Here is a 72,089-nt window from a genome sequence, read left to right as displayed (position 1 = left end):
GTGGTGCCCAAGAACATGATACACACTTTGGACGACGAAGGCCAGCAGAAGCTGTAAAGGCATGGCTACGCCGAACTTGTGGACGCATTGGTGCAGCACTTCAAGCGCGGGTCGACTCACAACCCGGGTTCGCGTTATCTCCGCCTGCTTGGGCCCTTTTCAGTAAAGATTGGTTGCGTTTGACCGCCTTTTGGCGTTTTCTTCAGATTTCGAGAGGCGCATTTGGGACAAAGACAACAAGCGATGGTTGTGAGCTGCACATCAATTCTTCCCGTCAGCTTTGAACATCAAACCAGCGTAAGACAACGTCACGGGCTCTAACCATATTAGTCTTGGCTTTGTAAGCGTCGCCAAATCTCCCTTTACGTAACACTTGCCACCGCTTTCAAGCGTTGCGCCCAGACATGCAGCAGTGAGCACGCTTGGGGTGCACCACGGGTACGCGTGGCCGCCGGTAAAGAGGGCAGCCGACACTGGCCTCTTCGAATCATCACGCATGGCCCCTGCGTGTCAATTGAGATTTTTCTAAGGATTATGCTCTTCGGCTGCAATGTTGCGCCTCGCCTGCTTACCGTATTGGGCTGCATTTCGTTAATCTCAGATGTTTGAATAAACACGCCTCAGTAACACTGCTAAGGCATGAAGATGCGTTCCCACCGTATAAGTTGAGCCGACGTCGAAGCGCATGAGCGCAGTTCGGGGGCAGCGTGTATTTGTGAGAAACAGTGCGCGTAGGGGTTCTTTGTATTTTCGTGAGGATTCCACAGGCGAGTTTCCTCGTGTACCAACTGAAGGCCTGACCCACACTACCATTTACAATGTTGCTCGCACTTTTAACACCTATGCGACAATCCGACACCCTGGGCGTTGCTCCGAAGCATTGTGCCCACAATTTCCATTCCTACGCCCATTTCCTATGACAACACGACCGTTGGTGGGATCACGTGCCCAGTAGAAAAAATTTTACCTGGGCAGAGACCCCTAGAGTTCTCCACCTCAGCACGATTGACAAAGTATGTGGCCATCTGAAGCTTCCATATTGCGTGGACCTATTTGTTCGGCCGCTGTGACCAGGGGTGTGCCGCATTCGATGCGAAAAGAACGTCTCTAAAACGTCATATTGAAAACGCCTTGGTTGCTAAAACGTCATATTGAAGTAGCCTTGCAGTTAACATGGAGATGCCAGACCACAAATAGCAACTGTGGTATTGCGTCCCCAGCGTGCACACATGATAAACATTGAAATGTTCAAATGCGAGCGAGTGTGTGTTTTCAAAATCATTTTCGCTTCCACTCGTAAAACATTTACTGATCTTACAACCCGTGAGACTTCTTTATTACATACCTGCAGGTAGCAAGCCGGTGCTCTCGCCACCCTAACGTTCTCTTTGGATGTGCATAGATAATTAGCAAATAATTGGTCAGTGAGCAACATTGCTTTCTGTATTCCATTTCCCTGTCATTCCCGAAGTAGCAGACAGCTCGGCCGCTACAAGTGAAGTGCAGTTATTAGACGACAAGCAGACGCTCCGATGACGCGATGCGGCCGCTAAGATTATAGCCTCTATTGGCACGCACTGCGCATGCGCGATGCTTTGGGGCGTCCACAGTATGCTGCTCTGATAGTTTTCGCAGCCACGCGGTGCCGTGTTCACGGCAAGGTTGCTCACGACTGTACCTGCAGTGCAGCAAATAATTGCTGCACTTCTTGTGAATGCACAGAAGACCGGGAAGAATATCTATGATTTAGAGAAACTTTGGGAGGCAGGGAACACCCTTTTAAGTGCTTTTAAGTTACCTGACATTCTGGAACAGCAATAGTTTGGAATGGTGTTTCGTGGACACTTGGTGTTATGTGTGGACATGTTTATATTCAACCTTGGGAAAGTGTTCCAGAGGTCCAACATGGTGTTTGAGAGACCCTTGAAATTAGGAGTTGCCAAGTTCGCTGCCTCGGGCTGGTAGGTAAGGCTAAAAGCCATAGTCATTGACGGGCAGACAGTCTCTCTTTGAGGGTCCGCATTTTGAAAGCTATTAGTGTTAACTGGCTGGGACTGCATTTCCTATGTGCGGAAATCGCGCCGCGGCTTCGAGTGGCGCCCGAGAAAGAAGACGCAAAACCAGGAATTATTTTCAACCAGCATATTGTTCTTTCAAAATGACATTGCAAGAAGCCGCAGCACGTGATTCGTGCTGCCCGTACGTCTCTTCTTCCTCGTCCTCTTCATTTCGAGGTTCAAATAGAATTTATATCATCCATCGTGCCTTGAAAAATTTACTCCAAACTCCAGCTGGTACAGCAGCTGTACTGCCACACAATTTGCACTCATTGATTGTCGGCCCCTTATGACAAAAACCTATTCACGCATTTCCGCAGGGGTGTCGACTCTGCTATGAATGAGACAGTGGTACATGCTCTAGGTCATGAGTGGAGACCGTTATTAAGACAAATGCTATTCTGTTCCTTGCACTCAATCGCGCCATTTTGATGTATGAGCATGCAAAGAATGCAAACATGCAAACATGAATCCTTGCAAAAATACACTTACGCTGACTTCAAAATCTTTAATTGCGAGATGTACTTATTTGCGTCATAATTAATCAGGCTATTACTTGCACAACCAGTGGTATAATTTGGGAAAATGCACAGAAAAATATTTTTCTTGATGTTCTAACAGTTTTTATGTGAGAGTTACACCGTCGTCGTCGTCGTAATCATTGTCATCATCAATGTCCACTCAGGTCCACTGCAGGATGAAGGCCTCTGCCACTGGCCTCCAGCCGCTCCTGTCCTGCGCTGCTCGAATCCGCAGTTAACTGCTGAAGTTCCGCATTTCATCCATCAATTTTGCTATTAGCCTTCCTCTTCTAGACCCTTCTCTGAGTATCCGCTCATTAGCCTTATTTGTCCACCGGTTGCCGCTTCGTCTCAATGCATGGCCAGTCCAACTCTATTTTTTATTTGAACTACCATATCTCCTACTATGATTTGTTTGCTGATCAAGGTAGCTCGTTTCTTGTACTGAGTGTTACTCCTAACATTATCCGTTGCATGGCCCGTTGAGGTGCCCTTAGTTTGCTTTCTAGTTGTTTTGTAAGGCGCCAAAAATCAGGTCTTTGTGTACTCATCGGCGGCATACACTGGTTGAAGACTTTTGCTTTTCATACCGCCGTCATGAACAGGTGCTCTACAGCTGCTAGGAACTGAGGGCTGAGGGCTGAGTTAGTTATTCATGGGAGGTGGTGCCTAGCTGCTACAGCAGGGTGGCCAATTGTTTTATGGAAGGGAGTGCTGTTTGTGTCCCCACGAGCCTTCCTAGCATGGTTGAACCGTCCTAGTGTAAATGGCTAGTTAGTTATCCGGGACGTTGGTTACTTCCGGAGTAGGCAGCAGTCCATTCCTGCATGCCAAGGTTGGCCTCAGTGAAGCAGGCGAAAAAGCGAAGAAGATGGCGACAAAATTTTCCGCGGACGACGTTGCCCTACAGGCGTCGAAGTGATACTGAGCCAGCGTTTGTGGGTTCTGCATTGTGTACGCGTGGTTCTCAAGAAATTTGCTCATACTCTTGTTCGCTGATTACCGCTTCACTGACGTCTGGCCGTTGGAAAAGTACACCACTCCTATGCTCAAGTATAGGGCTAGCAAAAAATGGCTAGTTTTTAGCTCAGGCGGCCGAAGTGGCCGCTGAAGGTGTATTAGCATCCTTTGTTGCCCTTTTCACGCTGATATATGCGGAAAAAGTGTTCATCGTATATTCCGCTAACAACAGCGACCTGTCGGCCACGCTGTGAAAACGTTAGGCAACCGTTGCTCTACAGCCCGGAAACATTGGATAGCGACAGTTGTGCAAAAGATCTATTTCCTTATTTGCTACAAAAAAACCGTTTACATATCTATGTAGCCATTGCTGAGGCAGTTACCGCAAATGGTTTTCTTTTTTGTCAGTATGACGCTCTGTAGTAATTGAAATTTTTGATATTCAACTGGCGTCGCTGGGGCTCGGCATCCTATTCCTAGCCTGAAATTGCACGACATTTCCGACGTAGCATTGAAATATTTATAGTATTTCACCTTCGTAACTAAGAGCGTTAACTTCTAATAAGTAACCGTTTCCATTGCCTTTATTATTTCGGTCTGTGTTTCTCGTGTGGCAAATTAATGCCCGTATAAACGACTTCATCAGCCAGATGGTCTACCTCTGCAGCTATGGCTTGGAGAAACGTGCTAGCACTGGGTGGTTCAGATATGTCTTCGCATATGAAAGCAACAACTATGGCTTCATTATCGATCGTAAGGCTGCCGTTCTGACTCGGGAGTGTAAACTACCCTCGCCACACTCGCGCCGCGGTCGTGCGCTTGTGAGGGGCACCAGTGCCTGTTCCAGAAATCGTTCGCCTTTTGATGCGTATCTTTGATGGGTATTAAAAGCGTATTTCCAGTATTACAGTTATTTTGCCATATCCTGCCACCTGTGAATAATTTCAGGCTGCATGCCGCACAAACGAGGAGAGAGCAACCAACTTTCGTCAGAGCATCGGTCAGACGATCGTGTGCAACTCGTCCTTTCTAGCATAGTTGTCACGCTTAATGCTCAGAACTCCTCGTTAAGTATTCAAAATGCGTGGGCTTCCCTAAAGTATTTTTGAGATGCTCTTATGGACCCTCAACAGTCCAAAGCTACGCATCAGGTAGTGGGTCCCTACACAGGAATCACAAAGAAGGAAATAAAACGGCTGCCTTCTCTTTTTTTCGTTGTTGACTTGTATCGGATGAAGGCTTTTTCTGCGTCCAACGAATTAGTTTTTCTGCACCATCAAAAACGCCTTGTTAGGAGGTTTGGGGAGATTTAAGAGGCTAAGAAAGTTCGTGTGGATATTTTCGTCGGGCAATAAAGCATACAGTACCTCCTTCAGAGACTGGTTCTTGTATATGGCTGCGTACAAGAAGGCGCATATCTGCAGAGTGCGTTGTTTATTTCCATGTGACTGCAATGAGGTTTGTGCTACGCCACAGCGAAACGGCGGCGACAACGTTGTCCAGAGTACCCGAAGGGGACTTTTGTACCACGAATTTTCATCGTAATTATCGTTATCGTCACGAACTGAATCTCCACCCGAATAATTATGACATGATTACGGTGTTGAAGGGTTCATATACTGGCTAACGAACGCAATAAATAGCATACGTGCATGTTTTCATTATAACAATAATCGAAAGCCATGAATATGTCCAGGCGGCTCTTCGTTGTTTTCCAACCCCGCCAGACGTAAAGCACAAATCCTAGCCTACTCGAGATGACGTTTCATGAAATGAAGACAATTACTCTTTCTCTCTTATCCTGGACTGAGAAGCCCGCCCACTAAGCAGCGCGATTTTACTGTTAAATAAAGTTTTCTCCTCCTGCTCCTCCATGCCCTCCTCCTCTTGATTGAAATGTTTCTATAACGAATATCTGAATATTAGGAAGATATGGCTGTGAGAAATGTACTGAAATACCTCTCCAGGTATGAGCCAACACAGTGTTATGGTATTTTTACAATGCACGTGACTTGTTTTGCTCAATAGGCCTCCACACGGGTTAGAAGCCCGGTCTAAAACCAGCACGCCTATACAGACAGTAGGATATTTGGAACTCACCCTACATTTCTCGCGCCCCATAGTGCATGCCGGCATATATACATGCCATGAGAACGTAAAGTAATATGATACAACACTTCCAAGCGGTCGAAAAGTTTGCAAAAGCGGTTTTACCTTACCGGGAATCGTGATGCCTTCTTCAAAAGCCAATAGCCCCGAAGGCCTGGACTTTGTTTCGTCTTGCATTGTAGCTGTTCTCGTGTATTAGATATGTCTGTTTCCTTCGTTCGAAAGATTGCCGAACAGAGAAGCTCCGACTCTTCGCGCTATGCACAGGACAGGCTTCGCAGGAATTTAGCGATGTCGGCAACGTTTCTACCGGAGCAGTGTCAAAAACTGTAGTTTAAATCACACCTTGAGCTAGTGTAAGCGATTTTAAGTTTTTTATTATGCTAAATGTTCACCATACGCAAAATATGGTGCGGACTAGCATCAAACTTTAACGGAGCGCAAAGAAACGTCTCGGAGAGCGAGCGCGGGTGAAGCAGAGGAGAAATGTGAGAATCCCTCAGCCGACGTCCCGGAGACGCGCTCCACAGCGCCGCCGGTAATCGCGCTCACCGCCAATTGGCGGTGATATGTTTGAGTGGCGCCCCCTGGCTCTGACGTCACCATTGGGACACGCGCCTCTGTTGTCTGCTACACTTGCACCGCTGCTACACTCGCGCCGCTGTGGTCCGCTTGTGAGGGGCAGCAAAGCCAAACCTAAATATCGCGCGCTTTGATCTTTTAGGGCATCAAAAAGCGTATTTCCAGTAATTCAGTTATTTTTCCACCTTCTGATAACTCTGAATAACTTCAAGCTGTATACCGCACAAGTTTTCAACGAGCCAGGAGAGAGAGATCAACTTTCTTCAGAGCATCGGTCAGATAATCGTGTGTAACTCGTCCTTTCTAGCTTATTTGCGAGGTTCAGGGCTCAGAGCTTCTCGATAAGTATGCTCCCCTAAAGTAGGCTCCCCTAAGTAGGCTCCCCTAAAGTATTTTCGAGATGTTCTTATGAAGACTCTACAGGATAATGCTACGCACCAAGCAGCGCGTTCCTACACGCGCATTGAAAAGCAGAAAACAAAGCGGTTGTCTTCTATTTATGTCTTCATGTTGACTTGTACCAGGTGAATGTTTTCGTGCCCAGCGCATTAACGTTTCTGCCCTGCCACACACGTCTTATTAGGAGGTTTGGGGATGTTCGGGAGGCGCACATAGTTCGCGTGGATATTTCCTTCAGCTGTGAGGCATACACTACCTTCTTCAAAATTGGCTTTCAGTATGGCTGCGTACAAGAAGGTGCATATTCGCAGCGTGCGTTTATTCACATTCAAATTCAATAAGAAGGTATGTGTTACTCTACCACGAAACGCCACATACGACGTTGTCCAGAGTACTCGAAGGTGACTTTTTCGCCCCAAATTTCTATCGTAACTAACGAACTCAATCTCAACCCGAACAGTTATGACATGATTACGGTGTCGAAGGTTTGATATACTCTCTAAGAAACGCAAAAAATAGTGTACGTGCCGGTTTTCCACAACCGATGAATATCTCCAAGCAACTATTTATTGTTTTCTAACCCCTTCAGGCGTAAAGAACAAACCTGGCCGTACTCGGGCTGATGTTCCACGAACTGAAGAAAGTTACTCTTACCCTCTGTCCTGGACTGAGGAACCCGCCCACTAACCAGCTCGATTTTACTATTAAAGTTTTCTCCTTCTCCGCCTGCTCCTCCTCCTCTTTAGTGCACTTTTCCTATAACGCATATCTGAATATTGGGAAGGAATGGCTGTCGGAAATGTACCTAAAAAACATATTGTTACGCTATTTTTACCGTGCACGTTACCCGTTTAGCTCAATAAGCCTCCACACTGGTTAGAAGCCTGCACCAGCACGCGCCCGCACCCACCGTATGTTATTCGGAACTCAACCTACATTTTTCGCGCCCTATAGTGCATGTCGGCACAGTTTCATGCTATGACAACGTAGAGTGATGTGATACAATACATTCGAGCGTTCCTACAAGGTTGAAAAAACCGTTTATCCTTACATACGATTACCAGGAATCGTAGTGCCTTCTGCCAAAGCCGAGAGCCCCGAAGGTCTGGAATTTGTTTTGGTCTTGCATTTTCGCTGTTGTCGGTTTTTAGACTCTGGATGTTTCCTTTGTTCGAGAGATTGCTTAACTGAGAAGCTGACGCCTAGCTACTCTCCGCACTGGACCGGCTTCGCAGGAATGGGCCACGCCGACAATGTTTCTTCCGAAGCGGTGTCGAAAACTATTGGCGGTGAGATGTTTGAGTGGCGCCCCCTGGATCTGACGTCAGCTTAGGGACCCGCTCCGCTGTCGTCTGCTACATTCGCCGCGCTGCTACACCCGCGCCGCGGTCGTCCGGTTCTGACTGGCAGCAGTGCCTTTGCTAGAAATCGCCCGCTTTGATGCTTTGGTGCTTTAAAAAGCGTGTTTTCAATCAGATTCTGACGGCTCTGAATAATTTCAAGCTTTGTCCCGCACAATTTTACAACACACGAGGAGAGAGAGAACGACTTTCAGAGAGCATCGCTTAGACGTAACTCGCCCTCGTCCTATCTAGCGTATTTGCGAGTTTCAGCGCTCAGAGCTCCTCGATAAGTAATCAAAATGCGTAGGCTTCCCTTAACTATTTCTCAGATGCTCTTATGAAGACTCAAGAGTCTAATGCTACGCATCAAGCAGCGGGTCGCACAGCAGGAAATAAAACGGGTGTTTTCTCTTTCTTTCGTTGTTAGATGAACGTTTTTTTTTTTTTTCTGTGCCCAACGCATTCATTTTCTGCACCGTCCTAAACGTCCTAGGAGGTTTGGGGATGTTTGCGAGGTTCACAAAGTTCGTGTGAATATTCAATGCAATAAGATCTGTGCTACGGCGCAGATAACGTTGTCCACAGTACTCGAAGGCGGCTTTTGTGCACCTAATTTCTATCCAACCATCGATATCGTAACGAACTCAATCTCAACCCGAAAAGTTCTGACATGATTACGGTGTTGAAAACTTGATATACTTGCTAACTAACGCAATAAATCGTATACATGCCAATTTTCAGTATAACACAATTCGAAACCAATGAATATGTCCAGACAGTCTTTATTGTTTTCCAACCCCTTCAGTCGCAAAGAACAAGTCCTGGCCTACTCCGGATGACGTTCGGTGAATTGAAGAATGAATCTTACTCTCTCGTCTTGGACTGAGGAGCCTGCCCACTAACCAGCTCGATTTTACTGTTTTCTCCTCCTCCTGGTCCTCCCCCTCTTCAGTGCAGTTTTACTATAATGCCTGTCTGAATATTGGGATGATACGGTTGTGGCAAATGTACCGAAATATCCCTCCAAATATGAAAAAAAAACAGACTTACTGTATGTTTGCCTTACAGGTTACTCGTTTTGCTCAATAAGCCTGCATACTGTTTAGAAGCCAGGCAGAAAACCAGCACGCGCCTATACACACAGCAGGTTATTTGGAAATCAACCTACATTATTTGTGCCCCATAGTGCATGTCGGCACACTTTCATGCCGTGACAACGTAAAGTGACTTGATACAATAGTTTCGAGTGTTAGGCAAGGTTGCCAAATCTGTTTTACCTTACATGCGATTAGCTGGAATCGTAATGCCTTCTGCCAAAGCCGACAGCCCCGAAGGCCTGGAATTTGTTTTGGTCTTCCATTTTCGCTGTTGTCGGTTGTCATCCTGCGGCTGTTACCTTTGTTCGAAAGACTGCTGAACACAGAGGCTGACGCCTAGCTCCGACTCTTCGCGCTCCGCACAGGACCAGCTTCGCAGCAATGCATGGGCGACGCCGGCAATGTTTTTTTCCGGAGCGGTATCAAAAACTATACTTAAAATCACGCCTTGAGCTAGTTTACGCTATTTTAAGTCTTTTGTTACGAAAAAAAAGTTGCGCATTCGCGAGATCTGCTGCGGACAAGCACAAAATCTCAAGCGCGCGCAAAGGAACAGCATAAAGAGCGAGCCCGAGTGAAGCAGACGACAAATGCGAGAATCCCTAAGCCGACGTCACGGAGGCGCGCTCCGCAGCGCCGCCCGTGGTCGCGCTCACCGCCAATACTGGAAATAACGCCTTGAGCTAGTGTTTGCGATTTTAAGTCTTTTATTATAATACAAAGTTGCGCACCTGCAAAATCGGGTGCGGGCAAACATCAAAAGTCAACCGAGCGCAAAGAAACAGCATGTAGAGCGAGCCCGAGTGAAACAGACGACAAATGCAAGATTCCCTAAGCCGACGTCATGAAGACGCCCTTCGCAGCGCCCCCCGTGGTCACGCTCACCGCCAATAGTGTATCGTCGTTTCGCTGCGCTCACTCTCCCAAACGTACTGGTTCAGAAATCTGTCTCCACGACCGTAGGGAGCTTCAGCATAAATGCAACCCTCTCGGTGACAAACTTTTGCTGGCCCCCATCGTCGATGACACCACGAACGTTGCATCGACGCTCTGACGCCATCATACATGCTCGAAATGTGTGGGTTAGCAGGTCGTTTTCCGGTTTGTCGGTTTTTGATTCCTGTCCTGTCGTCTGCTTTACGCCTACGGGGATCTGCGTGCTCTCCTGCGTGCGGCTTTGTGTGCCACCAGTTGTCGCCATAATCCTCTGCATGGCGTGGCTGTTTACTGCGCTTGTTAACCATACATAAACATTTCATATACCGCTCAAATGCGCAATGAATGAACTGGCGTAGGGCGTGTGGCTCTGTGCCCCGCGGCACGTAACCGGCGCCAACACACGAGAGGGAACCGAGACTTGGCTCGAGGTGATAGGAAAACGCTGTTGCTACAATGGCTTCCGTTGTAGCAACAGCGCGGCTGCGTCTGAGAGCGGAGAAGATTAAACAAATAAAACGATGGCGAACACACGGTCGCTTGCTCTGCCCACCCCCCTCGAGCTTCACACCTAACACCACCTAATCTTGCACATGGGGTATGAGCCTCCCTTCTTGCTTGTTTTTGCTGTCGGAGGAACGGTCAATCTTACCGTTGAGGGGACGCCTGCCAGTGTAGCAGATGGAACTGTATGGGGCCGACCGTCAGAGTGGTTTCCCCTCTCTAACCCAAGAGAGAAGAAATGTTTAAAGGGACACTGAAGTGAATTTGTCAAGTTCCCGTTTTTGCTTGCACTGCGTAGACTGGCTCAAATTAGCACACTTTTCATAGTTTATCCGGTTGACAAATCGGTAATTATTTTACAAAGCGCGAAAGTAGAAAAACTGCCATGCGCGGTTTGCGGCGGCCGCACCAACTAAGCATGACGTTGGGAGGAGGGGGCACCGTGATTGGACGATGTCCAAGGTTAGCAATCAAACACGTGTCGGTTTCGGTTTCGGTTCTGTAAAACAACATGTTTGACATCCGATGGCGTCGTTGGATGGGCATTCTCAATATCCCAGTAATCGTAGTACCGCGCTTCTGCCATGTTGTCGGCTGTAAAATGCATAAGATAAGCCTCCCAGGACGGGTTGGAATCGTAGCATTCACTAACTGAGGCCTACGCAGTGCATGAACGCCCTCCGCGTCCCCGCAGACGCTCAAATACATGCGCTTCTCCCCCATATTTCGAGCTTTCCTCAATCATGCCTGTATCGTAAAAAGCGTGTTCGCACCAGACCAAAGGTCTATTGATTCTGGCCTGGGCCCGCTGCCCGCAAGCAGTCGGTGCTTATGGCAACATCACGCCAACGAGAACTCGCTAGCGCGCCAGTGCCAGCCTGTGCGAGTTCTGTGGACTAGTTCGTGGAGCAATGAACGTTGCGTCCAAAAAAAAAACTCAGTATAGAAAACATCGGCGAAAAACAAAAAGGTAACTTACAAACAAAAAAGAAACATTTACCCGCGAGGATTCGAACATGCGACTGGCAAAACACTTGCGATTTCATATCTAGCGCTCCAGACCTCTATGCCACGCGCGGGGGGGCTGCCAGACAAACGAAATATAAAGTATATAATGTATAACCAGTTTACACTTTTATTTAGTTTTAGTATTTCAAGCAGCTTAGGTGACTATGTGTTGTATTGCTCGTGAGGTAAGCGTACACCAGGTTTCCACACAAGCTCACGTCTAGGAATTGCATTTCGTAGACGGAGAAGCGTTCGCAGATGCGTAGTCGTGCTGCTGACCGCTGTGCTTGTTCGCCCAGTGCAAAAAAGTGCTTCCCGCACCCTAGGTTTACGCTGTACGGTAAAAATATCAGTTGATTTTATTTCTTTAGTATCTATATTGACTTCGCTGACTCTTCTTCCCCTTCAAGAGGCCTTATATTTTCCTACTGGCGCACCAGTCAGCGAAGCGTCACATGTGCGCTTGTGCAGCGCTTGTGTGAAGCGACCTTGACTTGGAGCTAGATACAGTGTACAAACTAACGAAAGTAAAGAAAGAAGCGACCTTGACTTGGAGCTAGATACAGTGTACAAACTAACGAAGTAAAGAAATGCCCAAACGTGTTGTGGCTTAGTTTCAACTGATCGAGCGAATTGCGACGACCCGTCGGCGGCCGGCGGACTAAGCGTTGGGCCGACTGACTCGGTCGTGGAAGGTCGGCGAGCCGCGCAGTAGCGCAGCCAATTTCCAGCTCCTCTCCTGCTGACGTCACACGAAAACGCCACAGAAAATGGGCGACAGTGCAGAGAGGAGGACAGCATTTTCGAATTGATTTTTGTACTAAATAAATTCGCGTAAACGCGCTCAGAGTGGTCGAAATAGGGCCTAGGGACTCCGGACTAAAACTTGCGCTCGTAATCCCGCATTGTTTACAAATCACTTCAGTGTCCCTTTAATGTGCGGTTATGTTTAGCAGCCTTGGCGCCACTTTGTTATGGTGATACGTGTTGTCCTGTTTCACGTGATACGCTGAACCGTGTGCTTTTTACTGTCCGTGAAAATTGGTCGTTTGGAAGTAATGATCCTTGTGACAAATGCGCATCTTCCAGCCAATAACAAACATAAGCTGCCGCAGAGTTCATTGCGGAAGGTGGAAATTTCTCGTTCGCCAGTTTTCGGATGCAGGTCTGTGAGTATTGCTTGTTGCTGTGAAAATAACTTTTTCGTGACGGCCCATTCTGAGATCGCAATTTTTTTAATTTTTTGGAACGCTAACAGTTTAATATTTGTTAGCGTGTGAAGTACAGTTCTTTGTTATTTATCATTATGATTTGTGAATTGTTATTATTAAATTATTCTCCAATATGACTTAACGACGTTCGATTGTTATCCTGTCCATTTCTGACCGAAATAAAACAAAAAAGCGGTTGTGTACCCTCGAATATGATTGCCAGAACACTTACCTGAGCATCAAAGGATTTTCTCATGGTAACCATAGAGATACTCTCGCGTCGGTTTTGTCAATTTTATTGGCTTGGGAAAGGAGGCGGGGCCGTTTCACCGTACTGAAGTGGCGCCGACGACAGATCCCTTTGAACTCACTGGTTGATATAACACTGCACAAATTACGGTACCTTTGCCGAATGCAGCAAGGCATGGTCCATAATAACTGATTTATAGTGTGCATTGTCGTGCGCACGTCAAGAAGTACGTTCTGTTGCGGTCAGAGCTTGTGTCGAGTGTGCTACATCCTTTGCCGTAGCACTTCGGCCTCTAAGCGCACTTTATTCTTTGTTTTCCTAGCCCTCAGAGGCATTCATATGTACCGCCGTTTGAAGAATTAGGTTGATTGAGACTCTCATGGAGCATGTCCTAGCAGTTGCGGTGAAAAATCCGCTTCAACATTGGCGTAGTTACCTAGCCCTGTTGTGCTCACCATCGGCAGCCATAAACAGTTACTCTGAAAACAAGCCCAGGACATGAATTAATTGCCCTACTCGCCTGCCAGTCAGTTACGCTACTAGACCCTAATTAAGTCTACTGAATACAAACAACACAGGGGCCACTAAAACTGGTCACGCGTCGTACCTGGTCTTACCAAAAAGGGAGTATGAAAACGTAAATATACGCCGTAAAGTAGGCATGACGCGGAAGCCAGCTGCCAGGCAAAAAGGGGACATCGCATCTCGCGCGCAATTCCTTGTCGCTCCTACGCATTTACCTTTTCCCACTCCTGACGCTAGGAGTGCGTAAATACAAGGCCATGAGTGTTTACTGTCTGACAATATCTGGAGAAAAACTGCAAACCACCTCCAATTTTTGTTCTGCCTTCATCTCCCTATTTACGTTCTTTCTTTTATTTCCCCCTTACCTGGTCTTCCCGAAACACGTTCCTCCGCAGTATGCCAACTCTAGGCTCCCCTTCTTCCCAACAGACGCTACGTTCAGAGAAAGCGGAGGAATATAGCACAACGTCACCCCGCTGAAAGGCCACGCGAAATGGTATCTTTGACGCGAAGTCTGGTTGACGCGATCTGCAGCTAATATACCTAAGTGTAGCCGTTTTTCCGGCCGCTGGGCAGGGACCTCCCAAAAATAAAAAAAGAACAAAAAATAATACCAAATAAATTAAACTAAGCAAAATGGGAGACAAAGAAGCTACAAATGAATCAATTGCAAACGTGCAAAGCGTGTAGAGGATATGATCACACTTTACGCGGCCTGATGATGTTTATAACAAAATGATCGGCGTGGCGTAAGTTAACGTGGATGCTACGTCAACAAAGTGCGTTGTTTGCTAGAGCAAACAAATTAAAGCGCTTGCTTCTTTGATAACAGATATAGTCAGTCCATCACCCACACCCGTGAGCTTAAAAAATTAGGGAAGAGCCGTGGACCCCTTGCGTACGTTAGTGCGTCCGGTGGCCCGTTGTTCTAATGCAAACGTTCTTGCAGGTATCTGGGTCCGAACGACGGCTCTATTCACACGCAGTTAACATGTCATGCAGACCAGCGTTGTAAAAACGTCGAAACGTTCAGAAAAAGGTCTCTAGGTGAACACACTGCCTTATATTACTGTGCAAGCTATACATGGGTATGGGGGTAAACTATTGTCGCCTGCACGTCAGCAAAGCGAGCGACAGAAGAACAGAACATCAGAACAGAAATGTCACGTGGTAGCGTTGCTCCCCACTCGCGCCTTGCAACACATGGGACGTGAGATGTCTCGACATGTCCCGTGACTTTAATCAATGTTCATTGTAATCACTGCTCCTTCAATCAATGCTCATTGTAAAATCTAGTGGGCAAGCAGTGGAGGGCAGGGAAAGAAAAGCAATGGGAATGAAGGTGACAAAATACCGACACTGGGGCTCATCCGAAAGCAGGAGAACAGGCTCCGGATGGCGCTGCTGAAGTGAGGAATCGTGACTTCTGGGACGGTTATATAGCATTAAACAGGGTTGAAACTCTAGGAGGAACGTGCGAGAAACGCTTTAAGGCGGAATCCGCCTCTTTCATTGCGGTGTGCTGCCACCTAGCGTGCCTAGCGGAAGTTGAAGCCGTAGGGTTTGCCGGCGTTTCCTCCGGCTGCGTTCTCGTTGTATGCACGGCAATCCCACATTACGGCGAGGAGCAGCCGAAGTTTTTCTTCTGTGTTGGTGTTATAACGCCTTAAGATGACAGCCCCTGGTCATCACATAATACCAGGCGGTTTCTTATCACTGATTGAGGGCTGGCAAAGAAATCTCGGACAGATCCGTGAGCCCGGTGTGCCGTCCGAGTAGCAGAGCGAGCAGTACTTGGAGTCGCCTGGCATGAAGTGCGATCGCCAGCTCAACAAAGGCCGGCAGTTCGCAAAATGCCTTTAAGCGCTGGACACATGTACGATTGGTACACGCGATTCGCATGCGACTGATCGTTAGGACTGTCGCCACGACTAGTCGTACGCGTGAATTTGAGACGGCCCGATGCGCGCATGAGATGCGTCGTCGGCGTCGCTCCGCCCACTGTTTTGCTCCACGGTCAACTACGATGATCGCTGAGCTGAATTTGTAGATTCTGCGCTTTTGTTCGCAAGAAATGGATAAAGCAAGCAATCGTGAAGCGTTTTCTGCCTTCGGAAACAGTCCGCGCACACGCCGGCCGCGCCTGCCAGCTCGGCGCACTCAGCGGCTCGAACCGGCGCAGACCACGGTAGCAACCGCGCTTGTCGCTGCTCTTCTGAATCAATCTGATCGCTAAAAAGTTCCACATGCGAGAAAGTAGGTGTTAGTGTGGTGAAAAATTGTGCTAGGGATTGTGGTCAGGGCTTATTTTAAAAGCGGCGATCAGATATATCTGCCGCGATGCAAGCGTATACGCTGACCGGTCGCCGCGGCGCGCGTTGCGCCGAGTGGCCGAGAGATGGCGATACCTGCGCGGGAGCATCGAAACAGGCTACGCAGATGTCTTGGTCACCGATCGCTCAAACGGCAGTTATAACTTAGAGTTCCACATGCGAGAAAGGGGATGATAGTGTAGTGAAAAGTTGTGTTGCGGATTGTTATTCGCAGTTGCACAGATAGCAGCGATCAAATATCCGCCAGGATGCTAAGCCTAATGTTCCCAACACCCGAGCCGACGCGAGCGACGCAAGCCGCCGTAGCCGATCGCGTGCGGCCGACGGGAAGCGATAGAAGCCGACACCGTTCCCTTTTCGGCACTCCGAGTTACAGCGGAACGCAGCACAAGTTGTGGGCATTGTTCCGCGCACAACGAGCACACACAAAAAATCAAACGATGTAAATACAACCACGACCCCTTCCCGCTTGTGCGGGAGCTGTGGGGAATGTCGTCTGCTGCCCCTACTGGACTGCTTAGGGACTTGGCCGCTAGGGGATTGCGCATGCGCAGTGGGGTTGTGAAAGAGGCGGATTGTGTGCTCGGGTAAGGCGTTGGTATTCTGCCGTGCCTGAATTTCGCCAGAAGAAGGTACGCGATGCTTGCACATTGTTAAACATGTACCAATATATTTCCAATTAATTTTTGTCCTGCCAGTTAAACCACGAGTTGTCGTTTTCTTGGGGCTTCTCCTCCGAACAGCAGCAGCGGCGAGCATCTGACCCCTACACTGAATCCCAACATGCGTGCCTGCTCATCTATATAATGAAATGCCCCATTCAGCACATACACTTCGCGACAAGAGATAAGGAATGATCAGACGCCGCTGTGTACGTGATCTTGCCTGCGTGACGGGTAAAGCGCGAACTGACTCTTCACCGAAAAGGCATCAAAGCTCGCTAGAGCTGCAGAAAGCCCGAGAGAGATCCCATCGCACAAAAGCCCATGACAGTAAAACACCCACGACCGCACATGAATGCTTCCTTTAAACCAAACACACAGACAAACACACGTAACCAAGGAACAGGTCTTAGTGAAACATGCGCAAATTGGCACCCTCCTAACCGCTGCATGAATCGCCCTTTACGAAGGAAGGCCACTTACACGATGTTCGAAATGACAGGGAGTGCAGGACCAGCGTCACCTATTCGGAAAGTACCACGAGGAACCAGGAGAAGGTACCATAGTAAGAATTTCCCCGAAGGAAGACAAAACCGCTTTTAACGCCTTCATAAAGCACCACCCAGAACATCGTCAAAAGGGAGACCAAAAGCCTCTGATAACGACTGAAAATGAGGCCGCACAAGACTACGACACCGCCTAGGAAACCACGCCGTGTAACACAAGGGTGCAATGAACCGAGGGGACTTGAATCAGCAAAAAAAATAAAAAAATAGCGTTAATTGGTTCGTTATTACACACGACGGAGTCAGTTACCACTGCAAAAACTCCACATTTATTTACATCGCACAAACAATGACAGACGTTGCTGGGTTTTGGACTTCGTTACCCTGGTTGATAGCAATAGCTTCACTGCCCTGGCTAGGCCCATTGTCTAGGTGTCGTAGGAGTGCGTTTTGCGAAGGTATACCAAGGAGGTTGTATAGAACTTCTGGAGTGGAGATGGTGCTCGAAAACTGACGCCGACGGCCGCCATCTTGCCGTGGGTAGAAAACTCGTTCCGCGGTAGCAGACGCATTGCATTCGTCGCATAATGTACTTGTTTTTGTGGCGGGTTACGTTATATTTTTGCTTCCGTTCTTTTTTGTTTTCTTTTGTTTTGTTTTGCAAGTTGATTCTCTCATGCGGCTACCTTCAAACGCACCGAGGTTTTCTTGCGCGCGTTCATTTCGCCGCATGTGGTTTCGGTTATGCTCCCCTCTCTCCGTGTTTCTGGTTAAGCGCTTCGCAAGTCGCCCGTGCGTGCGCCGGGGGCGCACACATCTGGTAATTATTTACATTCTTGGGCGCTAACAACTAAAATAAACAGTAGACACAATGACATTTTTTTTTTGCCCCATGTGTCGTTCTTCCGATTTCTCTCTTGCCAAAGAGCAGAACTCGTGTTCGTTCGATCCTCGTTCGCGGATGGATGCTCCAAAGGTGTAGAAAGCAGAAATGGTCTGCTCGTGCGTCGCGTTCGGCTGCGCTAATCGCGCGAAGAAGGCGTCGGGGATCACCTTTCATCTGTAAGTACTGAGGGTATCTGTTTGTTTTGGGTTTCGAGGGCATTACTAGTATTATAACGTTATGAGGGCACATTTGCCCGCCGTTTGTGTGTGATGTAAAGGGAAAATTCGCCGTAGCACCTGCCGCCCGCTTACTGAGAATACCGTACGCGCTTGTTTACGCAGATATGCGAATGTTTTCGCTTGTAGTTGTGGTGGTCATGTAGTCGCTTGGCTACGCGAAATCACATGTTTGTAACTATGTGGGGCGCAAATTGTTTTTCCGCACTAATTTAAATGCAGAGTATTGCTAAGGCAGTTACCGTCAAAAATCAAGGCACTCTTGTTTAATACATTTCCTTTACATCCGGCCATACGTGAATACACTGACGTTTCTCGTTAGCGCTGTTTCGTAGAAGTCTTTGATGCACCGCAATGCTCTCCCGCGTTCTTCATTTGCGTGATTTTCTTATCAATAGCACGCTGCTCGCGTCCGAACTTGCGTGGTCAACGAGGTTGTGAATGTGATTGAGTAACCTTCTGCGAGTAGTTTTCTTATAAATAGCACGCTATATATCGTGCCAACGTGCGCGGTTAATGTAGTCGTGCATCCAATTAAGTAACCATCTGGATTTGAAAAATAAAGTCAATGGGAGTCCCATGCCTTCTGTAAAGTGCACGCGGAATAAAAAAAAAAAAAACCTGCTTTAATGTGCTTCAGTGTGTGCCAAATCCATTTCGCAAAATACGATTGAAAAGCTGGAAATAGACCCGCCGCGTTGGCTCAGTGGCTAATGAACTGTGCTGCTCATCCCTAGAACGCGGGTTCGATTCCCTGCCGCGGCAGCCGCTTTTCTGGTGAAGGCGAAAAGCGAAAACTACTGTGTGAACGAGATTTCGGTGCACGTTAAAGACTCCCCAGGTGGTCAAAATTAATCCGGAGCCCTCCACTACGGCGCGCCTCATCACCTGCGTTGCGTCAGCGCGTTAAACCCTACAATTAATCAATCAATCAACCAATCAATCAATCAATCAATCAAAAGCTCGTGCTTAATTTGGTCTTATGCAAGGGCAAAACTGGGCATATGTTGTTTAAACCAGAAAACGTGCATTTGCACTACACATAAAGATTGCAATATCCTGATGGATATGATTCTTGCAGTACTGCTTAAAAACCATTCGAACCGCTACTGAATTATTATTTATTAATCATTAATGAATAAGCATTCATTAATCCTAGCCACGCCGCTAAAAGAAACAAGCGTCAAATAATCGCGCTTTCGCGTGTCCCACACTTCCAGCGTGAAATCACGGCTAATAGTAACCTTATAACGCGGAATCTCTTGCCATGGAGCGCAACATGAGGTAATTTTAATGTTAAGGGGGCGGTCTATAGCCTTAGCTATACCGAATAAACGTTTATTGAAATAAAATCAGGTGTGGTGCCTTTAGCGTAGCGCTGCGCGTTTTCCCGCATCGACAGCTCTGTTGACCACCGTAAGATATACACAGGCGAACTCGCTGCTTGAACCATATCTTACGTCAAAACCTTACGCGTAAGGCAAAATTCAGTCTGCCCTCAAATATCGTAATCGATATACTAGCTTACCATCGTTTTCTCCCTTGTAAAGCCAAAAAAACGCGACCGCACTTCAGCGTCCCTGCCGGCGCAGCGCCTTTTCTACCCACGGCAATATGGCCGCCGACCGGTTCGCCCGGCTTCACCTCCCCGCGTTGCCCGCTATGGGCGGCCTCCACTCCAGAAGTTTCATACAACCTCCTTGAGGTATACAGACTTGCCTGAGAATTAATACAGTGTTCATTCATTAATTTTTCCCTTCACGGCATTGTTTCAAGCCTCGCCGCTGTACGAGCCACCACATCCGGATGTTCGTCTTCCTCTATCGCACACGGGTCTACGCCGCACGTGGCGTCGCGGCTCTACTTCGTGCAGTGCGCATATGGCTGCGGCGGTGGCCTCTTCGCCATCCTCCGCCAGGTGTCCACACGGGACCCGCACACGTCTCTGTTCCCTCCTCTCCTATCTCTCCACGCCGATATCTCTCCCTGTTATCGGACCGCTTGCTTCTCTGTGCTGGGTGCTCCTCCGGGTGGCGACACGATTCCCGCTTACATCTCCGTTACCACCTCGCCAATCTCTCCCCTGGCCCCTATCTGTTCCAGCCGTCCGGCCGCTGTTCCGCGCCCGCCGCTTCAAGGTGGGGTGGGGGGGGGGGGGGGTTGACTTCTAGCCTTGAAGGTCAAAACTGGTCGATCCGCGAAGACTGCCCGAGGTAGCGCAGTGTAGCTTTCGCGACAGAAATCTCGAATGAGGCCCGATGAGTACTGGCCCCACGGGCGCCACAGTCCCTCAGGTTACATACCCGCGTCGATACACTTTGCAGTCTCTCAGCTGAGGCAATTTCACCATAGGCCTCCTTCGCTGCCCAGGGGGCGCTGCGCAAGCGGCTTCCGTAGAGTTCCTGTATATAGAGACCGGGCGGCCGTTGTATGGCGCCACCGTCACTTCAGCCAACAGCGCCGCCCGTGGCGAACCGCTCGTCAGTGGAATGCCGGTGGTGGTCAGCGCAGCGTTGCTGTGCATGGCTTTCTGTCGTTCTGCTGCGGTGCGGCTTCCAAAGCGTAGATAACCACAAGGACTTCTTTCAGATCGGTAAATCTTGAGCGTGGAGGTGGCCTTTGCGAGGCATGCCTTGTGTGTGATTTACGCCCTTACTCAGTACTTACGAATAGCAGACGACGCTCAGTGCGCCGAGCTGGAAGCCAAGCTGAAAGTGCAAGTCCATTGCTTCTTGTAAATTCTTCACGCCTGCATGAAGCTTGGCATATCGAGGGATATATTGCAGCTAAATTCTCCTACAAAGCCGATCCAGGAATGCTGCGGCGCTGGCCTTTAGCACTTCATGACGAAACGGCGTCGTGCAGAAACGAAAGACAAATTTGGGGGCTACCTTCTAAAATTTACCTAAACACAGAAATTGTGATGGACGACGCTTCCGTAACAACATCAACTACGGTAGAAACATGTTTAATTTCACAGAAGTACGCCTAATGCAGTCATCGAAAATCGTTTGCAGAATAAATACCGCTTGATAGTAGAACATTATTGCTTGTCGTGGAAAAGCATTCTTTACAAGAATTTCAATGGTAGCTGGCTAGTTGGCTAATGGTTTTTCAAAAAAACAATTCCTGCGTGGCTAAAGGACGAGCGACAGGAGTGTGCCTAAAACCTATCCTCAGTTTCACAACTGAATGCTGCGGCCATTTTACAAGCTTACACCCATTCTTGATAAATCATGCGCTCCCTCACCAAACGATGATGATGGTTTATCCCAACGCTTTCTCGTGTGGGTTTCCTTGGTTGCCTTGTGGATTTAAACTTGTGACTAGTGAGAACTTTGAATTTTACCAGCACGCAGTTTGGTCTTTCGATCGCAGCGTCGTTGACTTTCACTATTTCCCCCTCAATTTCGCACGAAGAAAAATTACCCGCACCTCCCCGAGGGGGATTGTGAGGATGCAGAGCATCTTTGTTGTTATAATGGCGTTAATTCGTTGTTATTACGGTGTTTAACGGTGTTTGGGTGTTTGAAGGTGCGCCAGACAGTTCGTTGGCAGTTTCGTTGGCGTCCATTCAGCACATCGAGACGGCGCTGCGCAAATCAACCGAAGAAGCAACTGATCCGGCGCGCGCATGCACGGGAATATAAAGCAACTGCCGTGGAGAGGAGAATGCGAGAGAGGCGCGCGTGCGCGCTTTATCGTACAGCTGCCGAATGAGACACGGAGGGAAAGCGCGCCAGCGCGCAGACGGCGTGAAGAGGAGCAAGAGAGAGGAGGGTACGAGCGCGCGGTAGCAGCTGACGTGGAGAGGAGGATGAGAGAGAGCGCGCGTGCGCGCTTATCACAGCTGGTGGGGTGGAGCCGCGGAGGGAGGAGCGCGACAGCGCACAGACGGCGTGGAGAGGAGGAGGGGAGAGGAGGGTACGAGCGCGCGTTATCGCACAGCTGGCGGGTGCGGACGGACGGCGCGCACCGACGACGAGTGACAGGCCGCCGCTATAAGATGCTCTGCATCTAAAAGCTTCGCGTTCAACCATCGTAATCGTTAAACGGCGGGCTGAATGATTTTGCTGTTTGATTTTGCGCTTCCATGCACCCCTCTCCAAATCCTAACTGCTTCCAGTGTGTCGGAAATGCGTTTGTGCTAGAGGGTTAGGGTTGATGCATTTATATTTGAGGCTACTAATCGCGCGTTTTTGGTTTCTTCACAAGACATTACACGATTTTTTGGGTGCTCAGTAAAGAATACTTCAGCATTAAAAAACACGGGCTTAAGTTAACACTGCCACATTTTTTAAACTATCAGTGCCAGCCTTTATTACACGCAAATTGTAAAACGGGAAGAGAAGGAGGCATGGTTTGTAGCTTGGGCTGTTGGGTGGTTGAATAACTTTGGCTCCTGATAGAATGACCGCTATAAACGTGGGAGTTCCGCTTCGGCTCACAGGCTCCCATGCTGTGACAGTGTCGCTCACCAAAACCGAAGGCACAAAGCTCACGGTTACAGAAAGGAAGTGTAAACTGCGACAACGTTTCCATGGCCACACGGTAATCCATCTCGTACGTAGGTGCGTTTCTCTTGTGCGCAGGTGCGTACGATCGATCTCGTACGTAGGTGGGTTTCACGGGTTTCATTGAAACCCGTGAACATAATTTAAAATAGTAGGAATAAATACTAATATTAATAGTTTTATTCCTACTCAGATCGTGCGGCGCCAGGCGCAGAGTGCTGCAAAAAGCGCTCATGTCAATGTAGCCCATTCCCTAACTAAGAAGCTTCAAAGAAGTTTACGTAGCCGTTAGTGCATTTAAGAAGAAATGAAAACAAATAGTAATAATAATAGTAAATCATACTACTATTATTAAATAGTAAATAATAATAGTAGTTTTATTCGTACTCAGAACGGATGGAGCCAAGCGTAGATCACTGCAAAAAGCGCTCATGTCATTGTAGCCCATTCCCAAATTTAGAAGCGTCTGACAAGTTTATGTAGCCGTTATTACATCTAAGAACTCAACACATCGGTTTAAACATCATTTCACCGCACATTTCCGCTCACAACACCACCAAAACGTTCAAAGCACCGAGGTAAACACGACAAAAACAACGGGAGTCTGCGTAGCCCAATGCACCGGCTCATTCCACTAACGAAGGGAGCGCCGAGTGGTGGCGCCACCCGTCCAGCTGCCCGGTTCATATAGCTCCCCTAGGGTTGCGCTAGGATATATGTAGGAACCAGGGGGGTAAAGCGAGCTCCGAGACCGGCGCTGACATGATACAATTCCCATGGTTGCCAGATCAATTGTATTCAGCCTTGTAAAAAGTTGTTCCGTAATTATTTTATAAAACAAAGAACTCAAGCAAAATAGTTACAAATAATTGCCTCAGTAATTAAAACTAGCTTCATAAAAACTTTTAGTGTAATTAAGCTCGAATTAGCGAAGAAAGAGTAAATGCGTAGTTCAGTTTTGGTTTAGATTTTTTTAAGTGTGCTTGGAAGTGGCGAGGCACATGGGCCCCTGACTTGCGCAGTGTGTGTGTGTGTGTGTGTGTGTGTGTGTGTGTGTGTGTGTGTGTGTGTGTGTGTGTGTGTGTGTGTGTGTGTGTGTGTGTGTGTGTGTGTGTGTGTGTGTGTGTGTGTGTGTGTGCAGTCTCCAGCTCGGATCTGCGTGCGTACAAAATGTGTACAACTGGTACAACTCGGATGCACGCGCTGAGCAAGTGCCTCCCCGGGCGCTTGCTAGGCTGTCACTTTTTCTTTACGTTAAGCACCCTATCTATTGCCCCTTAACTGACGCCGGAACAGCGATTCCGATCTGACCTTGACTACCGTAAGTTCACTACCGGCTGCGGAGTGGCAGCGAGCGATCGTTCCCGTTGGAAGAGAAATAAAAGGAGCTTTTATAATCGTTCGGTTCCAGTTTTTTTATTCATGGAACTTTTTACAACTCTTCGTGCTTCGAACTTTCGCGCAAACGTTCGTGAAGATAGAACGAAAAAATAGGTAACGAAATGCGGTTTCTTTTTTAATTCACAATAAATCAATAAGTCCACGTTCTCTACTCACGCGCTCTGTGCGGTAAATTACTTCCAATTCAGTACTGCGCATTCAGTCCCGCAAGCTTTCCCTTTGAAGTGGTGGAAAGCAGCTAGAACTTGACGAATAGACAGAAAGGAAAACGGGACACGCCGCTGACTGTGTTTCGCATTGTCCCTTGGCATGCATTCTTCAACTCCGTTGGCCTCCGATCGACCACGCTCTTTCGTTCCTGTGCTTCAAAGCGCCGCGACTCACTGGAAATATCAGCGTTGGCCCATGCGATGTTTTTTTTTGTGTCTATAAAAGTTTTACATTGAGCTAATGCCACAGTTCACTTCACTTCGTTTGAAACGCACTGAGCGACTCGCAAAATGTCAGAGAATGGAAAATAAAGCGGCACTGCGCAAACATGCACGGAGATCATACGGAGATTCATTTTTCTGTGCGCCCAGTACGGATCAGCTGACTCCTTGGCGTCCTCGCACATGCGATCAGTCGCATTCGAGCTTGCGCGCAGGTGTTGTGTGAGCGTTGCCACATCTTGCTCAAATAGTCTCACTACACATAAGTCACACGTACGCTAAACCGAAAACACGTCGGTTACCTACCCACAGGAGATAAACTACGCAATGCTGTCGCCGCCGCCCACACAAAATCCGCCTGGCCAGCGGTCCGCCATGTTACAATTAATCCCGGCATGCTTCGCTAGCCGGACGCGGAAACGCCACAGTAGCTCGTTGCCAGATTACAACCCATCGCTTTCGCCGTTTTTAGTAAGCGAAAGCTCAGCTGGCAACCTTCAAATCGTTGTATCATGTCTGCCACTGTGTGTTGTACGGTTCCAATGCATTGGCTCAGCGGCGCGCTTTCCCTCTAGAGTCAGTATATTATCTCTATGGTAGGAACACTAGGCTTCCGGGCAGTACTTCCGTGTAGTAAGCTGCGCGGCCGGGTGCCATAGGATCGCCTGTTGACAGAAGCAAAATGAGCTCGATGTTCCCGATTGTTTTGCGACATGGTCACCAGCCCATCCCCCACGAGACCGGTCTCCTCCGGCGATGAACTTGGCATTCGGGGAAAAAGCTTTGCAGCGCTAAATATGTTTACAGCGCCGACGAAAGTGCCGGGACAGTGACGCCGCTCTGCCACTCGCAGGTGCACCGATCGATGGTCGTATGAAGTGAAATTCATAGTGAAACTTATAGTTTCAACTGATACTCTAGGTGACAACGACTTTTCAACAACAGCCGATCAAAAAATAAGAGGGACGCTATCAGCGATGATCGCGCTTTAAAAAGCCAGCGAGTCCGGCCGACCGCTGGCTCGCCTGCTGCGCTGCTCCGCTCTTTTGCGTATCTGCTCACTATGCGGCACTTTCAATGAACAGTGCTCGTTTGCGTCGCCGTTACGAATACGTGGTGCAGCGTTAGATTGCCGTTTTGTTGCGTGTCTCATTGACAAAATGCAGCGAGCGTCACAAGCGTGAAATCTGTTTTGCGATTGCGAAATTAGTGGCGGTAAAACAAGGTGGTCGGGCAAACTGAGAGGCCGCTCGCTTTCCTTGTTTGCTCTCACTTTACTAAATTACGCTCTTGCATTATGTATTCCCAGTTCGCACTTAATAGGCTAGAATGAGGGTCAGCAACTTTTTTAATTGAAGGGCCGAGTTGCATGCAGCCAACGCGGAGGAGGGCTGGACGGCAAATCGGGTAGGAGTGGGAGGGGGGAAGGCGAAACGCAGCTATAATGAAGCATACAGCTCTGTGGGGGTATAACCGATATGAAGTAGCAAGAGGAATGTGGAAAGGAGTAATGGTTCCGGGTCTCACGTTTGTGAATGCTGTACTCTGCTTAAAATCACACGTTCTGTGAGGCCTTGAAGTAAACCAGAGAACGGTAGGACGTTTGGCCTCAGGCGCGCATGGAAAAACAACTAACGAAGCAGTTCAGGGAGATATGGGGTGGGCGTCGTTTGAAGTTAGAGAAGCCCAGAGTAAAATAGGTTTTGAGATGAGGTTAAGGGCAATGGACCAACGAAGGTGGGCAGCTAAGGTTTTTAGGTACCTATACTTGAAAAGCGTGGACACGCAGTGGTTAAGAAAGACCAGAAGGCTAACGATGAAATACGGAAAGAACGGTGGAGAATCCAAAACAGCCAAAGTAACCAAAAAAGAGGCATGGCAGATTGAAACGAATAAATGGAGGGAAAAAAATGGAAGCTAAAACGTCGTTAGAAATGTACAGGGCTGAGAAATTGAACATCAGAAAGGAAAATTTTTAAGATAATTCCCAGGGCAGTGGTTTGCTTTTTGAGGCTAGAGCAGGTTGCCTGCGAACTAAGAGTTTTGTGGGGAAGTATTCACAAAATGATGGGGTATGCGTGGCTTGCGGAAAAGAAACAGAAACTATGCGGCACATAGTGTTAGAATGTGCAGGTATCCATCCAAATCTACACGAAGGGAATATTGGGCTTCCAGAAGCCCTAGGATTTAAGGGTATCAGCGAGGGAGTTAACTTCAAGACTTTCGAGGGGACGAAAAGAAGATTAGAATGCTGGTGGAAGAAAAGCAGAGAGGGGAATATTGCCTAGGACAGTTACCACCTCTAACAGGGAAAAAAGGTATTTCGGGCCTAATAAGCTTTAGTGGCTGCCCTAAGCAGCGCTAGTATTAAACCAAGAGTTTAGTCCTTTTTGGTAAGATGACATGTCATCACCCCGCTTCAAAGGGGAAACCAATAGCAATCATCATCATCATCTTGCAAAAAAAAAAGAAATCGGGAATTGCCAATAATATTTGACAATAATCTGGCGAAGTATGCAGATGGAGGAATATTCAACTGGAAGCGACCAATTAATTCCCTGTTCTTGTCTCGCTGCCTAACTCCATTTGAGGACAAAACTGGCGTGTCGGCCTTCAGATTGTTAGTGACGACCCTTGCACTAGAAGATAGCAAACGGAGTTAGTGATGATCGTATGTCAATCTTCGGGTCCGCGTGTCGTGTATGCGGCTGTTATGTTATGCAAATATAGAAAGCACATCTTTGCAGGCAGTGGGCGTGGGATTTGGAGCTTATTTTGCGTCCTTTATGAGCGCTTAATTTGTTTATTTGAAGCTATTTCCTCACCTACTCGCTATTATAGATGTACCCTGCCGTTCGTAAATCATGCGGCGTAAAACATTACGGAAGAATCATTTAGTTTGCAAAAATAGAAAACATAATTTCTACGTGTTTTTAAGGCGGCGCCAGGCCAGGAGTGTCAGCTGAGTCGGCTGCGCAATTCTTGCGTTCGCTTGCATGCTACCGATGAAGCAACCTTTTGAAGTTACCAGCAGCGTTCCGTATTTATGCAACTCGTGAACTTTCCTTTGTAGACCGCATGCAAGAAGAACGGTAATGATCGTCAGGAAGTTAGACCACCCGACCTGCCGATACTGTCCCACGCCGCGACGACCGCAAGAGCTCGCTCAAAAGAAAGCCGACAAAGCGGCTTGTTTTAGCGGATATTATTTTGTTTAGCATCTGCAACTACTTCAAGGGCTATTTCATGCAGCATGCAGTTATTTAAACACGCCACAAAGCGATTAAACTAACAAAAACCAACTTTCACTCTGGCTTGTAATTGAGAACACATGGAGGGCGGCGAGGGTCGTCTGGTTTTAGATGCAAAGTATCTCTTAGTCGACCTTCCGTCATCCGGCGTCCGCACCTCTCCTCCTCGTACCCCTCTCCACGCCAGCTGTGATAACGCCACTCTCCTCCTTACCGCTTGGCTCGCCTCGTGCCGGCTCAGGAAGACACCGGCAACACTGTCACTCCAGGAGCCCTAACCAGCTGCGATAACGCCGCTCTCCTCCTCGCCGCTAGGCTCGTCTCGTGCCTCCGAAGACAAGGCTGTACAAAGGAGAGCCGGAGAGCTGGCGACGCCGAACGTAAACGGCAGCGTCGAGCAGCGGATTCCTCTCTTCGAGAACGAGAAGCTGCTTTGAAACGCCAGCGGCGAGTAGCTGATCCAGATAGCGTTCGGCAACGTGACAACGCTTTGAAACGCCAGCGTCGAACAGCGGATTTCTCGCTCCGAGAACGAGAAGCCACAAAACGTTCCCCACTACTCGATAAATAAAGAAGACATTTATTACGCTACTACAGTGTCTTTACTCTAACAAGCAATTAACACGCTACCACTCTACGGCTTTGCATCCCCTCAGGGTTCCCACGTGGGAAGATGTAATTTTTAGACGCGATGCTGAGAGGAGCGTCGTTGCCGGCGGCCCTGTCCAGCGTCCGTTGTCGTCATCGTCCGCGTCCGCACAGCTGCGTCTCTCCTCCGTTCACCCCTCTCCTCTCGCCGTGATAGCGCTCCCTCTCCCCCAAGATCTGTGGCGCGCTCAGTGCGGCGCGCTCTCTCACTCTGCCGGTGGGCTGCTCTGCGCGCGGCGCAGCGCGCTGTGCGCATGTGCAGCGCCCGCTCTCTCCGTGGTCTCCTCTCCTTCGGGCGCGCTGCGCATTAAGCGGAGTGCCGCGCTCCGGCCGGTCTCTCAGTCGACGGTCGTCCGCGCTACGCTTGCTCTCTCTCACTATCTAGTAATCGACCCAACGGAAACGCACAATGGAACCCCCTTCAGCGTCACATCACACCCGGGTTCCCGCGAGAGGAGGTGGGCGTCATTTTTTGTACAGGCGAGCCCGCTTATAACGAACATAACGGGAAACCGAAATCACTTCGTTATACCCGCTTTTCGCTATATCTGGACAGAAAATCTATGTATACCAAAGGTAACAGGAAACGAACATTTGTTCGTTGTAGCCGCTATATCGTTAAAACCGGGTTCGCTATAAGTGGGCTATACTGTACTACCCAGAGTCGTCGGTCGCTAGGGGCGCTGCATGTCACCAAAACTCCAGCGTAAGAGGCCTATTCACTCACCCACCCAATCGGCCTTCATGGCACTACGACAATGGGCGCAGACAAAAAAATTTCCAAACGGGAGTGAATGCAACCAATATTTAAAATCGCAAGACAGGTGTAAAAGTTTCTCTCGTATAGACAAGTTAACTGGATATCGTTGTTGAAAACGTCCATGTTAACTAATCTTGGATCTCAGAGCCGTTTATCCTTATAGCATTAATATTTTGTCAAGTTAGCGGCTAACGCAGTAACAAATCCCACGATTTTAAATGATTAAACTAAAAGTACTAGGCGAAATTATATTTTACGTTCAAAATTGTCAGAGAAAAATTTTTAAATATGTAGAAATATAATTAAAATGTTCTTTCCTTTGTTAACGTAGTTATTTAAATTTTATCTTTAACAAGTTAATAAAATGTATAGTTCGAGCTCATTACAACACATTTTCCAGCTTTCGTGTCACAATAGAATAAGTTCCTATTTCAGGTTGCCGTAAAGCCCGGTTATATCGATCATGGATATATCGAATAATTGACTATATCGAACCCTTGTTAAAAGTGGTAAACATTACATACATTTAAAATTTGTTACATCGAACGCGATATTGCTCACAATGAATATATCGAACTCTTCCGCGTGGGATTTTTCGCTCTCCTTAGGCATGCGGCAGGCTTTCTCGCAATACATCGGCGCGCAGCGGCGGCGCGAGTGTCGCTTGCGACTCCCGCTCGAGCTCGGGCGCGTCCAAACTGGCCGTGGCAGTGTGCACCAGCTCCACGCATGCATGCCGTTGGAGCCGAAAGGACGCCACATTTGGCGCTGCGGACTGCGGTGTAACCGAACTTCAAGTCCGCGTCCCTCGCTGCCCGCACTTGCTTGGTTCGCTGGGTTCGCCGTTATTCGCTTGTATCCATGCTTGTCTCCGCTGAAGACGCTGAGGACTCCGTACCGCTTCCGAGCACGAGCGAAGCCGTCGCTGCCGTGGCCCTGTTACGGCGATACTGCAGTGCCATTGAGGGGAGCGGTCTTGTGCTTGTCGACTGTTCAGATACCGTGAAGCCAGCAGTCACCAGCAACGCGTGGTGCTCCAAGAAGCAGGCTGCACTCACGCAGATCTTTCGCCCCAATAAATGATTGTTTTCTTTCTGAGAAAGTGTCGTATCAATAGTGAACTGCAGGGTGGTAAGAGCTCAACGTTAGCTCGTGAATCCGCCGTCAAGACTGCTCTGATGTAAGTTTTTTTGCTTGACTTTCTGTATCGGATTTTTGCTATATCGAACTATTTTACCATCCTCGGGCTCTTCGATAAACCGGGCTTTACTGTAGTGGATTTCGCTTTTTACCCCACTATAGACATATATGACCTGTAATACACGCAGTACTTGGAAAGTGACTGGGCTTTTTGTTAGCGCATACGCGTTTACAATAAGTCGCTGCGCCGTCATATGTGGTTAAAAACGAATTCTCTTTTCGCACAGTAAGTCTTTGAGTGGCTTCAGTAGTTTGTTTTGGGGATCTGTGTAGCCTAAAGCACTGACACGAAGACAAAATGAGGCTAAGGAGCCGTACACAAGGCACTCAAATCACGAAGACTTTCGTCCAGACGAAAATGCTGCTGCTCTCCAAGCTGCGTAATCGAAAACGCAGAACATGCACTAAGAGCAGTAGGTTTTTATTTTTACCCAGCCAGCCACACTTACGCTTTAAAAAGGAACTGGGCTCTAGAAGGGATTTGTCTTTTTGCCACCTGACACGATTTGCTTCACGATCCGCTTCACAGGAGCCTTTTAAATCTCTTTTATTAGTTGACTACGTGCTTCGCTGCTGCGCGTCCCGGGCGCAATGCATTGGGACAAAGGACGGCAATGGTAGATGTCGCGGCCTTTATGTTTGCTTGCCGGTCTGCGTTCTGCCGCTGCCTCACTTCATCTGCGGCTGCCAAAGTATAACAAATCTTGTATATATAGGCTTCAAGCTATCGAATGCCTAGCGATTTCACAGAGAACGAAAGAGAGGGAGAGGGAGAGATACAAAAATACATTTATTTGAAAGGGGTTTCAGGCCTGTTGATAAAAGGAAGATAAAAAATGAACTAAGTTGAAGCGGAACAAGCAGGGTGGTGTAGTCTTTTGTGTGTCGTTAAACAGGAGAGTAGACCCTTCGTACTTCACATGTCGAGTAATACCGCTTCAGCGGTCGAGCAGTGCAATTAGTTGAAGAGTGGTAGTGCTTACGAGCCTCGGGAGACCTAATTGCGAATGAGCAGGCACAGCAACGAACAGCAGCAGCAGGCACAATAAAAAGTGCAAGCAGGGAACTGGTATAGATGAACAGCAATGCGTATTAGTCCCCACTAATATTCGTTATGGGCCAAAGCTTTGCCTGTTCTGTGGGGAATGCAACAGTGGAGGGCTTAGGTGTAACTTATCACACGTCATGATCAACGTCATTGTGTATATATTTTTAATGTCTAAAAACTTATAAAACGATGCATTATATACCTGGAGAAAATCAATTGACCACACGTTCGTGAAAGTTAATAATGCGGCGCCACTTGGTCTTTCTCCCTTGTGCACTTGAGGCTCCGCTCGGTGCACTCGCCTCACTCTGGCTGTGGATGTCAGCAACATGTGTTTCTCACGTGCCCTTTGTGCATCGTTGTATCGCGCTTGGCGCTCTAGTATACTTAGTGGTGACATTTGCACGCGTTATCTGTGGCATTGGCTGCCGGTGCTACTTTTGTCTTTTGCCAGTATAGGCCACTCGACGCCGTAATTCCCACTCCTTCCCCCATTTCGGCCCTGCACTGCCTACACAGTCCATTTTACAACAAACATAAGCAGCAATCGGAGTCATAGGGCCCGTCAAACCAGTGTGCTACCGGGCATCTGAAGAGACAGCTGGTGACCTCGCGCTTCTCCTTGACGTCTCGTTTGTAGGATCAGGAACGTATAGACGGCAGAAATGTTTGCCCCGATGCCCCGTCTATTACTCACACTGTAGCATAGTTCAAAAGTATCCTGAGCGAGATGCGTTTCTTCAGGGGCAGCATGTAGGTATGTGTAGCATGCGAATGATCTTGGTGACTGGTGCACCGTCGAAGACTGCCACCAATGCCAGGTTGGCTGAACACAAAGTAGAGGGATACTGCACCCACTCCTACCACGTGTGCAGAGACTCTGAGGAAGGCTAACAATTATCCCAAAGACGCGAACCACGGCCATGTGAAATAAATTCCTGGACACTCTTTCTTAAGAGGAAACAATTGCGCCCATCGACTAGTCTAAGGAATGCTCCTACGTTAGCAGTCAAAACTACCCTGGTGATTCTCCTAATCGTTCACAGAAAAGAGACACTGAATCAGCTGTTCAATCTTACTGTAATGGCAGCTTCTGACAGGCAGCACCACGAAACCTATCTCTACAGCACCTCCAACATTGTTATTCCTCTACTTCCGTCCAAGGCTGCTTCCCTGTGGCTAGAACTTACATCGTTGTGGCTACAGATCAGAACACTGTTCACACCCTAATTTTTCAGTGTTCTTGTAGCAAAGAAACCCCCCTTTCCTTGACAAATCTGTCTCGAATGAGCAGCCCTTGATCACAGACCATGAATCTGCGTGCAGTACTCAGATGCCACAGCTCGTGCCATGGCTTGTCTCCTGGGTGTGACAAGGCAGACTTTACTCCATAACTGGGAAGCACGACGTCTCCATTCTACTGCAGTAATTTTCAGTGAACTTCGGATATTGTTCAACAAGTTTAAAAGTTGTAGAGGTGGTTGTCCACACGGTTCAATGCTTCAAGAGCACGGACACTGGTCCAAAAAAGAGTGTGTCACGTTAGATACGGTGATAAAACATAAGACCTTGTTACCTTTTTATCTACATTTTTTCTACGTGGTGGCCGAAAAACACAAAATAAACGTGTTGAGCTACGCGTGTGCACGCCTTTGCTCTCAACGTTCTTACTTAAGGACCTCGGGAATTTGGTTACATTGTTTATGGCCCCTTAGCACAGCAACCGTACTAAACAATTAAGGGATATAAGCTGTTAATAAATAGACAAACCTAAACGTCTAACTTGTTCATATTTTACTCGCGCCACAATTTTGACCTCGCGCAAAAAAGTCAGTCTTATTCTACTAAGCTTTGGTTGCAGCTATGATGAAGTGGCCAACCAGCAGGAACCCTGATTGACCCTCCAAAGGGCAGGGGGGCGCCACACCGAGCTTGTTGCCTGAATATTGATTTTCCTTCACCATTGTTTTTATGCTGTCTTCATGGGTTTAGCTTTATCAGAAGTTATGAGCTTCATCAGTGGTCTTAGGGCTGAGAAGGCTTGCTTCTGCATAATTCAGCAAGGAAGCATGGGCAACCGATCCAACGGACTTGGTCCTCCAAACACAAGAATGCTTACTGCCTAGTACTGGCTGTCAACATACTGCGCTAATTTCTGACCCTGTCTGTTAAATGTGGCTGGTATATTTACTGCAGAAGAGAGAAACAATTTTTCGTTATTCGTCATGACCACCTCATTGCACACGAGCCTCTGATCGCGATGTACATGATCAAAGCTAGGCTCACTGCCTATTATTTTTGTGTCGAATAGTGCAAAAACATCTTTAACATTTGAATTGAAATCTTCACTTGTGCTTTTACTGGGCTTCACTCTATTTGTCATAACGAAAAAAAGTGTGTCAAAAAAGATTGTGTACGTTGGACATGCATGTAGGTTAAACATGTAGGTTATACAGTCCATTGTGTCGGTTCGTGTAATTGTCATCTGTGAAGTACACCAACGGGGAGGGGAGGCATCAAAACCCCCCGAGAGGTAAAAGGAAAAAAAGAACAACGAAACGGAAATTGGAATTGCGTCTAGGTAAGTGCCAAAGAACAAACGCCACCGTTAAACACCCAACTGAACACAAAACATCTTACAGATTCAAGGATCCCCCTTCGAGCATAAAGGGTTCGCGAGCCCCAACCCGCCCGACGAAGTAACGCCGATCCGCATGAGAACAAATCACCGGTTTATTCCGGGAAAACCAAGGTAGGAAAAAACAAACAAAGCAAGTTGAGAGCAATATAAAAAGAGTACAGCAAGCAATCACGGAAACCACGTAAAGAAAACACTGCGGCGGTTGACGCCCTGCTTGTCCAGAAAGTTACAGCGTGGTGCCGTACACTCACGACGACGTCTCCAGTCACTTGGGCCGACGACGGGTAAAGAGCGTCCGCCGCGGACGCTGGTTGCTCCTCGCTATCCGGGCGTCATTGCTGTGGCTGGCCGCCCGTCGGTCCCGTCCGCAGCCCGCGGTAGCAGCCGCTCTCGCGTGTGCCCCGGTGCGCACTCCCCCCCGGATCTCCTGTGAGCGCCGCTTTTACGCCACTCCGTTGGTTGTGCGCATGTTCCGGGTTGTATGCGCACTACACGTATTTGTCCCGTCTCACTGTTCATCACACACGCGCGCATGGGCTCATGACGCACAGACGCCACTATCACTGTTCGACGCGCGCACTTCACCGTAATCACCGTGCGCGGGCGCTCGTAGGGGCTGCGTCCCTACAAGATGTCTAGCGCGGTCTTGCAAGGTCTCAGACATCTTGCGCTATGAAAGTTACTCATAAAGCGTGTAATTCCGCCGGTCTTGAAGATGGCTTATGAGAAATAGCTACAGGACAACTGTACGAGATGTCCGACGCCTTGAGCTTCATGAGGTATTGATAAATCATCTATACTAACATGGCTAGAAAACATACGCACCTCAACGTGTGCAGGATGTTTTTCCTAGATGACTGATGCTGTAAGCTTCTTAGAAAACCCACGAAACGCCTATCCTGAGATATCTACCGTACGCTTTGGGTAGACAGCGGAAATATATCACTAATAGATGCGCTAGTAGTTCAGCTATTGATGACGTCTACATGACGTTGATTGCAAGAGAGCTAAAAGATGGCGTTTTAAAAAAGTGTTGAAGACGTTTTAAATAACGCAATACAGTCTAGCTGTATTGTAATCATTGTCATGCACATGTCGTTTCTAGCTTAGAATCGAAGACACCTACTTATAATAATTTCTGGCGACCTACGCAAGGCGTGCCGTAGTCACGTTCTAGTAGCCGTTCGGTAGGTGTCTTAAGAAGCTTGCATATATGATTAGCAAGGAAAACCTTTTTCTTTGTCTTTAGCATGTTGATCTAATGTCTTTGAGCTATGGTGAGAACCTGTTGCGTTGCGAGGGAAGGGCAGAGGAAGGGTGGACGTAGGCTACTCTTCTCAAGGTGTTTGGGGGGGGGGAGGCAGTGCCCCTTTTACACCTCCTGTTTACACCGATAAGCTACGGCTTAACGGCGTTGGTTGCAATAAAACTAGAATGCTCTGCTTACAGAACGTGTTGCCTCCATTCAGTTTGGCATCAGGTAGCGCAAATTATCTTGAGAACTAATTTCTTATGCCGTCTACAAGACGTGCTCCCGGGAAGTTGTGGAAACCTGATTAAATCCAGACATGATAATTGTTTTAACCTGAAACGTTCTCAGCCTTGCTGTCCAAGAGTTTGTGGTGAGGAAATGCAAACCTAGAGAAGAGGACTCGTCGTGAATTCCGCAGCAGGTGGGAGGCGAGCTGTCAGGTGAATGAGAAACGGAAACGGTAGGTCGGTCGCGCCAGATGAATAGAGAGACCAGTTGATGCATGAAACGCCTTTGTATTTGTGCGAAACAGCTCTTCAGTAGCCTGATTGACTGGAACGCTTTGCCTTCTTCTAGGTACTCAGGGTTTTGCACACCCCTCGCCAAAAACGACTCCCAGGTTGATTGCGACGTCCCCTTAAAATCGAAATTCTGTAAAAACCACAGCGGCCAGATCTCACTCCCAGACACACACACGTGGTTTTACATGCGGATAAAATAATGGTAGCTTGCTGTAGAAACAAGAAAAAAGTATATTCCGTAAAACGTTTTATTCTGCAAACATCGTGTGCGCATGGCCCTTTCACCTAATTATCTCTTACGCACATGGAGGCTGTGCACGTGTACACTTCACTACGAATGTATTGTTACGTAATGTTTAGGTTCGGTACACTTAAGCAATTAGTTTAATGCCAGAATTGGGCCCACACACAGACACGAGTTTCCTCTTCTTTCACCTCCATGATTCAGAACAAGCGGATCTGGTTTCGGAATAGGGTGGGATTGACGGCATGGACAGTCATCACTGTAGAGCTCCTTCTTCAGCTGTAACTGAATAGGTGGGCCATGATATTAACCCCTCTTCTTAGAGAGCATCGTCCCGATTCTAGGCTCTGGCTGTACACGATCATAGCCACAAAAAGATGGCGCAGTGAGTTTCCGTCAATCTGGTAACACCACACTCTTGGCGTCAGCCCAAATTTGTCTCTCTTCTGGATAAGAGTGAGGCCTTGAACGTGCTACGAAGTGGAAATAATGTGCGAAGTTTTGTAACCAATTAGGAACTTGAACGCGGGATTTGTCACAAAAATGTTCTCTGAACTTTGAGGTTGGCATCATTAGAGCACCCAGCCATTGCTGGTAAGACATTCTTCTAGGCCCCTCATAACCAGTTTGACGTAAATAGGAAGGCCCCAGAACCTTCATGTAATACCGCCAGGAGACCCTATGTATCCCTATGAAGTGTTAAAGCAGCAGCACCGGAAAGGTAACCTTTACTACTATGCTTACGTTCATTGCTGGAAAGGCAGTCTTCCTGAGGCAATATAAGAAGTCTGGTTTCTCAGTATCAAGATGCACCAAAACTCTTCTGCAGTCGGACTCCAGCCCATTTCCCTGTATTCGTCAATGAAGCTGCTAATCAGCGTGCAACAGATGTGAGACACCTTGCAAGCCAGGAGTTTGGCGAGCAGTGGCAGGTCTGTCCTCCAGTGTCCTTCAAAGAATCCATGCAGAACGAGAACCTCCGCGCACATGCCCCTTGGCACATGAGCATCTCGAAAGAACCACCACTCCATTTGTAATGTTTCGAAACCAACACCTTTTCCCCACAACGCTAGAAAAACATCCTGGCCCTCACCCTGTACTCCCCTCAACGCTCTTCTGCGAGGTTCAGGGCACCCTCTACCATATCATGTGGGGATGTGACAAGAACCTCCACCTACCCCCCTGCCCTTCGCCTCCCGCGATCACTGGCCAGCTCCAACAGTGACGACCAGCTTTTCCTGTTGCAGAGAGCCCAAGAAGCCAGACGGTCTCAAGGGGTACTGGAATGAGAACACTTCCCCAGGGCTAACTACTTCACAAACATGTTTACTCCTCACCCTACTGCCCACCTCCTGCCTTTCATAAAGAGCATTTTCATATACTACAGAAGTAAAATATCAAGCGTAACAGACGGCACCCAGAGTTCACCAACGAGCTCTCATAGAAATGCTGGAGGAATATGAAGGCACTCGCCAGATTGATAGCCTTATAATTAGAAATATTTGTGGAGCAGTAGCAAAACAATGGGCTACGACATTGCTACCTGTAATGCAAGCAGAATGAGAGGATCTTTGAGCCAGAATAATAAAATGAACACTATTTTACCCATTCATCTGCCGAAACGACCATAATCCTAACATTCATGGCGCAATTGAAAGTTAACAGGTAGGTCCTCCTGTGGTCCCTCTTGGTGAATCCTTGCCGGCGATGCGGTTCTACTTGTACAGCCGCTTCTTCTCAATCTCTTCCATGGCCCACAGCGTGAGCACCAGCGTGTCGTACTTCAGCACGCTGTGCACGTTCATCCCTGAGAGACATGAACCAGATGCAACAGTTAGCACTACCACTCCACAGCCACTGGGCCTAGCTGAAGTGGTGTGGGAAAGGGATTCCTGAGGTACAACTGAAAGCAAGCAGCCATGGAGAGAAAATATAGGCTTGGTTCATTAAAATTGGTTCATTAAACTAAGTACATTGTAATATTTAAATAAATTATGGAGATCGTAAAGGTGTCACGCCGAGAACAACCAACTTTGTTTTATTCAACACATTTGGTGTTTTATATGCCCTCAACGCTTGTACAGCCGCAAACAATTGTTTATTCACTTACAAATTACACAAGTTAAGAGCGAAATTTCAATTATACCACCACATCCTGGATTTGGAGATCTAAGCAATGACACATCCAGGGCAGGTATATTAATAAAAGTTAGTATGGTGGGTGGCGCACACGAAAAAAAACCATTTTTAGCGTGGTTCTGCAAGCTTGTAATGTCTGTTCCACGTGTTTAATAAGCCTTGGATTTTTTCGGCCTCAGCCAATGGCAACAAACTGCTCATAACACGTCCTAGGTTCAGTGCGGAAAAGTGGCTAGGGTGTCTAATGCCTATTACCTGTTTTCCACATGATACAGCTTATCGGAGTGAAGTTTACATTAACAGGGGTGTCAGTGTTACTCGATGGAGACAGTCTTTCGAATAAACCAAACTTACACTTTTACTTCATGACCACCTTAAGAAAACAGACGAAGCCAGAGTTCTTCAATACATACCAGGTGCGAAACTCCGCTTCAGAATCCGGGTGACGCAGGCGCCCATGCTCCGTTGATGCTGAGGGGCAAGCGTACTGGCGCGCCCCTAGGATGACAAAAACTGAACTTCGCTGAACTATTATTATTCAAATGTTTAGTACAATAAAGGTCGCTTTTTAAATTAAAGGGCAATAATCAGGGGAAATTTAGTTGTTCTCCTGTGGCTTTTTTTATGACTAACGGCTGCAGCCGCAAGCACTTGAGTACTACTTCAACTTTCGGCCGACAGACGACAGGCTAGTCAACTTGCCCCGTGCTTGCCCCTGCGCAGGGGGCAACCGAGGAGCGGCTTTTGATACTTGTGGCCTATGGGGAGTTTTGCAACTGGTATGCATTCAGTAACTCTGGATGAAGCAGTGGCAACTCCCTAGCTACTTTCGGGTACTGTTTCTATGATATCGCAGAATCTTGTTCTATGATACGTTCTTCTAAGATATCACCGAATTGGCAGCCACCAGCCAAGCCAATACCTACAAACCCCACTGGGCAGCAGTAGTAAGACCTCCAATTCCATTTGGCCAGGTCACCTGAAGTCTAACATGTAGTTAACACACTGGAAACTACGTTTTGGTTTTGGCCGATACTTTAATCGAATTTGAATTTGAATTTGTTTTTGTTTCATTTTGTGTTAAACAAGAATGTGTGGAGTAGAGGATCACAGAGGGGGATCCCATAGTCAAGAGGGTGGAGGGGGAGCTCCTGTTTTTGAACCGAACATCCCTATGTCAATCACCATCACTTTACTCATTATATTATTACGAAATATATCCTTACACCAACACTGCCCATAGCATGCCACTGCAGCAAAATTTCAACGTCATTTAATATTTGCGCCTTTCGGCTAAAAATATCTCGCTTGCGTGAAATAGAGCTGAGAGACGCCAAAGTCATGTCCAAAACAGAACAAAGTTTTTTTTTCTTCGTGGACCCCTTAACTAGCAAAACAAGCAAAGCGCACATCTGAAGAGCCGCCACAGAAACTTTCCGCGGGCACTCAAGTCTGTTTACGTGATTTAAAGGTGAAATCCAAGCGACCTGTACCCTCCTGCATTGTGTTCGCATTTTTCCCCTTTCTTCATCCGTTTAACGACGTGAAATAATCCAACGGATATACTGGCAGTCTCCCAACAGTGACAGCTCTCCTACGCGTGCACTCGTTTCTACGCACGTGCCGTCGAGTCTAACCATCATTGTACGTGCGTCATGCTCATTCTGGTTCTCTTCTGCCAGTGGGTTGGGTTGACCACTGTGGTTATACCACTTGGTGGCTGGGCTGGTGACCCAGGGTCAAATAGCCAAGAACCGAATTTATTGTCTTTTTACACTGACAGCCATTCCGGCACTGTTCGTGCTGACGCCCAGGGCAACTACAGTCAGTATTCACGCTTGGTGTGGCATCTAAGGCTTTCAATTCGGCAAACTCGCACTTGGTAGGCTGTCCTGAAAACTGTGTGTAATCCTTAATGCTGCAAGGCGTGGTGCATGCCTCAATGCGGTTCAATTTTATGACCGCATTGATTGCCGATGTGCACTGAAGCTGACCAGAAACCCAATCAACACTCGCCTGCGCTGAAATGCATCGAGCCTGGCCAATAAACAGCACCAGCTGAGCTTGAAAAGGAACCTAGTTTCATTTACAAATCAAATAGCCCACCTCAACTACTCATCAGCTATTTGGAATGATTTTTTATCCATGCCTACTCAAGCTAGGAAGACTTGACAATCTTAATTTAGCGCTACCGTAGAAATCGGAGCAAGCCGCCAGTGCACGGCATTGATTTGGACACAAAGGACAATCTTCACATGCTGTGTGACAGATACGGAAAATTAAGAGTTTCTTACTGGGCCCATGAAGACAACGTGGAACTTTTTTCAGTTAAAAAGAACTAGACCTCGCTAACTCACCAGTTTCCTTCTAGCTAATAAAGACGGTTTCTAAAACAAACAAAAATATGAAAAAAAAACAATGCAAGACTTCAAATTTTGCACTACAGTTATGTAACCTAAGCAGCAGGGGCGTAGTGTAGGCCAGCACTAAAACCTTCTTTGCGTGTAATTTGGACGTTAAAATTCAAGTGATACGATGAAATGGAACTATATACCCGCCGCGGTGGCTCAGTGGCTAAGGCGTTGCGCTGCTGAGCACGAGGTCGCGGGTTCGATTCCCGGCCGCGGCGGCCGCTTTTCTGATGGAGGCGAAAACTAAAAACGCCTTTGTGTACGACATTTCGGCGCACGATAAAGATCCCCAGGTGGTCAAAATTAATCCGGAGCCCTCCACTACGGCGCGCCTCATCGCCTGCGTTGCGTCGGCGCGTTAAACCCCACAATCAATCGAAATGGAACTATATTCCCCCTACATCGCCCAATCATGTTTTTTTGGCAATGGCTCGGTCAACAGCTGCCAATCACAAAATCACGCTTCTGTGATGTCATAGAGAACACACCACAAAAGCGCTTGGAGTCCCAACTAGTTCATCTGTTTTCCTTAATATCTGGAATATCAGCGCAGAGCTCACGATAAACATGGCTGCATTGTTGTCGGGACGAAGCAGGCTTTAATACCCAACGTTCACGTTGTCTTCACGGCTCTAATACTTGTGACTCGCACCAACCTTAGGACACTGCCAAAAGTAACCGCAACGTTTGCATGCTTACATAGGAATGCGGTAACTGAAGAAGTTCCGTAGGCTAAAGAGGAGGCTTATCAGGAAGCGCGCCGTGCTGCCAGCCGAGAATTCAATCGCCCTTAATAAGAACAAGGAGAACGAGTAGTAGTGCTAGTATTCAGCGGCGAGGGAAAGCTCGACGAAGGCTTTCGTGCAACGGAGACTGATTATTACGAAGATTGAAGTGCGCACTGTACAAATGAATCACGTAGATACTTCACTTGTCGTTTGATTTGGTCTTCTTCTCACGAGTGCCATATATATTGCCGCAAACTAGGCATTGGGTTTGTTTGTTTATCATTTGTTTTACTGCCCGGCCACGCCCGGCTGTATTATCTGTGTCCCAAGGGAAGCGCGTGTTCCTTTCTTTATTTTTATGCCGCACAGGTTATCTTATTCTGATACGGAGAGCGGTTCGCCCTATCGTCACTAACCTCGAATAATCTTCTTTGTTTCTACAATGTTCTAGATGTATATCGACGGTTCGAGAAACAGTAGCGCCGAAAGATAAAAGCCTGCAGAGCAGACGCCGGCCGCGGTATCCCGATTGCCAGCGCTCGCTTGCGTACGTCACTTCGTTGACTGCTGCTTCGCCACCTGTGTATTCTGAGTTGTTAGGAGAGCACAAATTCGCTCCAATAAACTTGGTTTCCTAGAAGACAGCTGCGTCGTATTTGGTTCGTGACAATATACACAGGGTGAATGATTTTCAGCGACCTAAATGGCGCTCGGTGAGTTTAATTTAGATGAACACAGCTCTGCTCTGACATCAGGCTTGCACTGTTGTGCAAGCAGGCTCTGATTTTTACTTGGAATAAACTTCTTCTAAAACTTTTACGTCACCGCGTTATTTTTTTGGCGGGGGGGGAGGGGGCGAAGCATATTATTCAATCCTGAGCTGCGAAAGCATCGTTGTTCATTTCCACAATGGATCCTCACGTCGTCATTATAACGGGCCAGGCCTCGTTGCTGAGAGCCGCACGGAATGCAGTGGTCCAACGTACATTTATTGGTCGCGTTCGGCATTTACTAGAAATAATTGTACTTATTTTTTTTTATAGCCCTCCAGCTTTTTTCGTTAATAACAAACTGATAAGGCTTTCAGCTAGCTGCTTGTTGTCAAGGTGGTACTAGGAAAGTGCACAAAGCTACATAAGGGGACACTGTGGATCCATTATCGTGTACCGCTATAGGTAAGAAAGTCGATCTTGATGAGTTGCTTCCCAGGTTCGAGGTGTAATCTCGCTGAATAGGGAAATTTTTTGTGTGTGAAGGTCTTCGGTGGTTGCATTGTTAGTTTCGGTCATACAGAGCTTGTACCATACCAGTGAGCTCAGGCATTGCAATAAGCAGCTGGGATTCAGGCGGCTATTTACTTGCAACCCCAAGGAGAGAGTAGCTGAGCTCTTTGATAGAACGAATATACTAGATGGGTAGCGCTACGTAGTCATTTTAGTAATTGGGGCGGGTGTAGCTGGGGATATAGACTTAGAAACACTTCAGTCTTCTGTCTTCTTAACCGTAAGTTAGACAAGGTGTTCAACCCATAATGTTGTGGTTTACCTTTCATTTGAAGTGTTTACCTTTCTAAAGCTTGACTTTGAGCTAGTAGAGTACTCATTGTAAGAAAAATAGCCCGGGAAACTAAGAGGAAGGGGAGAACTTGCGGTTGCCCTCTACGTCGTCGCAGTTTATCGCGCTGTTTTTCTAGCAATGTTTGTTTTTTCTTCAGACAAAGGCTGGCTAGCAATCTATTTGATAGCTTTTGCAACAGATATAAGTGACATTCGGTGCCTGGTTCAGGCAGGATAAGGAGGGGTACTATTTTCAACACGCACAATGAGAGTGCAACCGCACCAGTTAAAACAGACTATTCCCTGCCATGTTTCGGAGCTATTTTGTGCTGGTAAAGTAATTGACGCTGTGCTGTTTACCGAAAGGTAGGTCTGGACATATAGTTGGGTCTGCATAATACAGCCGCTAGTTTTGTGTATACGTAGTTGCGCGATAAAGCAAGAAAATATTCTCCATTCAATGAAATAAAACTTCTGTAGCACGTTGTGTAATATTCAAAACAACGGAGCAAGCTTGTTTTATTGCGCCCAATCGGCAAGAAAAAACACTCCAACTTGAAAAGTTAAATCAGAGTTTTATTATAAAACAGCAAAGCGACTGAAATGTCGGGTGTGTTCTAAAAAGCAAAGTAAAGAAGGCAGTCCTGAATAAATATAGTAGATAATAAAACACTTCTTCGGACAAGAAATTTTGGATTAGGGCTGGCTTGAACACATTGAAGCTCTAAATATCATCACAATTTTGATCGTGCACGTCATTTGGGCAAGACGTGTAACCGTTCATTCCTGCAATGCTACCCAGCTCATATTGATTATCGGTAGAAGCCATGCAGGGGCAATGGTTTCTGAGCGCGACATTGGATTCAAACAAAAATCTGCAGAGGAGAGTAATCCCTGCTTGTCTCCCTCGTGCATAGAAAAATCGAGTTATGATGGTATCATGCTCGGGACGTCATAAAAAGGCGCTTGGTTCAGCACGAGGCCGCTTCGCGGGGTGGTGCGCAGGTGTAGTTGGTAACTTGCGTGCTATTCATCCACACGACCACGTACACAATGGCCGTGCAAAAGCCATTCACCTGCGAGTTAAAATACGGCGGTGTAAAAAGGGGTATCATCGTGAAAATAAGGGCTAAGCCAAGAAAAACCGCTTGTAGATTTTGTGTCAACTACCAGTTCGTCATGAATATCAGGGAATGTATAGTACAAAAAACAAAGCAACCGAACGACCAGACAATTTACAAAACAAACACTTACCATGGCTATTGGTCAGAGTGCTGCCCTAAAAACTAAAAATTACCTGACCAGTTTCTATAGTACCCCTAGACCACAAACTCCTGTAGGGGTGAACAAGCTACTAAGAACACATATTCAAAAAAACTTCACAAGTGTTCGAAGAAGAGTACCGAAACTACACTGAACAACGCAGGGAACACATCAATTCGGCTCTAGATAATCTCAACATCTTGGTCTGTGGACCGGCGTAGAAGAAAAGCTCAGTCGTCTAGGGCTCCAAATTATGAAAATGATTCCCCTACTGTCAAAACGATTTATCCAATGTCCAACATTTTCTGAAACAGCCCTTGATGGCATCCATGGGAGTTTGCAAGAAGGTGTGAGAAGGGCCCGTGACTTCTCAATTATTTTCAGGTGAAGCTGTGAATACTTAGGTTTCTTGGTGTGTATTACGCCATAGAGTGGCAGATTTTTCAATTATTGTATATGCTTGTACGATTGAGCTCATGAAACTATATTTATTAAGAAACTAGCTTTAATATGAAACTATATTTTCAAATACAACTATTCCATCACTTTCTTATCATTCGATATAGAGTTAGAACAGTACTCGTGGGCAAACAACCTAGAGGTAAAGGGCGTTCCAGTTGACGCAGACGCTCATGAACCTGTTTTGAAATTATCGAAGAGGCAATCACCCCCAATGATATCGACATCTGTCACTTGGTGCCTACTGCCAAGGAAAATGTATCTAACGTAGTTGTGCGCTTCATGCGCCGAAAAAAACGGAACTCCGTACTAGAGAAAGCTAAGACGCAACGTATTACGACTCGAAATCTTGGGTTTGGCGGGAAGGATCCTATTTTCTTCAATGAGCACTTGACTCGCCAAAACAAGCAATTGCTCGGTGCAGCAATTGCAAAGAAAAAAAGATGTCGTATGGATATACGTGTGGGTAAAAGACGGTAAAATCCTTGCTCGCCAGCAGGATATATCCCCATTGCTTCGAGTAACCAGGCTCAATGACCTCGATAAGATGACTGCAAAAGCTAGCATGTCTTAATTTTGCTTTGACACAAGGTGTTTTAATCGGAACTTCGACAACATGGTGAAGGAGCTTCACAATTTGAAAGATATTCAAGTTGCAGATTCCTGCTCGTTCCTTCACATAAATGCGCGCTCTATGAAAAACAAGCATGATGGCTTAGAAACTTTATATTCTTCGATCGGTGTTTCTTTTGATGCCATCATGGTGTTGGAAACATGGTACAACGAAATTTTGATTCTTTTTGCACTTCCATACTATGAAGCATTTGTTCTCAGTCGTGGAAATCGCCGAGGTGGTGGCCTACTATTACCGGTAAAAAAACGCCCACAGCATGACTATCGTTAAACAGTTTTCCGTTTGTCATTCTGACTATAAAATACTAATGGCACGGGAAAATTCCCAAATCTTTTCGGTTGTTTAACGTCCACCAAGCGCAAACTTTGATGACTTCTTGAGCTTTCTTGAAACCCATTTTGATTTTGCGCCAGTAAATAAATATTCACTCTTCATAGGGGGTGGTTTTAACACTGATATGCTTGCTAAAACGCACCCAACAAATGAGTGAATTATTATAATTAGTAGGGTCGTACGCTTTCGTAAACATCATTGCGAGGCAACACGCGTTACGCCGATTTCTGCGACTCTAACTGATTTGTTAATAGTGCTGCTGATAAGCACGTTGTGGAAAGTGGTTGTCTCACCTCGGACATCAGCGATCACCTTCCCATACTCGCCTTTTTTTTGCGATAAATCTAATCTTAGGCCACGAACTAACCTTCAAACATGTTTTAAGTGCATTACAGAGCGATCCCTGAACAGTTTTCGTAATGAAACAGAAAATTACGATTGTAATGACGAGCTTTCAAAACCAGACGCCAACTCAATGTACGATGCCTTCGTCTTTGATATAGTGAACATATTTAATAAGCATTTTCCGTGTAAATTGCCAGGTAACAAGAATTAAAAATCGCGAAAGCCCTGGATAACATATCACCTTCCTAATTAGGGAAATCAAAAAGAAAAACCGGTTATACTGGGAGTTCATCAGAACTAGGGATACCTAAAAGGTGCGGATGTATAAATCCTTCCGTAATAAACTAAAACGCGAAGTCGCCAAGGAGGAACATTTTTCGGCATTTTTTGGTGATCCCTCTCTTAACAGCAATCGCCTATGGAAACGTATTACCTCTGTTTTGCAACAAAATATGCAGTCAGATGTTTCCTGTCTTCGTATAAATAACCGAAATATTAGTGGTACCGAACTTTCTGACTTGTTCAATACGCATTTTGCATCAGTGGGGGTTCGGGTCAAACTTGCGCAAGTGTCTCGTTACATAGAACTAACCGTTTCACTAGAAGTATGGCATTCTTCCCGACGACTGAGTTAGAGGTGAATAATACATTTCGGAGCCTTAGGAACTCAAAATCGCGAGACTTGAACGACATGTAAATTGGACCCATTAAGTGTGTAATAGACCTCCTAGGTCCTGTATTAACGGCTTTATATAATTTAGTACTAGAGAGTGGGTATTTTCCGGCGCAAATGCAAGCAGCAAAAGTTGCTGCCATTTACAAAGGTGGTAATATAAATGACCCAAACAACCTTAGACTAATCTTTATATTGCCAGTTCTCTCGATGGGCATAAAAAAAATCATGCACGCGCGACTTTACGAATTTTTTAACAAACACTCACTGATTGCCCCCGCCCAATATGGGTTTTTAAAAGGTAAATCAACTGAGTTGGCACTAGTAACACAGAAAGAATATATTATCAAACAACTCGAAGAGAAAAATACTGTTTTGGGTGTATAGATAGATTTTTCAAAAGCGTTTGACTGTATCAATCATAATATTTTAGTATCCAAACTCAAGCAGTATGGTGTGCGTGGTGATGCTAACGCTCTCTTGTGTTAATATTTGCAACATCATTCACAGTATGTCTCCCACTACAACTCAAACTCCCAATTACGAGGCAACACTTGTGGTGTTCCCCACGGCAGCATTCTTGGGCCCGTATTGTTTATTGTTTACATAAATAATATTTTTATAATTTCTGAAGACGTGCGATGGATTGGTTATGCAGATGATACAACCATTATACTCAGCGGCAGTGATTACCGGCATTTAATTAATTCACGAAATGGTATCATGAAGCTCCTAAAGGAATGGTGTGATACAATCTGCGACTAAATGTTAAGGAAACCCAAGCCATTCTTTTTCGTTCACGAAATACTACCTTAGCTGAGTTAACGAAGTTAAGTATGGATATCCAGGAAATTAATTAAATCACATAAAAACACTTGGAGTAACATTTTCTGAACATTTAGGCTTGGACCAGCACAATGAGCTAATTTTTAGTGAACTAAAGAAAACTACAGGATTAATTAATCGACATCGTCATTTCCTACCATGTTCAGTAAAACGCATAATATACAATGGACTGTTCTTATCTACCATTAATTATGGCCACATGGTATGGGCAACCACGTCAAATGCTAATATGAACAATTTAAGTGTATGCCAAAAGCGTGCTATCGGTATAATTGCAAATGCTCCATTCAGGGCTCATACAATCCAATATTTTAAGATGTTTGAAATATTACCAGTTGCCTCGATTTATCTTTTCCGGCTCGCTTGCACTTACTGGTCTGCTATTCGAATCAGAGAATATTGATTATGTAATATTATTTAATGTGGAAGAGCGCCGCTACATTTATGACACGAGAACACATGACCCATGGATTACCCGCTTTTGACGCACGACTGCTAGTGCGAAGCTTATTTCCGCATTCCTCGCTTTCTTCCACTCGAAGAACAAATAAAAAGATTGATTGATTGATTGAGTGATTGATATTTTCGAATGCAAATATTCGATCTATTTTTTATCATTGGATATTGATGGTAGGGCCTTTTGCCGCCCCCTCTCCCTGGGAATATTGCTGCGGATTATGCACAGGTAATAACGTATCCTACAGAACTTTAGATTATAAAATTAGTGAAGTCACATATAAAGACTAGGTAGCAAGTACAAGTGTGTTTTCCATTTCCACATCGCAAAGAAAAAAAAAGCTGTTTCTGTCTAGACGTCATTACATTTTCCCTTTGTTTTTTTTCTTTCCGCATAGTCCTACTTGAAATAGATACCGACAGTTCATGAATCGTGCACCATTCCCTTCAAACATTCTATGCCTCGTTTCTCAGCTTTCATATGGGTGCCTTTACCCCGTCTATGGTTTTCTTTTAATGAAATAGCCTTGAAGAAGCTTTGCCCGCTAAAAAACTGGATCTAAAGTGGACCAAATGTTTAACACATGGGCGGATTTTTGAAAAGGCCGACTATAATGTAAGACTTTCCTTTACGTGAGTGAATTTTATGTACCACCCAGTTTGCGTTCAGGACCAATGTAGGAGATGATGCACTAAAGTTCAGGTTTACCTGGGCTCTGGATGTGCATTCCGCTTGCCAATAGAAGGTATCTGTTCACACGTGTTTGCTGTGTGTGCTGTATCTTCTGTGTATATACTTGGTTTTTGCTCTTCAACTGTGGAAATTCATCCTGTTTTTGCTCGTTTATTCTCACTACCGCTGTACCTTAGTGATGCAGGATGCGAAAGACTCTCATTTTCAGTCTCTTCAAAACAATGTACTCGCTCCCTCATCCTGCACTACACTTTCAAGGTTACACTTCCTGCAGCATTTCGTCAATACTGCAAAAAGGGGGGCTGTAAACAGATTTCTCTTGAGATTTTAAAGAAATCTTTCTCCGCAATTGCAGAAACGTACCTTGTTCAATCAGCGCAAAACGTGTGCATACGTCCACAAAAAGAAAGCCTAATCGGAAAGCACTGAGAAGCTCAGAATTTTTCCCGTAATGTCTGTTTATGCATCCTTAAGTTTTTTGTACATTTGCATACGCAATGCTCATGCTATTTCATATCGGATCAGGAAGTGTGTTAAAAGTGTGATAAGCTGCAAAAGTACTGAACGGAAATAAAAGTGAGTTACTTTTGCCCACACAGTGTGTCCACAAGTACGTGAAGGGATGAGTTATGAGGGTCTTTGTTTCCCCCTCCATGTACTATTTCGCAATAAAGAAGATTTTCTGGCTTAGAAGTCTTGTTTAGATGTGAGGGATAGCGATTTGGATAGAGTAGTGGCACTGCTTTACTATTGACTTGTTTTTTTATTAGCGTACACTTAACCCTCTGCTATCGATTTACGAACGACCTGGAGCAGGTCTAACGGTAATCCAGTACTTTTTAAAATGAACCAAAGCAGGGGCACACACAGACGGCGGCAAAAAAAGCTTGATGGTCTTGAAACATTCTCAAAGAGTTAAACTTGACGTACGATTCCACAAAGGGCATTGGCTCTGCATGTGATGTTTAAATGCGGGACATGCGAGCGGAAGTGCTTTCAGATAAAGCATATTCACTCACCGGTCCACTTGGGACACACTGCTGGGCCGTGTAAACATCACGGCCGATCGTGCAATTTGACGGAGAAGTTAAAAAACACAGCTTATAGTTGACACCCGCAACAACCTGGAGATAAATCGAAAGGTAACATTTTAGAACCCACATAAAAAGGAAAAATCACGCCACCTCTGTCAAACAACGACGATGGTTGAACGCGAAGCTTCAATGCTCGTGACAGATTCTTTGGTTGACATTTAAGTTTTCCAACCGCTTCGACCATAAAGAAATGGGGCAAACGGAAAGACATCGGCTTCATAACGCGACTGAGCTTGGTTCGATTCCGGTCACGGGAAACATTGTTTCCTTTTAATACGGCGTTTTTGCGATACAGAATCCATTAATGTCAACATGAAGGCTTCGCTTTAGAAAAAGAATAGGCTAGTTAGAAGACCGTTAAGCCATGGTTGTCGGGCATGAGCTATTTTTCTGTGCCGAGAACGTGCAGTAAAACGGGCACACAAAGATACCGCAAAGCAGAACACGGACACTCTTCCGTGCAGTTTCTCCTGCATACGGGCAAACTCGCAGTAACTAGGATGCAGCCAGTGCCTCCCCGTATTTTATTTTTGTACAATAGAGCACCACAACTCTTTTGCGTATAATGTTCTCTCAGCACCACCACTGAAACGAAAGTGCGATTAGCCACGTTTACTGCGAGGTGTCGGGAGGTGAAAGGTAGAATTTTCGTATAGATGCCGCTTTCTCGATATGTAACTAGAGCAATAGAGCTTTCGTTCTAAAATACCCGCGGCTTCAATCAGCGTTGTGAGTAACAACAGTCACGGATGTTTACGGATGTCGCATGCAGTCACTGGAACAACTATTTACTGTACATTTTTTTTTCAAAGTAATTCTTTCAGGTTTAGGTTCCGGGAATAAACGAAGTTGTGTGTTGCAGTATGAGCTTAGCTGCGATTATTATACTACCGCCCAATGTGTGGGGCTAGTCAAGGTCCCTTTCCCTACAGTACCGTGTAGGCAAAATAAAAAACCGGAATGTAGTCTTCTGAGGTTCGCTTAAACTATGCACATAACACATTAGCGCCACCGCCTAATGTACATGAGGCATGATTGCCAAGAACAAAAGTTTGGACGTTTGGTGCTTTGAACCAGCGTTATAATCGAAATATTGGAATAGTGATTTGTGCCCGTAATGGTGGGGTTGCAAACGACTGTTTAAGCTTAGGAGGAAGAATTAATAGCCCACCATTTTGTTTAACCTGACCCAGAGGTGTGGCTAACTTTTTGCTGCCTAGCCTGACGTTGATGGAACTGAATTTCAAGCGCAGAGTAATAGTAAGGGATTTGTTCCAGAACTTTACAGATGCTTTGCGGTGGCATCAGTACAGTACATGAGCGCCACTTTGATACCGCAATTTAAAGGTTTTTTCAGTGTACTCAGCTGACCCAAATATGCGCTGCTATGGATCCAATTTCATAAAATAGAAGCAAACACCCAATTAAAAACCTTTTTTACAGCTGCGTGCGCAAACCTATTTACTGGTATTTTGCTAGGCGGCTGAATTTGTCGCCATGAGATGGTGGTGGTGGTGATGTTAATTGACGGGTGGACCTAGCCTTGCGTGGTATGCCGGCAGTTGCTCACACGATCAGCACCTTTTTACCGCTATGCGCGGGAATTCATGAGAGTTGAAACGGTAATGTAGTATATGACACTTACACGGAATGAGCTTGTTTCAAGGAATCCACAAGACAGAGCATTCTAATAATTTTATCTTCTCTTATGTTTACTAGTGCTGTACCAACTACTCAATTTGTACGCGACATTTGTTTCGTCGTTAAAACCATTTTCTGGACTGGTTTCATTCGTGGAACCTTACTGCATGCTAGCTAAAAATAAATGATTGGTTGGGGGAACAAAGCATAGACTTATCCAAAACGTAAAAACTAAGGTACGGTGAAGCCTATGATTTTTGCAGCATATATTTCTTAGCTTTATTCGACGTACCGCTTGAGGAATGCGGTGAGAACTTTATTCGGTCACATAGTTTATGTGGCTTTCAGTTCAAAAATGATGACTGTTATACACCGAACTAGACCGAGAAGATAATTTTCATCTGCTAATACCTGGTCATTAGGATTGGGTAAATTTGCGGTTCTGGGAAACGGATTTTCTTATCACACGCACTGTGGAAGCAAATCAAGATGTAAATCGTAAAAAATGCAATCTGGTTACACTCGTTGTGCTTACTAATCTTCCACTCTGCAAATGTGTAAAGCGGAGTGAAATTAGAGGCATCAGTAATTCTTGATTGTTAACAACGAAAACGCTATAGCTCAAAATTTTAGGCCATTTGCTTGAAACGTTTTGCGTACAGCAGCATTTTTGAACTATGTTTTCTTTTCTTCTTACAAGCAACACACTCTGACGATGCCTATGTCATCAACAGTTTGAATATGGTGCAGCAGGCATGGTGTATTTTTGTTTTACAGATTACTTGTTCTCTCAGTTGCAGTTTTAAAGCGAAGTCCTAGTGTCCTCACTGATGCGCTTCTGCACCAATACGCCCTGAAGCAATGCTAACTTCTTTTGTCGATGATGATGAATGATAGTGGCTGAAGTGAAAGAAAAGAGCGCTTCCCGTGGCCGCAATCGAAACTCGGTCCCTCGCTCTATGAAGACGGCGTCTATCGGATTGCTCCAGTTTGACATGGTCGAAGCGAACGCCAAGCAGTAGGTCTATTTGCCCACCCGAGAGTTGCTGTGAGTATTTCAGAAGAGTAGTGCGTACCTGCAGCACATACTCGCCGTGTGAGACTGCGCAACCAAAGAATTCATCACGTGAAAGCTTGGAGTTCACCATCGTCGTCATCAAACGAAGGGGTGCTTTACTTTTTAAACCAGGGCTACACAGCCGAGAATTATCGCGCCAATTAAAGACAATGCTTATCTTTTCTGGTTTTATGTAATGCAAGTTTTAGTTTAGCACTTAGTACTACCGTCTTCCAATCCAAACCTGAGTAGGTGAGCCAGGAATTTTAAATCGGAACAATCCACTTCCTCGGAAAGACGAAAACAGTGCGCCACATTTGCCTCACATTACTCGTCCTTGGAAACCTCGGAGGTGCTCTAAACGAGCTATCCTAGCATACCTGCGCATACTTTTTCTCAGGACAAGACACAATATAATACGGTATATTCAGAAACATCAGAGTTCTAGCGCACGCCTCAGTATGAAAACTTTGTATGAAAAGGTACTGTCTGCGACGCAAATGAATTCGATGATGCTGTCCCAACGTCGTGTGGAACTGACGGTTACACTACATTCCCATTTTCACAAGGAGTGCCTGAATGTCATCGTATTACTTTCTCTAAAATTAAGCCCTCAAAAACAGGGCTTGTGCTATCTGAAGCCGGTTGTCCTATGCGTGACGTTTGTCCATGCAAAGTGCTACATAGGGTGCCAGTCAGGCAGACGAAAGTTAACATGAGACATCTGGTTTTCACCAGGATGGGAAAAGGGAGGCTTTGTGGGTAGCAGGCCTTATCGCCATATTTAAACCGTCTCGAACAGCGAAGACAGACCTCGCAAGATTGGCAAAACTGATTATATCACCGAAATTATTTGAAGTCCTCTTTTAATTGGTTACAATATATGTTCGATAATCAGTTCTGCCCATTTACTTTAATTGCACCAACCTTATTACACAATCTAGTCGCCCATCATAGTACAAGCAAATCTCTTAAACGCCACTGTAAAAAGGGTTTTCTTAGCGCTTACGAAACATTCAGGATAAATTTCCAACCAAGACCGTGAGCCTCCCTACCTCCCGCCTTGCCTTGGACAACCTGTTTAATTCTGTTAAGCCAGGAAGTCAATTTCAGAGCGCTAAGGGAAGCGGTTAAAATCATAAAAAGAGGGTGTTTTTTCAATTTTCTTTATTTTACCCGGAACACATATTTAACTACTTCCATTAGCATGCCACATTAGTGGGTCCTTGTTTTGTCTAGCAAAAACGACGGTATAATCGTGCATTTAGTGCTGCAACTGTTCTTACGTCTGCTGTAAACAATTCCACTTTTTACGCTCTCGGGTGGTGTGCCTTTTCCCGGTTTCTAGTCAATGTCGCTTTATATGTAATATGCAACAGTCGACAGCGCTCTTTAGTAACTTCTATATTCACCTAAAGCGCTCTTTTCATAACATACATTATAAAATCGGCTGTAGGGAAATGACAAAGCTTAATATACCTTCACGATAACAGCAAGAACACCAAGGGTGGCGCCATCGTCACTCAAAAATATTGCGAGGTAGTCACGGGACAGGACAGCCATCGATATCGCAGCTACTGTGCCGGTGCAGTGTTATGAACTAGAGTAAGTGGGGATTTTGCGCTTTCTTCATTGTAATAAAGACAAATAGTCATTTCGTGGCTGCTAAGCTAAGCTAAAGCAAAATAAAAATTATTTTAACATATATTCGTGGATGATTGACAATTCGTTAGCATATCGTCCCTCTCCCTTGCGCACTTTAGGATCAGCCGGATGCGAACGCCATGCTTTGACTTTCTGTTTTACTTCCATGCATGGGATGCACACTCCGTTCTATAGCGAGCGCTAGCGGCGCAGGAGTCTTGATACCCTTCAGATGGCGCCGAGGCGACATCATCCCTTCGTTGCAAGAGCCGCACCATTGCTGTTTTACCTCTGCTTTATCGAAGGGAGCTACCTTTAGGCGCTCTCTCCGCTCTGTCACTTTGTGCGCTTCCATCATTGGTTCCGATGACTGACGCAGCTATGCGGAACGACTGGAAAATTTTGCTGACACGCAGATTTATTTCACGCGCTATAAAAACAGACTTACCTGAGTAGCGACTGCAGTGAGTTTAAAGACGGTATCGTAAAGTGTTCGGTTGGCTGTTTGTGTCGATACGGCGTAGTGGGCCAACTGGAGGTACGTGGGGTCACCCTTTGGGTTTTGTTGCTGCCACCCGCCGACGAACGTTGCACTGGTGAGGTCTCCACGAAGCAACAGAGCAGCAAAGGCAGCAAATAGTAGAAATAGGCAGGCTTGCTTGCCATCTAAGCTTCTTCCAGATGCTTCTAACATGTCGTAAAATTTAACTGAAACAAAACGAAGACTTTAAAACACCTTTGAAACTTGACCAGCGTGGCTATATGTACATTGCAACAAATGCTAGAATTTGGTGTATCTCGCCTACTTCACGACTACAGAGGTACTCTGTCATCATAAAACATTGAGTGGGGTCAAAGTCACAAAACTCGATTAAATAACTCAATTACAATATGCTGCCGCAAGATTCAGAGAAAAAATGAAGGAATCTCACACTAGCGAGCGAAACTTCAAGGTACCGAAGCTGTACGCAAACTTTATGATCATCACTATGGTTTAACTCTACCATTACAGCCTATATGACTGTTCACTGCCACAACGAGCTTTAGTCTACCATTGTTACTATAAGCGTGAGCTTCCTTCATTTATTGAAAGTGATAATCACTGGACATCACCTAGGAGGGGCGTACGCTCTTATGTGTTTTCCTCGTTCCGAGCAATTATTGACACAATTACGTCAAACGCTTGAGTCTTTCTCGTTCCGAGCAAGCGTTGCCTCTATTACGGCGAACGCTGGAGCTTTTCTTTGGGAAATCTTGGGTAATCTTGCGAAGTGGACATGCTTTAGTTGACAAACGTGCGCTGGAGAGGCTGTTTCCAAATGCTTCGCTGCGCACCGCCCCCCGTGATGTGTCCGTTCGTTCGATCAGTACCTTAAATAAACGTGGTCATGCCCTGCGCGCCGAACCTAAAGCGATCTAAAACATAAGAAAGTACCATTTATAAAAAAAACACTTGGAATTAAACTCTTCCGTAATAAAAAAGAACAACACTTAGAATTGAGCTCTTCCGTAATAAAACAAGAACGTAATTTCGCAAACAACTGCAATAAATAAAGATAAAGTAAACAGACCGAGGTTCGAACCCATGCGGTCAGGGAAAGTACTCAGAACTCCACCTAGAGGCCACAGATCCCGAACAACGGGATCATTTCCGCAGCAGTTCAATAGAATAGCACGCGCAGGGTCATCACACATGTCCCATGGTACGCTGTGCAGCGAAGCATTTGGAGAGAGAGAGAGAGAGAGAGAGAGAATAACTTTATTTCTGACGAGGCTCAGTCCTAGCGAGTATCCCTCAGGTTAGGGAGGCGCGCCAGGTAATCCTGAGCCCTAGTGGCGGTCAGGAACTGTAAACACTCTGCCGGAAACGCTCCGGGGTCGCCGCGAGGGAGGCACACACAATCGCTTAGCATTTTCTTTTTGGTTCTTAAACTTCCGGGTGGTAGCCGCGAGGCGCGCGCTCACGTACGCGTTCTCATCTGCGCTGTGCATTGTCTTGCATTTTTAACTTCGGACACCAACCTCTAACGATTTGCTAAGCAGCTTCACTGTTGAATATGCGATGAAGGCTCCTATGATTTTAGTGGAGCGTAAACTTGGTAGTTTCTGGAGAGGTGTAATTAGCAACAACTATTTTCTGTTTTTACAACGCACCGAAATATACCGAAGGAAGACATGCGAATACAAAATACGCACAAAAGTGCTTAAAGGAAACGAATTCGGATTCTAAGAACGTTCTAGGCTCGAACACAGGCGATAGCACGTCATGCGTAACCACCTGGTCCTTACCCTGCAGCAACCATCCTACATATGTAACCTTGCTGGACGATGCTCCAAGGTATAGATCGGAATTTTTCCAGGAAATACTTATTACAACGTTACTGGAACTTGATACTACGAAGGAAAATTTTGTTCTCTCTGTTTTGGTGTCTAATGAACACCAGGGTTCTAATTTCGGCGCACACTATGTGGCATACCAGCCGAATGGGATTGGCAAAGAAGAATTGGATTTAAACACAGTTTCGTGTTGCATTTTCGTTTTCTCTTTTATGACTGCGGATGAACCGGCACGTTTCTCCAGCACGACCATGCCCCGGTGCCACCGAACTACATGAGAAAGCTGCCTGCACACTCCTCACTCGGTACTCCAAAGCAGCACCATGTCACGGACATCGCACACTGCAGCCAGACATTTCATCATCGCTTGAAATCAGCACCTGATCAGTTGTTTGGGGGATGCAAGTGAGAAGACATTTCTTTCATTTAGCGGTACGCATGCTAAGTTCGTAGCCTAATATGGGTTCATGAACAGAAAAGCTGTTTGTGGTGTTTAAAGCTGTCCGTTAAAATATTCAGAAGTAGCAACCCATTGAGCTCAGCAACGCGGGACATCACACCATTCCGGCAACAACTTCAATCAGCAAAAGGTAAGGAAGGTAATGAACGTGACACACGGGACGTAGAGTGTGAAAAAACCTAAAACCAGAAACCCGAATATAAGGGAATTAAGTAACATGAACCGAATAGAATTACTTCTTTAAAATGTGCAGAAAACGTAAAATGTTCAATGTTCAAAAACAACAATCATCACGGAACAAACTCAAACAATACAAAACAATTTTCAGATGCGTTTCGGGGAGTTATCTCAATTATGTGTAAGCACTGGCTTATGTTGTATCTCTCATTCGCGTAACATAAAAGTCGACTGTTGGCTCAAAACCTAAACGCACCGTCCACCCATTATCAGCGTAGCTCCGGTGAAAGATGTCCTAACAGAAAAGCAGCCGCTGCCTGATTTCAATGGAAGGCATAAAGCACAGTGAACCGAGCCGGTAAAGGAAACAATAGCTAAGAGAGATTACAGAAATTTACCTGTCGCGTGGGAAACTTTGCATGCCGGACACGTCTCGGAGTTCATCGGCTGTTCGCCAGGAATTGCTTGATGTTGTTTGGCGCTCTGCTTTTATGACACGTTGGTCGGAAACCATCAAGTGTTGCATATATTACGGAGGTTTCGAATGACTCTTCGAAATTTTTCTTTAAAGCACGTGTCGCCAGGATGCTAGCACTGTTGTGTTTGAAGAAGTTTGTCACCATGTTACGGCCAGTTTCTCCTTAGTGCCTTTGCTTCGTTTTACCTAAACCTGTTCCTCGGACAAGTCACCTTCATTATTCCGCGCTAGTATCATTCGTGCTTTTCTTGAGCCTTTTGTTCCGCATGGCAACATACCGTTTTTATGTACATTCAATCCCGCCACTTGCTGCTGGCGTCTATCGGTAATGTACTTGTGCTCCTGGAACCCGTCTTCCCGAGGCTACCTGGAGCCTTTCTAAGCAATGATCGCCAATGTGTTATGCCCCTGCTACACAAGTGTGCCAAAGGCCCTTGAACCGAGCGTCGTTTGCCCGAAACGTCACCTATGACCTACTACACGATGTTTTTCGAAGGCATTGTGTTGGAAGGTCACGACCAGCTTTTAAGGTTCCCAAATGCCTTTTAAACGCGCTCGTTCGTAATCGCAGGCGCAGTTTCTACACTGCACAATAACCAAACAACAGTATTATTTATGGATGAAAGATTGTTCTCAAAGAGCATGCTCCTAGTTTTTTACATGTCTTTGTCGTCTATTGCTCATACCTTAATTGAAAGGTCACTTTGTACTTGAACACCTTTCTAAACTTGTAAGGTCAACAAAAAATGCCTACGGAAGTAATACTGAGCACTCAATTTTGTGCGTTTTGTGCACGTGTATAGGTTAAATGAATATTATGACTCATGAAAGCTTCTATTGCAATTCTCATTGTAAATAAATGTATTTTGGTAAGTCATTTGAAAGAACTGGCCAGCAGTAGAAAAGCCAAAATATTGTAGCTTAACGACGAAACGTTTGAGTTCGCATCCAAGTTGAGGTGCAGATCGGCATAACTCGTTTAAGTTCGGAAGGCATCTGAAATTTAGAACGCCTATCGACTCAGAAGTCCTCGCAAACGCTTCTGTACCAGGGGCATTTTATTGCCATTTCCGAAATTGTTTATTTATTATTATCATCGTTTGCCTTTCATCGGTCTTTTGTTCTTTCTGTTACTTCGGCTCAGCCTAAACCTGTTCCAGCTTCGTAAGAAAATTATCTGGAGCGGCAATTACAAGAATGTGTAGGCCAAAGGCTAATTGGGTTTACTTGTAGCTTTACAGCTAAACTTTGCAGCCGAACCCGTCATCATTTATTAGCCTCTGTGGACAGCACATTTCCGTGCTTGCACTACACGCTCGCAATCACCATCAGCCTCCTGTTCGCCACCGGAGGTTCCCTTTACCACTGAAGACACCTCGTATGTCTTGTGCGCCAGTGGACTCGCCTTTTGTGGCCCTGCGGTTTCTATTTCCCAGCGTGCGCTCAGATAATCTGTACACTTTTGGTGCTTTACCCGTAAAATGAAACAGAGATGTCAGCCCGTCCCTTTGAAGTGTATTCATAAGCGACCGCATTTCGCTCCTTCTTTATTTGCTTCACCTCTTTTATCATGCCTACATCACCTCCTCCTCTGCCGAAGTGGAGAAGGAAATGTCATTGCAAGCCTGACGTGTCTTCTAGTGCCTGAGTGCTTTCGTTAGGAATATTTATTCTGAACATTTGAATATTCCACCTGCGAATTGGTTGCTTTGCATCTTATGCGGGAATGATAACGCTTTAATTTGCGGCTACGCATTCATTTTAACGTGCAACGAAATAGAGACAGACCAGGCGTAAAGACGGCCTTTGAAACTTGATGGCTTTGGATGCGGTAAAATAGCGCTATAAACACAAATATTAGCCTAATGTGCCTAATGTGCACAAGAAGTTACCGTATGTGGAGGGCACAGACTGGGATGACTCGTGATTGAGATTAAATAAAGAAATATTGAAAATATGTTTACGTGTAGGGAAAAAATGACACGCGCCATGGTTCAGAATGATCACCGATCTATTTACAATATCTGAAAAGCTGCTATCAGAGAGTCTACACAGGCCGCGCGCGAGGCACTCTTCTGTCGATATCGATTACAGACATGGTGCCGTGAGGCACAGTCCAGTTATGCCCCGTGACATCACCCTCTGGTTGAGGGCCCCCATCCCGTAGAGGCGCAGGCAATGTGAAGGTTGCAATGCGTTTGAGCCAGGCGATGCAAATAGGCCGCGAAAATCGCTTGCCACCGCAGATGACGATGATAGCCGTGGTAATACCCGGTCCGGCAACAGGGATGCCCTACTCTCAGGGCAAGGTGTTGAAGGTTCTCCGGGCCACGTCGGACGAACGCGGTAATGCAGAACATGACATATTAGGCTGATCTCGCTGGCTTCTCTAGGGCTGGTGTTTCTCGGGTGTCTCTCGGGATGGGGATACGGGCATGGTGGCCCGCGGGCCTCGGCTATAGCGCCCACGCGAAGCTGGGTTCAGGATAAGGATGATTTGGCCCACTCCACCAAACATGTTACGTTGTGCCAGAACCGATGAGACGAACCAGGGTTGGGAGTGATGCGATGTACTTGTAGGATGAGACTATCTATGTAAAGTGGCCACAGCCATCCCAGTTAGGCTGCATGCTGCTTCACCTCCGTCGTCGTCCAAGGTCGGAGAACATAGTGGCCTGTGACACTTCGCTCTTGTTTACATTTTTTGTGACGTTATGTGGAAAAAACGTTTGGCCAAAAGGTCGCCCGGCTTTTGCACAGGATGAGTGCAACGCCAGCAGCATATCAAGCAGAGCAGCGCATGTGGCGGAAACCGTTCATACCCTCGAGTTTATTAATGACGTAATGCCCCTTGCTTTCGCCGCCTAATGCGATCAGTCAAACCAAATGCACGTGCAATTTCCTGCATTCAGTAAAATCCGCGGTGCACACAAGAATGCGTAATGCAGACTTCTAGTAACCTAGGTGTATAATGCGGCACATGCAGCGTTCCACGGAAGAGCTGCTTCGTGGGGGGCAAATCGACTTGATTATTTTTTTGCGCGATCCAAGTAGCTGTCGCTTAGAATTCCAAGCCCAATGGCCGATTTCTCGTGTATTGATTTCAGAATTCAAATTCCGCTTCCATGATTGAATGTTCTCACTCAGAGGCTATCATTCATTTCAAGCGGTTCCATCGTGGCCCATGAGCTTACACCTTTCATTTTCAACGGCATTTTGTGTTTTCTCCGTTTTTGTTGCACACCATACATTTTTGTACAATCACTCCAATATAACTGCGTTCTGTTAAAGTTCTTCATGCACTGACAAGAGAGCATGCAGCGTGTCCTTGAAAATGCTATACCCACAGAAATGCCCTACGCGAAATGTGAACTGCCAGCGATAGTGGTTAAATTCGACGTATACACGGCTTCCCCACAGTACAGCGGTTTCGAGAAGCCGAGACACCCTCCGTAAGGCGCGATGGGTACTGATTCTCGCGAACTCTTTGGATGCAGAAAGCAACTTGATTTTATAAGGCAACGATTACCATCAGTTTATAATGAACACTGGATAACAGCGTCAGAAACACATGAATACATAATCGTTGGGAAGTGTTTTTCTGCTATGTGCACGTGTAGCATTTGCAGTGCACCAAACTAGGACACCGTTTTGTGACAAAGCTCACAGCGTTATCGCTAGTGGGCAATTATTTGCGTCGTTCTAAACAGGTGCGTCAAGCCATAGAGAACAATGTCGCTTGAAGAAACTATAACTTTTAAAAGAAGGACGGATTGCTGTGGCAAGTTCGGGTAGTTCTAAGAATAAAAATGAGTGACGGAGGTAGTAAAATCAAAGAAGTTTAGCACAGCCCACACCTTTACATAAGAGAGAAATGTGGGCTATTGCTTACAAGTGTACTATTTACATAAGCTCGATCCTCTTTGCGCGAAACGAGTACCTATACTTATCGTGGCAAAGCATATGCTTAACCAGCCAGGTTTAACCTATTTTGCAGAAAGAATACCTTTAAAGGTAGGCGATCTGCCGTTGGGGAGTGCGTTGGAAGCGGAAATGTCAGCACCCTTGGATGCGAAGTCATTGATGTCCCCCTCTACTCTATTTCGTACGTCGTGTGATTATTGGATGTCAATATGGCTGCTGCGTCCGCCGGAGGGAAATCCGTGGCATTGACCCGTTCAATTATATCTCTTCCCAGTGGTGGACACATCAACAGGAACGTAACGAGGTCTTCTCGGCGATGGCGGTCTAGCCCGTGCAGCTGCGTTTTGACGCATTCGCTCAGTTCATTCAGTACTCTCGCTCGCAGACCCACACGTGCACAACTTCCCAGCTGTCGAACCCCTTGCCTGCCTCACCCGATTCAGCTGGCCGGCGCCGCCGCGTTTTCAAAAGTCGTGCAGCAGCTGTTACAGCAAGCCTGGAGTGCGGGCGGTAATGGATATCAGGCAGCGTGTTTGGACGGTCTCGCTTACCTGCATCAAGCAGCAATCCTTGAGAGTTCAACGCCATGCACCCTGACTACTTCTTGCACTTGTCATTTGTTTACACAATAAACAGAGCAGAATGGCAATATTGAAGGCTGTTATGCAGAAATTGTTTGTCTAAAGCGGATTGTTGGCAGATATCTTCTTGCCGTCATACGTTATCAAGTGAGCCTGGCCGGCCGGACGCAGATGTTCTTCCTTCATAGAGCCGCAAATTTATTTGGGGTGCGAAATAATTGATTTCCTTCGCAAACAAAGAAGACAAGATGGAAGCATTAAAAACGACATTAATAAGAATGCACAAAAATAAACCTTCAGATAGTATTCTCAATATCCGGTTCTGTTATTCTCAGTAACTGCATTTACAGTAACGAATGAATGGAATGCAAACAGGAAATTATGAACCTGAGCCGGCCAAATTGAAAATACTGTTCATTGAGGTACGATCATGGCGCGCTTTTGGTTTGTTTGGAAAGCTCAATTTTTACCCTGTGTTCTTTCTAACTAAGCCTAAGGTATTGCATTACGTATTGCATGCAAATAAATAGCGCTATTCGTGTGTTAAGGTTCATATTTTAATGTTCGCGTTTGAATTTTTTATGACTATATTTTGCTTTAGTTTTACTTTCACCGAGATCCAAAGATCCAAAGGGGCTGGGAAAATAAATGTCAAACCAACCAACTGTGCGAATATTATTATTTTTCTCAACGTAGTGTCCGGAGTCACCAAGGTCGAAAGGGTTAAAACGGAAATTTTTCTCTAATAACTGCATTTGGCTTTTCTCCTTAGTGCAATTCTGCGCTTTAGATTTATTATTGCCTGGTTATCTGAGGACTGTAGCGTTTTGTCCTATGACGAAGTTGGAGAAAACTGTTATGCACCAAAACATAAGTGTATTAAACTTCGTTCAGTGTGATAACATTGTCGCATGGCCTAAATTGAGAAAGACCAAGGTGCAATCAGTCTAATCGAATGCCTAGAAATCACACAATTCCTGAGGAGCGGCAAACGTTTTGGGTTTTTTGTATATCAACAGAAGCTGTTACATGTTCCTGGTGAGAAAAACCATCCACAGTGTTGACAGTGGATAGTTCGGAAAAACGTCGTTACATTTGTGTTACATTATCTTTAAATTTATTTGTTCGAAGAGGGTTTCGCGCCATTGGCAGTTTATAACGTTACCCAGTGAGGTATTTCATCGGCCTGACGTATCCAATAAACCTTTGTTGATATTTTGTGATTAGCCCACTTCCCCATGACAAGGGGACCACTTTACGCGGAATTTCCCATGGGTATAGGGTAATACTGGTTTTACCATCGTGCCGGAAATAACAATAAACAATCACGACACCATTGGCCTCGGTGTTTCTTATATGTTCGAATACAATGCCTATAATAGTTGGAATTTTCTTCGGGGTTGATTGTAGGAATTCTGCGTGTAGGTGTCAGCCAACGTAACCTCCTGTCTTCAATACCTGCCTTAAACGGGCACTTTTACGAATGCAAAAATTTAGAACGTTGATTGCTGACGTTGCGTTTCCTATTTTTGCGGCCATCGGTAGAATGTAATGGCGACTGGCTTGTACATGAATGCGATAACTGGGAAGGTGGAAACCGCGTTGTGCCCCTATTATCATTGCCTCATCTGGCGTCATATGGGCACCGCTATTTAAAACTCCTGCAACAGGTCTGAGCCGAATTGTTGCTGTTCCATAAATAATGGGTGGCCTTAGACATGAAACCGGAAATCCATGCTGTCGAGACCTTTGAGGAAAGAAAACGCCGCAAGGGAAAAGCCAGTGGATCCCGTACACCAGTGACCGCGATGGATCAAAATGATTTCACAGCGGCCATATTTTTATCACCTGAACTGCTCGAGCTTCCTACGAACAGTAAATTCCGCTAGGCGAAGTGAAGAATGGGAATATGCTAGCCCAAACAATGCGAGGACGCAAGCAGCCCACGAGAAGGTCTTTAGAGTGCTCGTCTAGAGAATAAAAAGTAAATCGCTTCCCGTGACCGGAATAGAACCAGGGTTTCTCGCGTTATGAAACCAGCGTCTACCCAAATGCGCAATCATCGCATTAGGTACGCTGCTCATTTCTTTTGGGTTCGTAGGGCGGGCGTTCGCTTTGGGCATTGGCCTTTTGGATTTTAGAATCTAGACGGTGACTGTAAACATTGATTTGCCTAAGTTTGCTTAGAGTGCGCTTTATATCCATCTTTCTATTAAGTAATAGGCACACCTAAGGAAAGCCAAATAAAAGCTAGTGAAGACAACCAGCTCAGCTGTTTCCCCCCCTCCCGTCGCATCTCAATTGCGAAGGTGGCGGAATGTTGTCCTTACAGAAAATGTTAAAAGCTCCAAAAAAGCAGCGACACCTCCCTAGTTATTTCGCTTTCCATGAGGCAAAATTAGAAAACCTATTTCACTCTTTAGTAAAGCACTGTCGAACGTAAGTATTTATAAAATGGTTCTAGTAATTGGTAGCATTAATGAAGCGCTTTACAATATCCCGTAGTTCAGATATAGCTCATCAGTCTACCACCGCGACCTCATGTGCAATTTTGTTGGATACGGGGGCCTAATGTGCGGCTAAGCGCCGAATATTTCTACCTACTGCCTATCGTCGCATTGGTGGCGTATAGAAACGCTCTGTTTTATTTGCGTGGTCCCATGTTCTCGAACTCTCGAACTTGTGCGACCGCACAAAAAAATGCAGGTGGATCTTCCGAGCCGTATTTTGCGCCTATAGTCAAGACTGCAAGAATTACCTATGCACGCTTCGCAAAACAGCATTCGCGCCCATTTTTAGCAACAACAAAAATCGAAAACAATGAGCAGCATTGTGCCAAGAGCAAGTTACTTAATCTAACCGTAACTGCCTCCTACACTGAAGTGCCGGCTTATTTCTTTCTGTCTTCCATATTTAGGTGCGGGTTTTGCAAACCCATAACCCTACTTTGAATCACAATGCAAGCTAAGCATGGCAATCCGTTCACCCTTCCAACGATTACACACACACACACACACACACACACACACACACACACACACACACACACACACACACACACACACACACACACACACACACACACACACACACACACACACACACACACACACACACACACACACACACACACACACACACACACACACACACACACACACACACACACACACACACACACACACACACACACACACACACACACACACACACACACACACTTGAGACAATTGTGCTACACACAATCATTAAGTGTCGGACACCACTGCCTGACGGAGCCATGCGCCTTTGACCGCTCCAAACCCTCGTAATTTATAAATTCACGTACCGCATCCAACACTTTACGCTCACCGCAGCCGACAAAATAAAATCAAACAGCCTTCTCCGCAGTTTAGTGGGCTGCCCTTTTCCTTATTTTGCATGGCGTCCATAACACCACATCTGAACTCATCGAAGCCCACCCCACGGAACATATCCATCAACTTTCCTGCCCCCATGCTGTGCGGTCCATCGTCACTCGCCTATTCATCTCATCCCCTGTCCAACGCCCCTGCCTCCTTCGTCTCGATGACCTGACGATTCCACCACCTCGTACGGTCGAAGACACCACCTCACAACTCGCACCCTGAACTACACGCACCCGCGCTACCTGCGCAACTGGACTGAGTCGCCTGCATCGCCCTTCACCTCATTCCCTAGGCGTAGATACTGCTACCTAACACTTGCGAGCTGCGTACTCGATAGTAGCACTCTCCAGGGATAGCACAATTCAGTACTTCCTCACTATCCTGAACGTCTTAATCACAATTGTTGAAGAATATCGGACAATATCCTTTTCCCTAGCCCAAGACCCCTATCATTGCACTCAAAATTCTATTTCCAAAACCTCCTCCTCACTTTTCTGACCATCCACAGCAGAAAAGGCGCCAACGAGGCGGCCAAACGAGAAGCACCGGCTATAAATGCACGAGCAGCTAGGCCTTTCTGTTGAGCCTAAACAAGGCGTTCCCAGCACCTGGGACGTCCTAACCTCGGATTGGGTGGCATGGGGGTTGGAAGACTGTCTTGAAGGCTGCAAACCAATGTCGTAGCAGTGGGAGAAGGAGAGGACGGAAGGCATGGGGCAAGTTCTGGTGTAGGTCGGTCAAGTGCTCCACTTGTACCCTCCTGCCTACGCCCATGCTGGGAGGTCACACAACATCACCGTCTCCTTCTCCGCCAGCACTCCTTCGCCGCACCTCAGCTGCACACAGGAGCAGGCCAGCACCCCGCTTTACGGGGCCTTTCCTGGCGCCTCTTCCAAACGCACTCCTTCACCTGCAGAACCACCCTCTCTCACTCACCCCCTCCAGCTTCTCCTGCCCACTCTGCGTCGCTAGTGGCACTCAACTACCCTCCGTCTGCAAGTGTCCTCCTTTCCCCATAACAATCCATTGGTAGCAGGCCCCATGGAGAGCGAAACGTGAAGACCCGAGCAGCCCGTGCCTCCCGTGGCCAACTGTTATCGGAGGCCTCTCGGCCGCCGCCAACCCCTCCCCTGAACCTGCCAAAAATAAAAGGGGTTGTCTCTTTCACTCTGCGAAACCGGTCATGAACAACACATGTGCGGGTTACATTAAGCATCGAAGTGATAAAGTTCTCCTCGCTCTCTTTAGCAGCGTAACCAGGCAACTGTGCTGATTGCAGCGCCCCTGCTGGGACGCGCGCCTGTTACGGCCACGTGCGCCGTGGCCCAGAAAATTTGGCGACAACTGCATACGTCAGCTGACTTTCTTTCAAACTTTCGTTGTTTTCTTTCAGGGTGTGGTCACAGGGATGACAGCGAATGCTGTAAACAGGCTTGAAAAATACCGATATGCTAAGTTGTGGTTTGCAGAAAGCACCCAAAATTGACAGGTTACCCGCCGCGGTGGCTCAGTGGCTAAGGCGTTGCGCTGCTGAGCACTCAACGTTAGCACTGCGAATCGTTTGGAGCTATACTTGCCGGCGTAGTAGACAGATGTCTTCGCGTTCACGTCCCTGACTGGGAGCCTACGAAACAAAGGCAGATGCGATCGCTTTGCGCTCACCATGACGTCCGCAACCTCGACTCAGGCTACCGTGAGGCCATACCTTCCTCTCGAGAACTACTGCTCAATGACGGCGGAAGAAGAACCCGTTCCACACAACGTAACGCGTGACGCAGATAAGGGCTACCTGCCTCAAACAGAACAAGACAAGACGGTAAAGAACAATTGTCTGGTAAGGTCCCCGAAGTCTTTGTACACGAACAAACCGTCGTAGCAGCACAGGATTCTTCTGACCAAAAAGCAGAATATTGGCATGAACACACCCAGGTGCGACCCAGTACCGAGATAGCGTCCAGCGTCCCAACGAGAGGCATTTGTGAAGAACGCGAGGCTACGCCAGCCACAGACAAGGATGTCTTGGCTGCTTCGGTGTAAATGGATGACAAAGAACATGATGTGAAGTTCGGGAAAGAAAAGATAGAGCCTCCTCCATTTTTGTTTGAGTACATCTTCGTTCCCGACTTTATGACGGGTAGATCCGTACCGGAACTTCTAGTAACTCGACTACCAACAAGCGTTGCAGCGGAGGGCAAGGTCGCACCGGAGTCTGAGCCGTTCTACCCGCCTGGAGGTCAAGAAGCAGAATCACCCTCGCTCATCGCTTCGGCTCCGTGTGAAGAAATGGAAAACCCGCATTGCGACCTGACACCAACAACGAAAACAAAATCGGCGTAATCACAAACTACCGAAAAGCGAATACGAGGCAGGCGCAAGAGCTATTCGGGAACCCGCTATACTCGCCGCTCAGAGGCTACCGATACAGCGAAAATTTGATAATTTCCCGACACCCCTCCCACTACACTTTTTACAGACGACCTACTGGATCCGAAATGTTTCAGCGGGATGGGCGCATAGTTTTGCCGCCATCCGCTTCGGCTTGGCGACGCCAGGCTCTGCTGAATGTTGTAAGACAGCGTATGCACCGTTGGAAACGCAAGAGGGGACAGCACGACCTGACAGCTTTACAGGGATTCGAGTTGCGAAACGAAACCCAAACATTTAGGATTGTGGACTCCTTGCTCATCCTCGTAGCAATTTTCTCTCTTACGGAGGGAGAGGTATGATCGGCCGTTTTGAGCCGACGAAGAATTCGGCGACAGTTGGGCACCCTTATGATCGTGTCAGCCTGCGTATCCAAAACAAATATGCTTTCCCTGCAGGTCCGAGACACCCCGACTAGCAAGGCTTTCTAGGAGTCCGCTGGAAGTTGAGAAGCAAAAGGAGACCTAAAAAGAGACTCAACGGAAACGGGCAAGTCTATAGGCCTCGTGCGCTCGTATGGAGGCGCCACTGAATAGGAACCAGTGGCTTCTATTCCACCGCGCCGCAATTTTTTCTCGTACCGCCGTTCCGTGCAATGCAGCTCGGCCAGTCTTTCTCTATGGCTCGGCCGCCTCCGCACGAGGCCAGCATGACGGCGCCAAGCGGATCGTGCGTGCTGTATTTCGGCTTTAGAAAAATAGAGAACCCTGAGGAGTATTTCAAGGGCAGTTGCTTCAGGCGCGGCATAAAACTTTACGCCAGCAACCACGTGCAAGACGGCGCCGTCTGAAATCGTGGCCAGGTGCATCCTTCAGATGAAGAGCAACTGCGACTACGACGTGCGGCTGGAGGTGAGTAAATTGTAATGGAGATACATTTATGTGTTTATTTCACGTACATGGTGATTTGTTTTTTTATATAGTTGTCGCCGAACCCAAGGCGCATTTTGCGAGGCAGCTGTTCCTGCAAGGCTGGCTGCCACGGTTGGTGCAAACACGCGGCGGCGGTGGCCGTTTACATAAACAGCCACGAAGAAAAATCCTGCACGGAGTGGCGGCGTGCTTGCGGAAAACCTTCTGCGCGACCGACCCTGGACACGAAGAAGGAGATAAAGGAACTGTTTACAAGTAAGCACGAGGCGCGCTTTCTTGAATTGTTCAAGTTATTCAACATTGAAGTACGAGCGCTCTTTTGTATTGCATTATTCAACTTGAAAATGATTTGTACAGGTCGCCCCTTGCCTGCACCAGTGCTCAAACCACTGTGCCCGAAAACGGTACAGGCACAATTCCCGGACGTGAGGTGCGCGGTCGCGGACATGATCGCGTGCGAGGGCAGCAACGACAAAAATGTAGATCCAACCCACGATTCGAAGGATGCTATAGACGAAAGTCTCAATCTCGGCGTCGAGGGGATCAGATCGCTGCTCGGGGAGCGCGAGAGACGTATGCAACCATGCAGGTGGCGAGCAAGGTACCCCTGAAAATAAACAGGTGTAACCTGCTCGCTATGGTGGAGCAGAGAGAAAAAACGTTTTACAAAACGTTTGTGGAAAAAAGGATGGAGGAGTTAGCGGAGATCGCGCTTTTAACCCGGGGCCAGGCTGCTGTAGATAGGTTTATTATATCTGCAGCCTTTATATGCTTCACAGCGTGTTGTGCTTTTTATACAAAATGGCACATTTTGTTGCAGATGGCACCAACAGCTGAAGCACCGGATCACAAGTACGACGGCCCACCGCATCAAAACAAGGAGGAAAGCATTTGAAGCACTTGCAAATGCACTCGCTGAACCGCGCCCATTCTGGGCGCAAGCCACAACTTACGGTAAGGATTCACGTATGAGCTCACAAGCTTAAACATTTGCTTTATCCGTCCCTTCTACTTGCAGTAAATAAGGTTCCTAAATGCACGTGAATAAACTAAATTTCATGAAAGAGGTCATATTACCGAGAAGAGGAAAGTTTGTTGAACAAACAAACTTTCTCAAGTGGAAACTCCTCAGTCCACATAAACACATTTCTTTTTTTCTTTTTGCAGGCAGAAACACCGAAGCCGAAGCCAGGAGGGAGCTGTCAATGGCCCTTGAACATGAGGTAATCATTTCGCGCACTTCTCAACAAAATGTGAACTTATCTTGCCTCACTTTCCTCGGCAGGTCGGACTCGTGGTCCATCCAGAGCAGCCGTGCTTGTGTGGCAGTCCCGATGGGCTCGTTATCACCGGTGAAACAACCCGCCTGGTCGAAATTAAGTGCCCATTCGTTTTGCAGGACAGCATGCTCATATACTACGAGAAAGGCATCAGCCACGTAAAGTTCATTCAATACGTGGACGACAAGCTGACACTTAAGAGCAGCCACGAGTATTACAGCCAGCTCATGGTGATGCTCTACGTATTAAACCTCACTGATGCCTTGTTTTTGTATATTTCAAAAAACATAGCATCACCGTTGAAGTTAAAGAAAACGACAAATTCCTGGCCGAATACATTCCCAAGCTGGATTGTTTTTATTTTACGCACCTTCTAAAAGCTCTTGCAAAGAAGTAAAACAAGACGCAGGGAGTAGATTATGAGGTAAGGCGTAGACGCTACACCTTGGCTTTGAGGTGCGCCGTAGCAGAGGGCTCTAGATTATTTCCGACCACGTGGGGATCTTGAACTTGCGCCGAAATCTTGACAGACGGGCGTTTTCGCTTTTCGTCTCCTTCGAAAAGGCAACCACCTCTGTATGTTCAGTTTCCTGCTGCTGTAGCACACTTGATGTTCTCTATCTTGTATTTTTATAATCATTGTATAACGTTGCTCCTGTTCTCATCTTTCTTTTTTCTTCTTTGATTGCAATGTCAACTGTAGGCGTAGTAGGCCGCTGTCAGGCACAGTACATCTGCCTGTGGACTCTGTACGCCAGACTACTTCTGCCTGAATAAAGTTTCATAAGTACTTCAGCCTATTCCTTTAAAATGCACGTACCGCTTCAAGCCTCGTTACAGTGGTTTGATGCGTTGACAGCGAACATGAAAACAAAAGTAAATAACCACAACACCTGAAATGTCGTACTACACCTTGGTAAGTTTATTTCACTAAATGTATTATACACAACATTTACTGGGGCAAAGTGTGGAAGTTTATTCTGGTGCATGCATAAACTTCCACACTGTTTACATTTTTGAGCTTGTTAGAATTCAGGATTGGTTGCTGCAGATTGGCAAGAATGCAGCACATGCGCCATATATTGCCCACGTAAAGAATTAGGTCCATAGAAACCCTATTGTTCAAGACGTTGTAGATCTTGATTCGTGGAATGACTCTCTCAACATGTATTCTCACTTGGGCGATGTGGTACGTTTGTTGCAGTTCCTCATATGTAAATTGTACGTTTCGCTTTGAGAAGGGTGGCAGAACAACAATTCCTTGCTGGCGTTCCGCTGGTGCTCTGATTACAGGGAAACCCTTGTCTGCCAGTATGACATCCTCAGGCTCATTTCGGCGCAGAAATACGGAATTAAGGGTAATTTGCGTGTCCGAAGTGCGGCCACCATATGCGTCTGACACAAACGTAACTATGCCATTCGGCAGAATTCCTATCAAAAACTTCAGAGTATAACCCCCCTTATAGTGAGAGAAAAGAGCATGGCGTTGTTCAAGAGTGGGTGGCTCCTCTGTTCTTAATTCGGTGCAGTCTGTGATATACCGACAGCGAGGGTAGTGCCCCTTAAAACATCCAGGCATTGATGCTTATACAGTGCCTGGGGAAGGTTGTGGAATCCACGCTTTCATTGCTGCGAACAAATTTCTCAAAACAAAGAAAAATACGCGGCTTACAGCCTTCCTATGCAGGCCAAAAAGGACACCAAGACTGGCAAATGATATTCCTAGCTTTAGTTTCACCAAGAAAATCACAAGCTTCTGTGAAACTAGGACATCAATCTGCCTGACAGTTACGGGGAATAAAGTGGCCAGAAGTAACGCTAACACATTTGCGCTCACACCACACAGTTTCCTGAAAGAGTCTGCTCTGTTGCTGATCGAATCATATCCAAGAAATACACAAGTCCGTTCTTCTGGCCCGATGCATGCAGTGGCTGTTGCCACTTTCGTCTGCGCGTCACTGTCCACGGCGTCGGTGTGGCACAGTTGCGTGGACGCTGTTCCATGACATGCCACGGAGAGGAATATAGTGCAACGGCCTCCGGACGAGAGCTCGTCTGCCTGAGTACCCTGCAAATATGCATGTGCAGAAACAGTGAGTTCATAAAGTTATACGTACTATTATGTCACTGACAAAGGACC

The 72,089-nt window shown here is 46.5% G+C and overlaps 1 protein-coding gene across 1 annotated transcript; it reads right to left on the bottom strand.

Moving 5' to 3' along the window:
* Window positions 1-43,470: 43,470 nt before the first annotated feature.
* On the bottom strand, window positions 43,471-61,768 carry LOC144148957 (cystatin-2-like). Its single transcript, XM_077680477.1, has 4 exons — window positions 61,468-61,768; window positions 54,458-54,717; window positions 49,593-49,697; window positions 43,471-43,946 (listed from the first exon to the last, which is right to left on the bottom strand). The coding sequence occupies exons 2-4, from the start codon at window positions 54,701-54,703 to the stop codon at window positions 43,842-43,844; spliced, it is 456 nt and encodes a 151-aa protein (XP_077536603.1). The 5' UTR covers window positions 54,704-54,717; window positions 61,468-61,768; the 3' UTR covers window positions 43,471-43,841.
* Window positions 61,769-72,089: the final 10,321 nt, after the last annotated feature.

The sequence above is a fragment of the Haemaphysalis longicornis genome, unplaced genomic scaffold (genome assembly GCF_048455015.1).
Source record: "Haemaphysalis longicornis isolate Haplotype H1 unplaced genomic scaffold, Haemaphysalis longicornis Haplotype H1 scaffold_8, whole genome shotgun sequence".
Taxonomy (NCBI): Eukaryota; Metazoa; Arthropoda; class Arachnida; order Ixodida; family Ixodidae; genus Haemaphysalis; species Haemaphysalis longicornis.
Note: the sequence above shows the minus strand (reverse complement) of the source record. Positions and strands in the feature narration are given on the sequence as shown.

What these genes read in the sequence shown, in the direction of transcription:
- LOC144148957 (XM_077680477.1), bottom strand. Translation starts at nt 54,703, where the DNA reads ATGTTAGAAGCATCTGGAAGAAGCTTAGATGGCAAGCAAGCCTGCCTA. An exon ending in TCACTGCAGTCGCTACTCAG is followed by an intron (nt 49,698 to 54,457) that starts GTAAGTCTGTTT and finishes ATTTATCTCCAG; the next exon opens with GTTGTTGCGGGTGTCAACTA. An exon ending in AGTGTGTCCCAAGTGGACCG is followed by an intron (nt 43,947 to 49,592) that starts GTGAGTGAATAT and finishes TTTAACTCGCAG; the next exon opens with GTGAATGGCTTTTGCACGGC.